Genomic DNA, 59,815 nt, shown 5'->3' with positions numbered 1-59,815 from the left:
ACAGTGAGTCCAATAAGTCAGTCCAGTCCTAGAAACTGCATCACGGCCAGAAGAGGAAACTCAGTATAGTTTTAATGTGTGTTTCTTTTAATACGAGTGCACTCGAAGTTTGGGGCTTCTCATTGTCGTGGCTTCTCTTGTTGCAGAGCACGGGCTCTAGGCGCGCGGGCTTCAGTAGTTGTGGCTCACGGGCTCTAGAGTGCAAGCTCAGTAGCTGTGGCGCATGGTTGCTCCGCGGCATGTGGGATCTTCCCGGGCTAGGGTTTGAACCTATGTCCCCTGCACTGGCAGGTGGACTCCTAAACTTGCACCACCAGGGAAGCCCTCTCATCCTTTAAGAATGGGAGTTTTTAATTGCAGTTATTCTGTCCCTGTTCCACTGTTGTAAATTGAGTATGTGCTAGGGGTAAGGAAAGGGGAGCAGATAACCTGTTTTTTAGTTCATAGTTTGTTGGACCCAAAGGAATCCCATCCAGACCTGCCGGAGACGACTGTCCATCATCCAGAGATCCTGGACTTTGTGCCGAATGTAGGAATTAGACTGGACTCTGGGTTCTCTCTTGGGGAAGAAGTAAACCTATTTCATGCATGGGACAGATGGGAAGAACCGTGGCAGAGAATGCTAGATTTCTCTAACGCATTCTGCCTTCTTTCATGTATCCAGCTTTATTACGTTTCTCAGCCTCCCTTGCAGTTAAATGTGGTCCTATGATTAAGTTCTCTCCAAAGGAAGGTAAGCAGAAGTTTGTATGCATCTCACAGTTCTAGCCCATAAAACCTTCCACGAACATTTCTCCATGGCCAGAGTGACTTTGAAAACCATATGTTGAAGATGACAGAGCTAGTGTCAGTCTGGGTCCCTGAATGACTGCATTTGAATACAGAAAACTTCTATTTTGTTTGGGCCATTACATGTTGGGCCTATCTATGTTAGCACTTTAGCCTCCTCTGACTAGTACATTTGGTCCTTCCTATTATGACACAAAACCCCAAAGTCACAAAGGAAAAGATTGACATAGTTCACTATATAAAAATGTAAGACTTCTCTATGGGAAAAATAAGATAAAAAAAGTTAAAATAGACATCAAGAAAATGTTTGCACAAGCACTATTTACAACAGCCAAGACAGCCAACCTAAACGTCCATAGACAGATGAATAGATAAAGAAGATGTGGTACATATAGACAATGGATTACTACTCAGCCATAAAAAAGAATGAAATAATGCCATTTGCAGCAACATGGATGGATCTAGAGATTCTCATACTAAGTGAAGTAAGCCAGAGAAAGATAAATATCATATGATAACGCTTATATGCAGAATCTAAAAATGATATAAATGAACTTATATACAAAACAGAAATAAACACATAGACATAGAAAACACACTTACGGTTACCAAAGGGGAAAGGGAGGGAGGAATAAATTAGGAGTTGGGGATTAACATATACACCCTACTATATATAAAACTGGTAAACAACAAGAACCTACTGTATAGCACAGGGAACTCTACTCAATATTTTGTAATAACCTATAAGGGAAAAGAATCTGAAAAACGAATGTGTGTATATACACACACACACACACACACACACACATACACACACACACACACATATATAAACTGAATCACTTTGCTGTACACTTGAAACTAACACAACATTGTAAATCAACTATACTTCAGTTAAAATAAAGAAAATGTTTGCACAATATTTAGTAGGCAAGAGATTAAGATCTATTCTAAAGAGGGAGCTCATACACATTAATAAGAAAAAGATTAAAAATAGAAAAAGGATATGAACTAATAATTCATACAGAATGCAAATGGGTCATATACATATAAAAGTGTTCACTCTCAGGACTTCCCTGGTGGCGCAGTGGTTAAGAATCCGCCTGCCAATGCAGGGGACACGGGTTCGAGCCCTGGTCTGGGAAGATCCCACATGCCGCAGAGCAACTAAGCCCGTGCACCACAACTACTGAGCCTGCGCTCTAGAGCCCGTGAGCCACAACTACTGAGCTTGCGTGCCACATCTACTGAAGCCCACAAGCCTAGAGCCCGTGCTCCACAGCAGGAGAAGCCCCTGCAATGGGGAGCCCGCGCACTGCAACAAAGAGTAGCCCCCCTCGCTGCAACTAGAGAAAAGCCCGCACCCAGCAACGAAGACCCAGTGCAGCCATAAATATATAAATTTATTTTAAAAAGTTCACTCTCACTAGTAATCAGAAAAATATAAATTTTCTTAAAGCAAAAGAAATATATTAATACCTTTCCTTTCTTTTAGTTATTTTTGACTATCTAGAATAGTATTTTTAGAGTGTACAAAGTGACAATCTGGTTTTCCCTTGTCAATTAATCTTTAAAATTTTCCCTAAAGGGAAAATGAGCTGGAAAAGGGGAAAAAAACCCTCAGAACCAGCTTTAGATAAACAGCCATACAATTAAGATGCCAGCACCTATTAAACCCTAAAATACAGAAATGACAAAGGATGGTATGTATGTGTCCCGCATTAAGCAAAATGGTCTCTTTCAGACAGACAAAAGCTCTCGTGAGAGTTTCTTCCCTTTCTGTTTAAGGCACTTCTCAAATGAACAACCTTGTTCACGTCAAGTTCCCTGAAAGTGGCCATTGTGATTTCAAATTGTCCCTGGTGAAAAACTGCGCTGGTGAGCTATACATACTTCTTAATTTACAGTGAGAAAACATGAAGAAAGCAGGTATTTGACTAAGAAGAAGCAAGATTTTAGATAGAAAAGACCCCACAAAAACTGCCATGGTCCACAGGATGGTGCTTGTACAAACCCGGTACTTGGCCAAAGGCCAATTTTCACTAACAGGAGCCAAACAGATCTTGATTCTGGGCAAAGTAAGCCTCAAGGACACAGAGATAAGTCTTGGTCTCTCTTGTCCCCATCTTGGTCAATTTGGATTCTATTTCACAGAGTCTACACTGCTCCCAGACCTTACCACCAATTCCCAACACTTCCTCTCTATTGAAATGGGCAAACTCCTGGTTTCAGCTGCTGTTCTCAATATAGCTCACTGAAATATTGCAGGAATACCTGTTGACTATTTGCAGTTCTTTAATCTGTCAGATGCTTGTTGCTTCTGCTTCCTTTTACAGAATGGCTTGAGACCATGCTAGTTTTGTAACTGTTGGTGGTTCCACCACCTGGTTTTGTTGTAGATGTCCATGGGTTTCAGCTTTGCAATCCTAGTTGCTCTGTTGTTGTTTTTTTTTTTTTAGTTATACATCCATCTATCTACACATATTCTTTTTCAGATTCTTTTCCATTATTGTAGGATACTACAAGATATTGAGTATAGTTGCCTGTGCGATACAGTAGGTCCTTGTTGTTTACCTATTTTATACATAGTAGTGTGTATCTGTTAATCTGAAACTTTTGATTTCTCTCTCCCCTGCCCCCACCACCATCCCCTTTTGGTAAGTTTGTTTTTGTGTCTGTGAGTCTATTTCTGTTTTGTAAATAAGATCATTTATATCATTTTTAAGATTCTACATATAGGTGATATCATATGATACTTGTCTTTGGTTTACTGCACTTAATACGATAATCTCTAGGTCCCTCCATGTTGCTGCAAATGGCATAATTTCATTCTTTTTTATGGGTAATCATTCCAGTGACTGTAACTACCACACCTTCTTTATCCATTCATCTGTCGATGGACACTGGGTTGCTTCCATGTCTTGGCTATTGTAAATAGTGCTGCTGTGAACATTGGGGTACACGTATATTTTTTAATTAGAGTTTTCTCCAGATACATGCCCAGGAGTGGGATTGCAGGATCATATGATGCTCTGCGTGTTTTTTAGGAGGGATTTGGGGAGATACAAAAACTATAGCACTATCGTCACTAGCTTCTCTTGTGTCCTTTCTTGAGAGCAAGGGAAACCTTCACAAAGATATCCTGACAGACTGCCCTACATATATCCTTCGCTAGAATTATAACATGTGCCCATGCATAAATAAACCCAGGGACAAGGATGGTGTTAGACCATGATCAGCATGAAGATTCACTTCCTGGAATTAGAACAGACAGAAATTCACTGGTGGTCCCATGGTTAGGACTCCATGCTTCCACTGCAGGGGGCCTGGGTTCGATCCCTGGTCGGGGAACTAAGATCCCCCAAGCTATGTGGTGTGGCAAAAAACAAACAAAACAAAACAAACAGACAAGGAAGAGCACATAGGCACATAAGTGGTGAGAAACTGAATCTGAATGGGGCTCTGCCTGAAAGAAGCAAGGCAGCAGCAGTGGACAAGGCGACAGATTTGAGTATAAAACTAAGAGTGTTAAGAGCACCATTTTCCCAAATTGACAGCAATTCATAGAAATATATTTTACATCATTACTCTGCATACACATACACACATATTCATGTAACAAACAAGTTTCACGAGACAATACTTACTATACAAGAAAATGAAACCTAGTAAATCCCAACCATAATTTTATTAATATTTAAATACAATATACAAAAAGTGCCTAAGAACGTACAAAAACAAAATTTCGTAACGATTGTACTTAATGTGATGGGTGTGCTTGTCTGTTCATGAGTTCGTTCCAGTCAGGCACACATGAAGATAAGGCAACACGCATGTCAGGTGCACTGTTGAGCTGATTTCTTTGTTTTTAATCGTGTCAAGAGCGAAAATCCTAGTTCACACAATAGGTAGATGTGAATGGTAATAATAGCGATATACTCTTTCTACTTAGCAGTGGAAATTCATCTTTAATCTTAATCCAAAGTGCTGATAAACTTAATGTCCTATAATAATTCCTCAGTGTGAATGACGAACTGAGCTGCAGTAATTCATTCTCTTCTTCAGGCACCAAGTGTAACTCAATTATTGATTCTGGGGTTTGATAAGCAAATGGATCTTTCATCCAAACAGCTTCCTTTAACAATGCAAATTTCTCTTCTGGAAAGTAACGATTGAAGATTTGAGACAAAGAAGTGAGATGTACTAATATCTCTAATTTTATTTCTCTTAAGCAGTCTTCATGAATAACGTTCTCTTCAATGTGTTGCAACAGCATTGGGAACATGTAGTAGCTGGGGCGATTACTTTTAAGTCTTACCTGCCATAACAATAATGCCTTTTGGAATCCTTGAACGTGTTCAAGATATTGAAATATATCATTGTTTTTCCCTTGTAGCTTCGAATTTAATTCATTTTAAATGCCAAAAATGTCACTTAAATACGCCAATTTTGTTACCCAAATGTCATCTTCAAAAATATTTGCCAAATGCGATTGCTTTTCAATGAGAAAAATGTAAATCTCATTCCTGAGTTCGTATACTCTGCTCAATACTTTTCCTTGAGACAACCAACGAACTTCTGTATGAAACAATAAGTGGGTATGGTTCACTCCAATCTCTGACACAATATTTCAAGAAGTCGGCTATTCGATGAGCTTCCTTTAATAAAATTAACAATTTTCACTGCATGTTTCAATACCTCCATTAGGCTCGGTGGAATTTCTTTGGATACCAAAGCTTCTCGGTGAATAAAACAATGATTCCAAAGACAGTTGTTATGGGTGGCTTCTAACAATTTTTCAATAACTGCTATGTTTCCCAGTCATATTTGCTGCTCCATCACTTGAAATTCCTTTACAATTTTTCCAGCTTAATTTATGTTGACCAACAATGCACTTTTCTAATTCAGTGAATCAATCTAATCCAGTTATATGTGAATTTAAATTTAAACAACACAACAGATCTTCTATAAAATCATCCTGCCACACATACCTGACATATACCAAGAGTGTGGGACAACTTGCAATATCAGTGCTCTCATCAAGTTGGCTTGCAAAATCTATACCAGACTGTAGCCGTGTCATAAGCATTGCTTCTAAATGTTTTGCAATAGTACAGATTCGACGAGATATTGTATTATCACTAAGAGGTATAGTTCTTAATTTATCAGCTGATTTATCATCAAAGATGGTACGTACCATATCCATACATGCTGGGAGAATAATTTTTTCAGCAGCTGTGTGAGCCATTTTTTCTTTTGCCACTCGATACACCACTAAATATGATGATATTAAGGCTCTCTCATTCATAGTTGTGGAACGACTAAGAAATTGGGGTGATAATTCTAGGCTATTTCTTTCTGTTTGAAAACGGTCTTCCTCATCTTCTTCCTCTTCCTCCTCCGCTTTCACTATCACTGCGCCTTCCATCTCCTGGGTAGCCTGGGGAGACAAATCTGTAGCATTGCCTGATTCAGCAGTCATTGTTCGGGTTCAAAGAACTGGCTCACTTGATCCAAACAGGGTCTGTCTGCAGGACTTTCCTTTTTGTCCTAGATGTTTTATGAGATCAGTTTTTGCTGTCCTGCAGGGTAGAAAAATTTAATGGCAGTATTAAAAGGTTAACACAGTGTTGCTATGCTGCTTACACCTCATCCATGAAGACAAGTCACTAAATCCAATGACGTGACACAGTAAATGCGGAATAACTGCCATTCATGTTAGCTGTGTACCAGGCAGATTCGGTACATTACATACACAGCTCATTTAAGTCTCATGGAAGCCTAATGAAGTACACAATTATTATTCCTATTTTAAAAGCTGAGAAAGATTAAATAATGTGTCTAACAACATAGTGTGGTGGATCCAGTACTCAAACCCAAGTCTGAAGTCCAGGGTCCTAACTGTGCTGCTACACTGCCGTCTAGATACTCTTAAAAAGTGATCACCAAAGTACGGTGTACAAGACCATCCATTGGGGCACAGGGGAAAACAATTAAAACTTGTATTTATTTTTTAAAAACACTGAAACCCATTTAAGCTTTCCTGATAGCCACCTTATAGCATTTATATTCTGTCATCATTTGTGTTGCCGTTCTTATTTTCATCTTCCAACTATTTTATTTTCTTTGCTCATTTCCCTTCATTTTTAGTGATATATTGTCTGAAAATCTCATTCTTTCTCAGGTATTTTAAGATCAAGGAAAAGGAATCTTGGTTTTTGACATCTCATCAAAGATTAAAGGTGGGGTATGGGGAATAACACATTCCTAGAGGCCTTCCCTACCACTGGCAGTATGAATCAAAATGAAGTGACTCCAAGGGAGTGAAACTCAAAGATACGGGGCTGAGGTCAGGACATGGACAGGCCCTTCTGGGGTGTTTTCCTGCTCATGTTCTAGGCAAGTAGCAGTAGAAAGACTGGGTTTTATTTTGCATTTCTTGAATGATTCCAGCACTCAATCATCACTTGACCTTAAGCTCACTGGCTGTCTCCAGTTTGGTATGCAATATTTTGATAGTTCTTACCCTGAAATTTAATTTTTAATGCTTTCATGCCTTACTTCAACTAGACTACTCCTCAAGAATAAAGACTGTCTTTTACTTTGTGGCCCTTAAGTCACATGACATAGTTCGTTGCAACCAGGAGATATTTTAAAAAACATTTGTTTGAATGAATGCAATGTCAACATTTTTTGCCCATTTGGAGAAAGTTCAACAAATTCATTATAGGCCGGGTATTTCAATACTTGGAAGGGCATGTCATTTAGAAATTAAGAGATGCTACTCTACTGCAACTGTCAGGTTACTTATGAAGTATCTGAGTAAGATGGGAGGAATACTATAGCAGCACAGGTTTAAAATACATAAGTAAATAATGTGTCCATGGGTAAGTTACCTACGTCTCCCATTACACTATGTAACCAACCTATTTCTCCAGCAAATAGTAAGGAGGTTTCATTGATCTGCTTACAAGGTATTCTCCACAACTTATTTATTGATTGCAAATGATCTGTGTAGCACAGTCCTGTATAAGTGTTTTCTTTGGTCCTCTGCCACTTAACAGCCTCTCTCAATAATGACAGCGTCTTTGTGTATACTGGTGGCATTTCAGGAAATGGCGATGGGGGCATTAAGTTTGGCCTAGCTGCATTTTTCAGTTAATTTCCCTCTATCAATGAATGTCCAAGTTGGAAGGGCCCTCTGAGATATGCAGTCTAGTTTACCTTACTTAGGATAAATTTGAGACTTAGTGTTTTGTCTAAGAGCATCCTGCTAATCAGTGGCAGAGAGGGTGCCAGTGACCAATGGGCAAGTGGCCCAGCGATCTGCTCTTGCCGCCGCACCACGGCAGACGCCCCTCACTACTCAGCCCTCTGAGCACAGTTGGCTCCCACAATTGAAAAATTCACCTGGTGTCTCAAATTACTCCTGTAAAAAAGCTTTCAGGAAGCTGGGAAACTGAAAAGAAGAGGGTGAAGTGCATGTAACCTTTTCCTCCTTCATTCAACTCACTTTATTCACTAAGCTGCAAACATTCTTTAATCACTGCCATTAATGGTGGTGAATTTGGGGGTGAGCGGATGATCTGCAAACACTTACGAGTCTTAAACTTCTTCACTAAAAAAATCAAAAACAAAACCGTGGAGCTTGGTAGCCTCTAGGGTCTTTCTCATTTTACACCTTGAGGTCCCTAGGAACCCAGGAGACAAGCTTTCACCAGAAGGAAAGCAAAGGGGGACGATCGGGGAGCACAGAAATTAGACCAGGGTCATCTGGGGTGAAAACCGAGGACGAGGCGTTGTAGGTGGGGCACGCAGGCTGCCTCCCCCCGGTCCCAGAGATATCTCATCCCAGTCCAGAAACCAGGGATCCAAGGCTGTATCTGCAGGGAGACGGCGCTTCCTACTGCCAAGGCTGGGACGAAGGACAGGGACACGGACCCTCCACGCCGTCTGGGGACGGTCGTGGCGAGGGGGATCGCGGAACACGGCCGTACACATCCACCTGCGTCCCCGGCCATCCTCCCCGGCTGGACCCCCGTCTCACCGTGAACCCCGGAGAAGCCTGGGGTGCTGGGATAGAAAAGGGAGGTGACTCTGGGGACCAAAAGACAGTGGACTTGGACGCAGGCGCTCCGCTCGCCAGAACACAGTGTCACAGAAGCCGGAAGTGCGTCAACACACTCTCTAGGAAAGCGGGAGGTCTTTCGTTCTTGTTCCCCAACTCGTGGGTCGGGCTTTGGGGATGACTTAGCTCCCCTTTTCCCATCCGGGAAAACGGGGGTTAAGTTTCCCTCGGTACCCTCCGGCTCAGATACTTATACAATTCTCCTACTTTTTCTTATTGATGGCAGTAATCGTAATAATTCTAGTTATTATCAAACAATAAGGTGATTGTGTGTCTGTGGCAGAGGAACTGAAACAAAAATGTAGACAGTAGAGCAAAGTGAAGTCAAGGATGGATGGTTTCACGAAACCAAAGTGGTTGCTTCTCCGGGGACCCTGATTGCGTATTGCCACTTGAACGGACCTGGGGAGGAAAAATGTTGCCTGCCATACCAGTAAACTGCGGCCTTCAAGCCAGCAGTCACTGCAGCTGCCCCCAACTGTGTACCCTGAGGGGATTCAGGATGGAGAAGAGCAGGGTACTGGCCCCAGACAGCTGAGGTGCATGTCAAAGGAATGATTTCAGTGAGCCCAGTCTCTTGCATCTTCCCATATATAGAAAAGCTCTAAAATCATTAACTTGAAATGTCTGGTTTTCTTTAATTAAGAATAATCTTTTGATATTCTGGCTACCAGGTTTTTGCTGCAAAACTCCTACATATCCTGGCTTCTCCCTTACCTCTTCGGAGCAGCCCCTTAGAGCTGAGAGGCTGTCTTCCCAGCTTAAGTCCTCAATTTTGTCTGCCAAATAAAACATAATTCTCAACTTTTAGGTTGTGCTTTTTTTTTTTCAGTCGACAGTATTTTCAATTATTTGTTCAATAGGCAACAGATATTCTTTCCAATACTAGATAGTTACAAGATTCTGAGCTTGGCTAATGTTTCCAGGGAGTTTTGAGTGTGATAGTAATGAAATTATTATAGTAATTCGAATTTGAGGCATTTTTGCTATCAAAATGTTATCACAGTAATTACAGCATTTGCTATTACTTCACTTTTTATAAAACAGTAAAAGAGACCTTGAATGATTGTGACATGGCTCTTAAGTTCCAAGACAAATTTGAGGGCAAAAATGGAAAGCCCAAAAGGAACAGCCACCTACTACAGAGGCTACAAATGACTAGGTGATATTCTGAATAATCTTCCAAGCCCAGAGTAATGTTCCATTCCCAGTGAGGTTTGACCTTGCTGTGGTTGCCATTGTTTCCTCCTTCTACTTCCCTGTGACTCTTCAGTAATCCACTTGAGTAGGTTTTTGCTCCTCTATCACTGGCTGGCTCCCTGACCTATGGTCCTCCTCCTGGCTCCCTGACCTATGGACCTATGGTTGAAGACATATTCCCAGAACTTCTGCCTCCAGATTCTTCCTCCTATTTCCTTCCAGTGTTGCAAGTCATCTCTAAGAGCCATTACATTGTTGTACGTTGTATTTTTCTTCTTTGCCTAAATCTGCCTTCTCCCCTATCCTCCCACCCCTGTTCGTACTTTAAAGCGCCTAAAGGATCCAGGAAGGTAGGTTGTTGAGTGCAGCCAGCTGGGTATGTTTTTGTATTTATGTATTGTGTGTCAAAGGGACTGTAGGAAGCCTTTGTAATAACTCCATTCTTTGCCTGCTGATATAATGGCACAAGGAACTGAAGTGGCCTGGTGGCATTTTCAGTTTCCAGTTCAGTGGAACACTCAAGGTATCTCCTAGAAGAAATGCCCTTCTTGAGAATCAGGATCATACCCAACAGACTCTAGACTGGGGAGACAGGAAGCACAAATTCCACACATAGGTTGCTGGTTATGATGGTTAATAGGGGCCACTCCTCTTTTGACTCCTTGGTTCCTGTATCCATGTAGTCTTTCTGTTGGAGACACAATACCATATATATGTTATTGGTTCAATGCATATACTGTATCTTGGAGGACAGCTCCCCAGCTTCACAAGGTGCTGTATCTTGTATCAGCAATTTAGCTGAGTCTTCAACGTGCCATTCCACAGTTCCATCGTGCTAGTTGTTTCTGGCTGATGAGTAAACGCTGTGAATTCTGTGGTTACAAGCTCATTGTCACACCTCCTAGACTATAAAATGGGTTCCTTGGTTTAAGGTATATCCAGTGGATAAGGCATCCTATAAGCCCTCAGATGATGGTACAGATGGAGGCAAAGCAGTCAGGGAAGACAAACCCATATTCAGAGCATGTATCGATTCTGGTGTGATAGTTCCCTTCTTTTGTATCTATCCATGCCTAGTGCAATGGTGGGCATGTGGGAAGGAGTAGTGAAGTGTTCAATCCCTTGGGAATAGTGGCTCCTACATGTTCTTTAAAGCAATATAGTTTAAGTTAAAAATCATAGATTTTGTGAGTTCGTTGTTTCCACCTGCATCATCTGAATAACGGTTGAAAGAAAATTGTGCTCAAGAGCAAAACAGTAGCTACTGTTTCTTACCATCCTTTGTTAGGGATTCGTGCCTATTGGTGGGACATGGACTCTTAAATGGGTGCCTCCTGAGGACCTCTCGCTGGAGAAAACTGCCCGAGTTGGGCAAAACTTAGACACAGATGCACCACTGTCATAGTTTGCTCACCTCTGCTGTAGAAATGCAACACTCTGCTGAGAGCTACAACCTGTGGGGCAACTCAGGAAAGAACCTCAAACTTATAGCTATCCTAGAACATTAGAAGAGCTTGAAATGGTGCCCAATTCTTGAGCTTGTTTTACAGAACAGCAGGTAAAGGAACAACTTGTTTAAAAACCCTCTGCTGGGCTTCCCTGGTGGCGCAGTGGTTGAGAGTCCGCCTGCCGATGCAGGGGACGCGGGTTCGTGCCCCGGTCCGGGAAGATCCCACATGCTGCGGAGCGGCTGGGCCCGTAAGCCATGGCCGCTGAGGCTGCGCATCCGGAGCCTGTGCTCTGCAACGGGAGAGGCCACAACAGTGAGAGGCCTGTGTACCGCAAAAAAAATAATAATAATAAAATAAAATAAAAAACCCTCTGCCTTCACTGAACAAGCTCGCTTAAATTAATTTTTTCAAGTTACACACCCTCCAAGCTTCATGTAGCCTAGATAATATACCACGAGATTCCTCAACTAACCCTATAGATAACACCTCTGTCATATGAGTGGCTACAGTAACAGGGACTAAAGCTGTTTTTCAGAAACTTGGAGTCAGCTCTTGTCCAGTTCAAGCTGGCTAAGACTGGTTGGGACCACTGATCCTAAAACTCAGCCTGTGCAGGTGTCTGACGAATGAACTTTTGACATCAGAGGGCCAAAAACTCGAAGCTCAGATCATGCTAAGTGCCTGCATTTTTGAACATGCATCCCATTACGAAGCCTGTAACTCAGATATGCCTTTGCAGAACACTGATTACCTCACCTTTCCCCAACCTCCTATCACCTTACCCCACACTTAAGACCAACCTGCTTCTTTATCCAATAAAAATCTCAAGTCCCTCACCTTCAGGGAGGTGGATCTGAGATTTGTTTTCCTACCTCCTCACTTGGCTTCCGTGTTAATAAACTCTGCTGCAAACCTCAGTCTCTCAGTGTTTGGCTTGCTGCCCATTGGGCAAACGAACCTGGTTCATAACAAGTTGTTAATGACAAGCAGGAAGTAATGTGTCATCTGTTGTCCCAGGGATTGCAACAGGAACAATGGACATCACCAGGAGGTATAGTTCTGTTCAACACAAAAAAAAAACTTTCTAACTGGAGCTGTCCAACAAGTAATTGACCAAGCAGTGCATTTTTTTTTTTTAAGCAGTGCATTTCCTATCCGTGATGCTGACTCCATTGTGACAGAGATACTATAGACTAGAGAGATTGTGTCATAGTAGGAAGTTGCTGTAGGTTCATGAGATACTCAAGGAGAGAAAGGGAAGGCATATCAGAATCTCCCAGAGGCTTATGTAATTTGAAAAAGCATGGAGAATGTCACACTTGATTTTTCTTATATTTAACTGTAAATGTCAAATATCATTAAAGGGTAAATATCTGATTTGTGAGCTTAAACAAAGGAGTAGTACCTAAAGTCCCTTCCAATCACTGTTTTGATTCTTTAGTCGACTTGCCAGTCCCTGGCGGACCTAGTCCCACCACAAGACATCACATTCTCTAAGGATGCAGGAGGTCCTAATGCCCTAGGGGCTTCTGTGCTAGCCCTGGGCCTGCCTGTCCACGTGCACCGTGCTTTACCCATCTCTCCTTCTGCAGAGTCCCGTCTTTCCACCAGGAACACAGCTCTTTCCCAGTCTCTCTTCCACTCCAACTTGCTCAATGCCCCCACCTTCCCCCAAGAACCGTATTATGTTTCGATCCTATGATTTTCTGAGGTTCTCATATAACCGAAGCGCCTTCAACCCTGGCTGTAATCAGCGTATTTTGTACCCCTGTGCTAGTTCCCGAACGGCTGACTCATGGAGGTCGGACCACTAGGTTGGACATTTCGTCCTCATCCCCGACACGCACCCCCGCGGAAGAGCCACCACCCCGTGGGGAGTCTCGAAGGTTGGCTGCAGGCAGGGAAGGGAGAGCGGGGCCGCCTTCCCAAGTCCGGGGCTGTCGCGGTCACTACCGATGTACTGGCTACAGAGCGGCCAGCGGGGGTCAGCAGGGAGGGTGAGACCGGCAGAAGGACGTGGATGGAAAAGCCTCACAAACAAGGCTTAGCGACTGACACCCGCTTATCCGGGGCCCGCATCCGGGGCCCTCATCCGGGGCCCGCCCTGCCCCCAGCCATCGGACTCCGCCTCCGGAAGTACCACAGAGAAGCGCCGGCCTCCGAGCAGCCTAGAGCGACCCCCGAAAGGCTGTGGTGGCCCCGTGAGCCAGGGTGTCCGCTACCGGACGGCCGACCGGCCCGCCCCTCCGCTTGGTGAGTCCCCGGAAGGCGTTCTGGGGTCGCGGTGGGTTGGCTCCTTGTTTAGCCTCCCGGGGAGGAGGAGTCTCTCGTCCCCGGCTGACTGCGGTTCCCGTCCCCAGGGGCGCGCGGGGCCGGGGTGCGAGGGCCCGTGTCTCTTCAGTCAGGGTTCGCCCCGACACCCCGCGGACGGAGGGCCCCGCCGTCAGGACCCGGTGACCGTGCCCTGCTGTGAGCTGGGTTTCTGGGGCCCGCTTCGCCCTTTTGGGACCGTGTATTGACCTAGCAGGGAAGTGGGAGGAGGGCAGCGCCGGGCGAGGCCTTCTGAGGGCCGGGCGCGAGGGCCCTTTCTGAGGGTGTGGAAAGGGGACGGAGCGCTGCCGCGTCCTTGGGTGTGAAGGACAACCAGTCAGACCTGTTAGAGTCGCAGCCCTTCCCTGGCTTACTGTCAGGATTGTGGGAAGGGCCTTGCCACCTAGTCTGAGTTATCGAAGGGTCTGACCCCCCAGAGTGGAACTTGGTTATCAGTTGAGGCCATTCAGTAATTCAGAGGGGGCTGACAGTGTTTACCAAAAAATTCGTAGGGGCCTGCTTTTAAAAAATTACGAGTATCGGAACTAGTGTGTTTCTCTGGGTGCCTACCTGAACCTTGAAAGAAGTTTGTAAATGTCAAGTATTTTCAATTTACACAGAAAATTTTAGGCTCTTAAATTGTGTTTCCTTGATTAAAAAAAATTCCACAAATTCTGGATTAGTGGAGTTCAAATAAACTGCATACTTGGACCATATGACTTGGTTCTTAAATATCTGAACGTGAATAATGTCCATTTTTCTTCTTGCTGTTTATTTTAGGTGGTTAATCATCATTAACTATTTTCATTGTGTCTACAGTGTGCAAGATACTTTGCTAAGTCCTGAGAATGTAAAATGATGGGTTGTTTTAACTTGTTACAATAATTTCTCCTAATCTCACCCTGCAGTGATGGTCATCGTTCTCCAGAACAGGGATGGAGGAAATATCGGCCCAGGAAGCAGCAGGATCTCCAAGGGTCCAGTTTCAGCCTTTGGAGACCCACTCTGAGGGTCTGTCCCGAGAGCCTCAGTTCGTGCAGGACACCGACATGGAACAGGGACTCACTGGGGGTAAGGCAGAGAGACCACTTCCATCCAGGAGAATGGGAGTGCAGAGGGGCTCCTGGGCCTGGTATGAGAGAGGCCAGGGATTTCAATGAGAGATTGCTCCCTAGAGGGAGATCTTGAAGGGGAGGCACAGACGCAACTCAGTCCAGTCCTGATCTCGGCCCCTCTGTTGAGGTCAGCCTGTCCTTTAATAGGCCGAGTGGTCTTCGCTCACTCTGCTCTGGCTGTTTCTCCTTCATGCAACTTTCACTTCATCGCAGTTACCACATTCAGAATAATTTCTAAGAAATGCTGCTTTTGCCGCACCTTACCGCCCGTGCCTTGCTTTCACTTCCTCTTAGATTTAGGGCCTGTCCCTCCCCCTGTTCCCTTAACTTAGTTTCTTCCCTCCTTGACCTTTTGTGCTTTGCCAGCTGCCATTCTGTTGCAACTGCAGTGTTCGTGACTAATCTAATTTTGATCAAGAAAACAACCATCTAATTCCTTGGTTGAGCCCAATGTATACATATCACATATTGACCGTAAAATAACAATGTATACATATCACATGTTGACCACAAAATAACATTTTTATGTATTATAGAGAGAGGTTGATCTCTCTTGTACTGCCTTTGTCTTGTATGAAGTTTGTATGAGATCACTTGTGCCGACTGCAGTGCCTGAAGTAACTTGTGTGTCAGGAACACCAGCTGAGTGCCATGGTGCGTAGAGTGCTGTGGAGCATTGTGAGAGTGTGGAAAGGAGTATGAGGAAACAGATGACCACTCCTTATTCTAGAGGGCCTTACACACTGGTTGCAGAGACAGTGCCCAGTCTCAAAAGAAAGGCTTAATGAAGTTTACAGAACAGTGTCTGGGAGAGGGTCAAAAGTCTACTAAATAACTGTGGCTCTGGATGAGCCACTGCAAATCTTTATGCTTTGCTTTGCCCATTTGCAAAACAGGTAACAGTGCTTACCCTTCTGTTAGAGGTATGTCATGTCATGGAATAATGTACAATATGAGATTTCATAATAAAATCCTGTATCACGGGTCTAAGCATGTGTAAGGAGGGCATGCAGGTGCTGAGAAGGTGCAGAACATGGTCAATACCCGATAAACGTTCGTTGGTTTTACCGTAATGTTGATGTGAGTAAGGGTCCCACTGACTCTCTCTTGCGTAAGGGAGCCCTGGGGAAGGGCTGCTCTCACTCTTGGCTCCTTTCTCCTCCCTCAGCTCCACCTGTCCCCCAGGTGCCTGCTCTTCCCCACGAGGGAAGCCCAGGAGACCAGGCAGCTGCGCTCCTAACAGCCAGGTACCAGGTGAGCTGAGGAACCCTCTGCTTTTCCTCAGGGACTATTGCTGCTGATTGAGTGTGGTCCTTTCCTCATCCCATCCATAAACCTTTCCTGAATTTTTTTTTTTTAATAGCAGACCCCAGGTTGGGTGCTGATCATCTTCAGAGACCTGGACTTCACAGAAACCACCTTTCCATCTCCCCAATACCACCAGCAAACACTTCCTTTATCCTTGGTGCTGTCATGGGCGCTTATTAGATGTTAAAGGGTTGTGGAACCTATTCCCTAGATTCTACTCTGTTCTCCCTCCTTTCCACCATAAATGCACCCTGCAGACCCTCTGTATCATCTCCTTCATTCTCTGGCCATGATGCTGTGGTGGCCTCCTTCCCCAGAGCAGCCAGGCTGTGTTATTTCAGGAGTTTGTGACATTCGAGGATGTGGCTGTGCACCTTACTCGAGAGGAATGGGGATGCCTGGACCCTGTTCAGAGGGCTCTCTACAGAGAAGTGATGTTAGAGAATTATGGGAACCTGGTCTCACTGGGTAAGGATTGCCTTTCTTATTATTCAGTTTACCGCTTAGGATTTCTTTACTTCCTTGTTTTTGAGTAGGTGTGAGGTCTCTTGAGTGTGGCTCAGATCCCTGGTCGTAGAACCTCCGATTCCTCCTTCTTTAAGGTCGTCTCCTCTGGGAGTGGGTTTCCTTCGGGGGTTTCAGGAGGAGACATTCTACTCCTTAACCTCAGTTAATGTTTCTTGCTTTTGTGGGGCATCTGTTCCCTGTTGGAAAAGGGAAACTTGCTGGTGCTTTGCAAGTTCTCACTTTCCCTATCTTTTCCTTTTTTATGAGAGAGACTCTAGGGCCTCCCAACCCACAACCAGACACTTTCCTACCTGGTAATTCAGTGCCCCTGTATCTGAGAGTTTCCCATTTTTCTCAGAAGAAATGCCTTTTTTTTTTTAAGATAGGCTAACGTCTTTGTTGAATAATCCCTCACCTCTTAAGATCCCTAAATTCATCTGCAAGTAGGCAGAATTTGAGAGACTTGATTTCAAGGCATGACTCACTGCGAGTACATTTCAGTGAGTCACCCAGAAGGTAATGCTGCGTAACCTCACCCGAGCTGCAGAAGTCTCAGACTTAGACCGAGTCTCTCCTTTGTCATTTGGATGGTGCAGTTGGCAGCTGAGATTAGACAACCTGTGGTGTTGTAGAGAAGGATCAGTGGGAGTTGTCGGCATCCCCCTCGGTGTGAGCATTGCTCCTCTTTCTTTTTTTGCCTGTCTCTGCTGCTCTTTTCTTTGTTATGTATGTATGTACTTAATCATACTTTTTCTTTTCTCTTTCTCTCCCTCTCTCTCTCTTTTTTTTTTTTTAAACTCTTTTTTGCTTTGCCTGTGCTGGTGGCATCCAGGGTGTTGTTTTGTCTCCTTGATTACACTCAGGATTAAAGAGGTCTTCTTATCTGTGGGGAGGCAGCCTGCCCACTGGGAAGGTTTTTAGTATGTTTTCCATTCCTGGCTCTTTGATCTTCGTAGGCATACTTCTCCGCCTTCCCACCACCCGGATTCATAGTGTGAATTCCTGCCCGGCCCTGAGTCATACCCAGGCAAGTGCTTTCTCTGGAGAAACACTTGCAGTCCTTTCAGCAGGAATCTCCAAGAGATGGCCCAGGTATCGGCTTCCCATCGATAGTGCTCGTCCCCGCTCGGAAACTCCTTTTCCACGGTTATGAGATATTACACTTGATTGATGGAGTAGATGCTTCTCAGGATGCCACCACTATGTAAAATTGCAGCTCCTCAGATGACCTTTGATAAATTTCAAAGGGCCAAGGAAGCCCTCCGTTGCAACCAGAATTTTGAACCCTGAATTCTGAGCTCAATCAGAAGCCATGGTTGGTGGTCATCGACTTGTGTTCTCAGAAACCACAAAGTTCGACTCCAGCTCTTCGGTTATGATCTTTTCATGTTATTTTAGACTGTGGAACATACACTGTGTGCCCCTCCTTTTCTGTAGTGAACATGACCTGCCCCTTCTGTTGCCTAAATCTCCTGAGACCCCTGGGCCTTTCTAACGTTCTAGTCTTTTGCTTCCTTTAAATCCCTGTGGCCCCCTCCAGGGTCCTGCCTTTGTCCCGTTTATTCTTTGTGGGGCTGTACAGATTGATGCGTTTATATGACCTTTCCTGGTCAAGTGTTCCTTAGCCTTTCCTCAATGGAATGGAAAGGCTGTCTTTCCTTCAGGCTGTCAAATTGAATGTATATTCAACAACTTGTAAATTGTAAAGTGATATGTAATTGTAAATTACTGTTAATATCTAATAATTACATAATTTCCAACAGTTAACCTGTCTACTTTTTGGAGTAAAGAAACTTCTTAGTAGTTCAATCAGCCTAACAGCACAGCATACTGTTAGACTGAATTTTATCCCATTTCCTCTGTCATCTCTGCACATACACAGGACACGTATGCACAGTCACACATGCTGGGCACAATTACGTAAAAGAAGCCCTCCTACTCAACTTGTTTTTGTGACCAAGTCAGCAGCCTCTCCTTAGTAATTATTTTTTACAATCTTTAGGAAGTAATTTTCATATTTGGGGGTTCAGCAAACTCCACTTGAAATTGAAGTTTATACACTTAGTTAACTTAGCTTAATGTTTTGTGTTGTAAAATAAGGACTTTATGATTCAGTCTCTGATTTAGCAGCCCTGTTTTCCATTTCATACCTTTTTCCCATGATAGTAGCTCTGAGTTGTATTTGTCACAGATATCAGAACTTTGGTCTTTTGGTTAAGTGCTTCCACTACACAATAATAAATATACAGAGTATGAACAGAGTAAAAGAATAAAAAAGTAGGTAAAAATTTTCATTACCACATCTAAAAAGAAGCATATACTGTTGCCAGTGAGTGAATTACTGGCTTGGGGGTCATACCCAAAGGGAAGTCGTCTGTGACTTAGTGCTGGAGATTAATAAGACTGGGAAAAAAGCTTGGATTACAATTCACATGGGGCAGTGTGGCAGGTGCCCTGTTAGGTGACAGCATTAGAAAGCTGCTTCCCAGAACTCTACTGGATGGTGAGTGAGCTGATAAATCAGGAATGTTTGGCACATACGCCTTGCTTTTTGAAGTTGATGTCGTGAGGGCAAAAATGATTTTGTATAGAATGTCTTTCACTACCACAGTTGTTCACTACTACTTAACATATCTCATTTAATCCTTACCATAACCCTGTGAGCAGGTATTATTCTGTTTTATACCCGAGGCTAAGAGGAGTTAAGTGATCCATCCAGGGACAAAGCTAGGCTATGGACTCTGATCTGACTCTGAAGCCCACGCTTTTTCACTGTTTTGTGCCTTAGGACAGTTAGTCCAACCACATATAGTGTTTTTTTATATTTTTATGGCTCTGTACTATGATGGTAATTTAAAATGGACAGACAGGCATGAGGTTATACAGTTTGGGAGCAGAAAGGGCATGCATTCAAGAAAAAGTAAAATTGTTAGAGGATACATTCCATTATAATAGGTATCTACACAGGAACAATATAGCTAAGGAGAGATTTTATTTGTGTGTTTATTAAGGACCAGGAAGAAAAGCATGCAGCTTTTAGATGGCTAAAATCTTAGCACAGCACTGGTATAGGCAACAAACAATGAGGTAAATTTTAAATGTTATTTTTAAAGATCAGATTAAGTTAAAAATAAATCTAATTAGAAAACTGTCAAGGTTTCAATTTTAAAAATCAAAATGTTTTAATAAAAAATTAATTTTAGATAGGAAAAATTTCAAATTTCGATAGGAAAAATGCATATTTTGAAAGCGTAGATTTTTGACTTAAATCTAGGAAAAAGGCATTCAGGCCAGTGGTGAGAAAACCTGCTTTAATGCTTTCTGTGACCCTTAGTATAGATTGGAAAGAATGTTAACTGTGGGTTCCATTTACCATCTGTGACTGAGCAGATATTTAAACCGATTATAATGACATTTCTATCTATAAAACAAAAAATAATGTCTGCTTCCTGGGTTGTGTCAAGGCTTAAATCAGGTTATGTGCGTAAGCACCTGGCTTGTGCTGGTTACTTACCAGCACATGTTCTTTCCGAAGGGGCAGCAAGTGGGAGCTATGGACCAGATTTCTTAATACAGACAAAGATTTCAGGAGAGTGTTCAAATTGTTTGTCCATAATGGAATTTTCTCAGATTGAATGTTGCTCAGGCTGTGCCTATTACGAAGAGATTTTCATTCCTTTGACACTAAATGTTCTCTCAGGTCCCTTTTAATTAAACGTCATGATTCTAAATCTGTTGGATCCTGTCTCTCCGTGTATTGTTCTAATTACTGTTTCTCTGTTCTTTTTATTATTTTCACCTTTTGCTCCATTGTCACTATGTTGGTCTTCTGTTCTCTTTCTGTACATATTTAGAGGAAGGGATGGATTTCATTCACAATCATCATTTTTTACTAGTAGATTATTTAAAAGCTGGTTTCTGAAATAAGGCTGTCTGTTTGAGCCCCAGCTTCACCAGTTATCATGACCTTGGGCAACGTTCTTAACCTCTCTGAATCTTAGTTTTCCCATTTGTAAAATTGGTACAGTAATAATTCCTATCTCATGAAGCTATGGTGAGTATTAAGTGAGTAAAAGCTTATAAAGCTCTTGGTGTGGTACTTTGCACCTACCAAATGTTTAGTGAATCTTAGCTTAATATTTTGATAATACAAGTGACTTTAAGTCTGTATCTTGAATCCCTTTCTCTCTTCTAAACTGCAGTCTTGTATCTCTAACTGCCTGCTAGGCATTCTCTATACCTTCCTACATTACCTTAAACATGTGTCTAAAATCAAACCCCTAATCCAACAAGAAGATGATCTTTTTTGTTGTGTGTAAGTGATTTAAGTGTAGATATAGAGTAACCAAAATTAATTTCAATTTTCAAATACCTAGAAACACCTTAATAAATATCTGTCAAAAGTTGCGAATTATGTTATCAGAATTCTGAGCAGAGTAGTTGCTGTGTCATGTCATACTAACTTTTTTTAAACTTGCAAAACTATTTCATTTGACATGGAGGACCTTAACTAAAATGTGTCCAAAAAGAGAATTGACTCTATGCCCAACAGGAATTCAGAAACACAGTAAATGCCTTTTTTATATCTGTTCTGATCTCCCTGCTCTTAAGCTGTCATGTGGAATCCCATAGGACAACTATTGGTTTATCATACTTTTCAGGCCCAGAGCCCTTTTTAAAACATTGATTATCTGTTGACACTTGGGCACAAAATTGGCACTCAATGAGTAGCTTTTAAATAAATGAATGAAAAGAAGTGCAAGATACAAGGTACATGGTCCCTGCTATCAAAGAGTTTATAAATCAGGTAGGGATGATAATACCTGAAAACAATTTAAAAAAATCTGTAAACTTCATTATATAGAGACATGTCAGGATAAGAAGAACACATAATACAGTTTGTAGACATTCAGTAAGTGCAGAGAAAGGCTTTTGGAGATGAGGGGCTTGAGCTAGACCTTGTATGTGTGCTACTAGAAGCTTTATGGGCTGAATACGTGTAAAAACTGCCCCTTTGATACTGTAATAGTTCTGCCCCACCTCAGAAGCAGACTGCCTCTTGCTTTTGCTTTAAAAGAGATGAGATAAAAAAAAATAAAATAAAAAAATAAAAGAGGTGAGATCCTAGCAGTCCATTATGCAAGCCAGAGAAAGACCATTTTGTGTGAAAATGCACTTTTATTGCATCTTCCTCACTGTATCATATTAGTGTAAGTTATTTATATCTGTCTCTGCAGTTAGAGTGTAAGGTCCTTGAGGGGATGGACCTTATCTGCTTGGGCTCTTTATCTCCTACATACTTTGCATATAGGAGGCACTCCATAAATGTTTGTTGAATAAACAAGAGTATAAGCTCCTAAGGGGTAAGGATGTGTCATATTATTTGTTTCCTCATGTGCCCTGAAATGAATTGTTTCTTGAGATTGGTCCTTGGAATATTTTTTCAGCCTTCACTGATTCTATTGCTACAGTTTAGCTCACCGCACAACAGGTGCTTGAGAATTCACCTTTCTCCAGTCCAGCAGAGTTATATTTTGATGACCTCCATTTTGACCAGGTCTAATACTTGTAGGCCAGGTCTAATACAAAGAGTAATCTGTAGGCAACAGATGAGGAGTGATAATGATAATTTCTGTGAAGACAGGTACACACTCACGCCACATTCCCTGAGTGTGTGTAAATGAATACTTATGCTCCCAAAAGTCATCAACTTGCCCCTTAGCATACCTCTTTCTAGAGCACAAATACGAACTCCTTGTAGAAGGTCTTTGGCCTTCTCACTCTCCAGGCCTTCCTAATGTCTTCTAAGAATTTACTTTCTTTCTCCATTAGCCATTATTAAGAGAAAAAGTGGCTGGTGTAGTATCTGGGGATAAATTGCCACATCCCATTTCCTTCTCTGTGAGCAGGATTTCCAATTTCCAAGCCTGATGGGATCTCCCAGCTGGAACAAGATCTACAGGTCTTTGATCTGGAAACTAAGAATAGAGAAGTCTTAAGAGATGACTGCTCAGGTGAGTAAGGCAGAATCAATCAGATAAATTAGTAGGGAAGTAAAGTCTAGTTGTTGAGCCAAGCTGTAGTTGCTTTGGCAGTCAATGAAGAGCTCTGTCTGTATCCCAGAACGGAGAGCTCTTTCCTTTTCCGTTCAGTTTTGATGAACTCTTACTTTGTCCCTTATCCATAAGTTGTACTAGGTCCCTATTCAAGTTGCTTATCTATGATTCTGTTGAACTAGTTCCCTGTTATCTCCATTGAAACACCTTAATTGGTTATCTTCTTACTCTGCTGAACCTGCCCTCTATTTCTCCCACACCTAGGACCACTTGGATCCTACCTCACTGCTCCTATTCATGCCCTTGCATCTGCTGTTGAGATTTTGTTCCTGTGTTTCAGAGTAAATAAACTTCTCTTACCCTGGTAGATTGTAGATTATTTAGTTTTCTCTTCTCTAAGTTTTGTTTTTCTAAGCACAGGGTACAGATTACATTTGCATTTTCTATTTATATATTGAATCAGATGGAGAGACCAGAGAAGAAAACAAGCTGTTGATTCCTAAGCAGAAAATTCCAGAAGAAGTACATTCATACAAAGTGAGAGTAGGAAGACTCAAAAAGGATATTGCCCAAGTTCCTGAGACTAGAGAAGTGTATAAGACTGAGGACAGATTAGAAAGGCTTCAGGAAATCTTAAGGAAATTTCTCTTCCTGGAGAGAGAGTTTAGGCAAATAACAATCAGTAAGAAAACCTTCACCAGTGAGAAGAACAGTGAATGTAATGAACCTGAAAAAAGCTTCAGTCTGGACTCAACTCTTGATGCAGATCAGAGAGTTCTTAGAATACAGAATGTTGATGACATTGATAAGTATGACATGAGCCTCAACCAGAATTCAGCTGGTAAACATGAGCAAATAAATCTAACACAGGATTTTCAGAGTAATGAGTATAAGGAAAGTTTAATGGAACTCTCCCACCTTAATAAATGGGAGAGCATTCCTGCCACTGAGAAATCCTATAAATGTGATGCATGTGAGAAAATCTTCCATCAGAGCTCAGCCCTTTCTAGACATCAGAGAATTCATACTAGGGAGAAACCCTACAAATGTAAAGAATGTGAAAAATCTTTCAGTCAGAGTTCAAGTCTTAGTCGACATAAAAGAATACACACTAGAGAAAAACCCTATAAATGTGAAGCATCTGATAAATCCTGTGAGGCGTCTGACAAATCCTGTAGTCAGAGCTCAGACATAATTCAGCATAAGAGGATTCACACTAGAGCAAAATCTTATAAATGTAGCAGTTGTGAAAGAGTCTTCAGTCGTAGTGTACACCTCACTCAACATCAGAGAGTTCACAGAGAGATGCCTTGTAAGTGTACTGTGTGTGGCGGTGACTTCTGTCATACCTCACACTTAGCTGAACATCAGAAGGTCCATTGTGAAGAGAAGTCCTATGAATACAACGAATGTGGGTTGACCTTTATTAAGCATCAAGGAATTCGTCTCAGAGAAAAGCCCTATACATGTAATGAATGTGGAAAAGACTTCAGATTGAATTCCCATCTTATTCAGCATCAAAGAATTCACACAGGAGAGAAACCACATGAATGTAATGAATGTGGAAAAGCTTTCAGTCAAACCTCATGCCTTATTCAGCATCACAAAATTCATAGGAAAGAGAAATCCTATGAGTGTAATGATTATCAGGATAATTTCAACCATAGCTCAGATCTTGTCCTGCAACAGGAAGTCCTCACCAGAGAAAAAGCCTTTGATTGTGATGTGTGGGAAAAGAACCTCAGTCAGAGAGCACACCTCATCCACCATCAAGGAATTCATACCAAAGAGAAACCTTGTGAATGTAATGAACGTGGCGAGACATTTAGTCAAGTTCAGGCCTCATTCAGCATCTGAGAGTTCACACCAGTTCATGTGTGTCCTGAATGTGGTAAAGGATTTGGTCCCAGCTCAACCTTTATTCATCATTGGGGAATTCACACCAGAGAGAAGCCTTCTGAATGTGACGAACGTTGGAAAGCTATTAGTCCGTGTTAAACTCTTTACACCTGCGAACCCATATCAATGAGAAAACCTACAAATACATTGAAGGTGGTAGATGCTTCATGCTATTTTCATACCTTAGTCACCATTGGAGAATTCATACTGGAATAAAATTCTATAAATGTGATGCATGTGAGAATATCTTCCATCAGAGCTCAGCCCTTTCTAGACATCAGAGAATTCATACTAGAGAGAAACTCTACATATGTAAAGAATGTGAAAAATCTTTCAGTCAGAATTCAAGTCGTAGTCGACATAAAAGAATACACGCTAGAGAGAAACCCTATAAACGTGAAAAAGCCTTCAGTCAAAGAAACTACATGGTGAGCATCAAATTCATTTCATGCCGAATACCTATGAATGTAATAAATGTGTATGTGTGGGAGGATTCAGCCATATGCCAACCCTCATTCAGCAAAGAATTCATACCCAAGAGAAGTCATTTGGGTATATAGTAAATGACAAGTCTAGGAGTTCAAGTCTTTTTTCATCATCAGAATATCCACACCAGACAGGAATTTGATATAATGCAAGTGGAAACATTTAGCACCGTATTTCAGGCTTTATTCAACATCAAAATATTGAAGGGAAAATTATTATTTGCATATGAAATCGTTAATATATAGTCCCAGTCTTTTTCATTGCAGAAGAATCTAGTCAGAGGAGTGACTTGGTGAATGCAGTTCTGTTTTCTCGTGGCATTCTTTTATTTAATAGGTGTTATAAGTAGGTATGTATGCTTTATTTATGGAACTCATTTAAGCTATTTTTATTTTTATTTTTATTTTTTTTTGTGGTACGCGGGCCTCTCACTGTTGTGGCCTCTCCCGTTGTGGAGCACAGGCTCCGGACGCACAGGCTCAGCAGCCATGGCTCATGGGCCCAGCCGCTCTGCGGCATGTGGGATCTTCCCGGACTGGGGCACGAACCCGTATCCCCTGCATCGGCAGGCGGACTCTCAACCACTGTGCCACCAGGGAAGCCCCTAAGCTATTTTTATTTTAATGTGGCCTATAAACATTTTTATTTTTCCTGAAGTTGGTTCTTATTGTTCACAGCTTCCCTAAGATAAATTGATACACCAATGTTAAAACATGTCAACTTCTGGAAAGTTTCTCATTTAGCTTTTTGTACTGTTCTCAGTCAAAGTTCTCTCCAAAACAGACTCTTAGGCCTGCTGTTTTCTGAGGACCCTATTTCTTTCCAGCCGTAACATTGGGATTCCTGTTGATTTCTCCATTCTCTTAAGCACCTTCAATGATGGTTTCCTAGTTCTAAGCTTTACACCAGCAGGTATGCCACCCCTACTTGCTTTTTTGGTGTCTTCTGTCCTAATGCAAATTATCTTCCTTTAAAAGAAATGGATTTACACACCCTGTCCATCCATGAGTATGAAGGATTCTGTTTCCCCTGAGTTTGTGGCAGGCAGCTAAACATTTTCAAGTGACACCCAAATTCTTAGCTGTGTTAGCATTCACAGCCTTCTAAAAGAGATGAAAAAGACCTTAGGAAGCCAACAAGACTGGTGGTAGCCTAGCTATATTCAGCGCCTATTCTGCATGTCTAAGTTCAGAATTATTTTATATATGTCCATTGAAGGCCAGCAGAATGCTCAAGTCTGCTTTTGATAGGGTAAAACGTAAAGAACATATACTAAAATCAGAGATGTTCGTAAGGGAATGCTGCCTTCCATCAAAGGTATTGCTGTTCTTGTGTAATATCTTTATAGTATATTTCAAGAATGGCAGATATGCCTGTAAAATCTAACCATTACAGTTTTTCATTACCCGTTTTTAATTGTTTACACATCATCATATTTTTTGTATTTTACTAGAGTCTACAGGCCATATAAAATAACATTTTTTTTTGATTGATGAAACTGAGCACAGATGTTGGCTCCAGAGTTCAGTGTCACTGTCATAACACCTAGCAAGAGTTCATGATTCTTTAGATGATGTCAAAGCATTCTATTGCATTTTTCCATCTTAAGCGTCAACATATTTTGTGAATAAGACAGTGTTATTTAAAATTCTAGTCGTTCCGGCGATTGAGGCTTTTCATAATTCATATGTTAAAATATTCTCTAGGGATCCTTAACAAATAAATAAAAATTCATTGCTTACTCTGTAAGCCTCTTATGGCTAATAACCTCTAGGGTAGTTCTACCACAGTATTTTCCCTCTTAGCCATCAGCAAGCATAGGATCTCATCAGGGCACGGTAGGGACCTAAATGAATGATCTAAATGTAAAAGCATATGAAAAATGCATGTTTTCGTTTTCCTGTCTATGACCATATATACCCTATGGATAGAGAACACGGGTAATCACCTCCAGTGATTATGAAACAGAGGATTAAGTAATCTCTAAATAGCAGAAAATGTAAAAATCACATGTATGCATTTGGTTTAGGAATGTGCTTTTGTACTTCCACTTGAATAAAGGTGTGTTTGGTACTCTGAGAATCTGTTTCAAATAAAATCTGAAGTCCTCAGCCAGAAGCATTTGGGAATCTTAGAATCACCTTCCTGGCTGCAACTCAGTTCCTTCTAGAAACCTGCTTCACAGCGGGAATAAATCACTCTCCTTCGTACAGGTACAAAGCTTGCTCTTCCACAGACCTCTGCAATAAAGTCAGTGTTTACAATTTAAAGGGTTATTCGGTTGGGATGCTGTTGGCACATTAAGGGTAAATAGTTTGAGGTTTCAGTAGAGCTGGGCAGAATGTGTTTTTTAAATAAATAAAACACATTTTAAAAAATGAGAAACCAAAATAATCCTTGAGGGCAAGTAACTTGTCTCTTTAAACTTGCTGATATTTAATTGGTCCAGTATAGTTTGTGTTCTTAGTCTTTTTAGCCTTGAAGACAGGGGAGGGAAGAGAAGAAATCTAATAGTTGGAACACCTAATTTTATCTATCTGTCCACCTACCTACGTACACATGTATATATATATGCACATATTCAAACAGTCCTCACAACAACTCTGCAAGGGAACCAGCTCCGTTTTACAGAGGAACTGAGGTGTAGAGAGGTTGAAAAACCTGTAGGGTCACACAGTAAGCTCAAAGTCAGGGCTGTTTGACTCCACAGCTTTCCATCATCGTGATGTTGGTATCGGACACATCCCAGAACCTAGAGAAGAGACGTTTTCTTTGATAGTTCTTTGTTCCCTGTTACACACCCAGTGATTCACCATTAGTTTGCAGCTGATCCTAAATGCTCCCAGAGCTCTCTGGGAAGCTGGGAGAAAATATCCCAGTATCTTTTGGGAGCTAGTTAGAACCCCTCTGCCCCACCCTTTGAAACAGGCTTGACAATTTTGACGACAGGCTACAGGTCAAATCTCCTGAATTCCCATCTTCTGCCAAGACACCCCCACTGCCATCACTAGATTTATATTTCCATTTCTCAGTGACCCACATGCATTCTTAATTTTTCTGCCAACTAGGACTTACTAATGGATACATATTCTTACCAAGGTTTACTATCACCTCTGACTATATTATAGTGGTGGAGCAGAGTGGGGAATGGGAAAATCAAGTTTGGTTCCTAGGTTTTCGGCTTGAGCAAGAGTGGATCGGTAGACTAGAGATGGAGAGTGCTGAGAGTGGAGCAGGGAGAGTATTTTGGGCAAAAGAGAGCATGTCAGAAGGCCTGCAGAGGAAAGAGTATGGCATTTTCAAGTCAGTAATAAATGAGCTCTTTGGAGAATGCCTCACCTTAGGAAATAGTACGTGGGTAACTGAGGATTTGAGAACAAAGTTCAAAGGAAGCCCATAGGGTGTTGTCTCAGAAACGATGGAATTTCTCACATCCAAGTATGTAACATCTTATGTCCTTTCATTCATTCAGTAATACAGTTGGCAGGCAATATTTAGTGGAAGCCGGTGGATACAGTTAACCTAATCAAATGCATTAAACAATCCACTGAGTAAAGAAGACGAATGAGTCAAAGCGATGACTTTGGAATGAGACATATGTTTGAACTTTACTAGCTGTATGACTTTGGACATTTTACTTAATTAGCCTTTCTAGTTTTCTTGTGTATACAGTGTGGTTGTTAATAGCATGAAAATTAAGTGAGGTAATGTAAAAGCTACTGGTCATATACTAAATGCCCAGAAGTTTTTAATGTAAATACTAATATAAAAAACGCTACAACGGAGGAGAGATACTTAGCATAAAATCTAAAAAAGAGGAAATCAACGAGCAAGCGTTTACCAGTGCAGGACTAGCATTGTTCAGGGAGGGACACCCTGAGCTAGGAGAACTTAAAATATGACTAGAGAAATCACTAGGCATTTGTGGTCTGTGTGGTAGGAACTGCCTCCTGACAGGCACTTCCTGCTGGAGTTGGCAAACTGACACGCCTCTAACATTCGTTATCATGCGGCATCAATCTTAACACTCCCTTCAAAATATGAGTGCATGAAGGAACCGATGTTAAATCCAAGACTTAAGAATGGTTTCAAATAGATGGTGCTCTGTACAAATCAACAAGAAAATACTGATTTTTGAATTATTTTGCTGCCTCATCCCACTCTCTTTAAGAAAATGGTTACCCTTTTATATTTGTATTTCATCCATGTTAATAAATTTACAACTTGGACGTAATTACGAACGTCTTTCCCGCAGTCGCTTATGTCCCGCAGACAGCATTTCCCCCGTCTTCCTCCACTGTCTCTCCGGAGTGTGGTTAGCCTCCAGGCCCTGGTTTGAACGGGCCAGGGTTGAAATCCTGCCTCTAGATTGCTCACTAGCTGTGCAGCTTCTGGTGTGTAAGATAGTAAAAAGTATAAACTTTGTGGGATTGTTGTGAGGGTTAATGAGATAATGTTCAGTTTCAGTGCCCCATAACTGGTAGCTGTTATGTTTGAGTTTAGCAGGAAAATCCTCTATCATGAACAGCTCGTTTCCTTATCCTTTTTTCCTGCTTCAGCATATCAGATACGCCTCTGCAAACCTGTACTCCAGGTGCAGTAGTTGTTTGGATCTTGATCCTATCTCTACGGCTTTTCTTCCTCTTTCAGCCCTTTGGTACCAGTACGTTCCTCCTCTGTTTATATGCTCCAGGCATAACTGGGAGGCTGAGTTGAAGCGACAAAGGGAGAGGAGGACAGGCTGGACAGAGGGCGTAGATAACAGGTTTTGGCCCAGCAGGGTCAGCGTGGCCTGTGATCTTGAAGAAGGCATGTGGAGATGGGTGGAGTAGAGCGGAGGAGGCAAATGGGGTGCACACGGGACACTGGGGATGAGAAAGAAGAGACAACCAATTTCGATCCTAAGTCCACTTGGGCGATGGAGGGCAAATAGAGAAATCTTTTCTGTCCTCCTTCAATCCCTTCTTGGGAAGGGGGACAAACGCCCAAGGAAGCCCCTCACCCGACTCCGCTCTGGACCCAGCTCCCCAGCGGCCCCTAGGGAACCCGCGATCGAGATTAGACCTCCGAGCTGCCTAGACGGGCCCCGGAAGTGCGCGCCGAGGAGCAGGCGTTTCTAGTCCCCCTGGAGGCCGAGGTCGCCGACGCCGCCGGAACGTGCGGCCGGCTGAGCGAGTGAGTGTTGCTGTTCGCCGCTGGGGCGGCGGGAGAGGGTCGGGCAGCGGGGATCCTGTGGGGTCGGGGTGGGGCGCGCTGCCGGCCGGCCGGGCGCTCCCCGCGGCGGGGTTCAGTCTGCCTGCAGAGAAGACGAGGCTTCACCGACCGCCCCCAGGCCGGGAACCTCTCAGGAAGCGGCACCTACGGCACGGGCAGCTTTCCCTACATCTGTCCTCTTCTCGCTCTGTGTCCTGAAGTGACTGCCCGTTCCTTGGGTCGGGTTCTGAAGACCTTTTAGAGAAGATCCTGGCCTTGGAGCGGCACCGGGGACTGGACCCGGCCCATGGAGAAGCTGCCTGAGCAGACGTCCCCGGAGTCCCCGTGTCCGTCCCTCGAGCAGGAGCCTCGAAAGAGCAAGGGTGAGGAGAGCTGACCTAGCTGCTTTCTTTGTCTAAACTTTGTCCTTCCCACAGCGGCCTCAGATCAGATGGACACGATTAACCGTGCGCTTAGAATTACCCTGGTGCAAGACACTGATTTTTTTTTTTAATCTAAAACTCTATTACATGTAAATAAAGCCTATCACTAATGTTTCCTCTCTTCATGTGTGGAGCAGACAGACCTGCAGACCTGCAGCAGCACTGTCCATAGCACTAAGTTTTGAGGATCTGTTATTCCAGCACGTGTTAACTTGCTTGTCCTTTGAGAGGCTCAGTAAACGTTGTGTGAATAAAAGAATGAATGAACCCAGCCAAGTGTGTCCTATACCCCAAGTACCAGGAAAAGAGTGGGCTTCTCCCCCGAACCTGCCTTTCTTCATTAGGGAAGATACATTTTCCACCCAGGATGTAAACTTCGAGAGGGTACCTTGCCTGTGGAGTACAGTAGACAGGCCAGACACCTGCTGATGGAAAATGAGGTTAAACTGTAAACATCAACATTTAAATTTCAATCTACCATCCCACCATTATCTCGTATATGCTTGGCCTTTAAAAAAAGGTGGATTTGGATTATTTAGTTGAGGGACAAAGGCTTAGATAATCCACATCATAGATTTTGAGATGGCTAAGGTTTGGAGGATTTTTCTTTCACATATTTAGCTTTCTAATTCTGTTTTAGGCTGATTTTTAACTCAGATATTCTATTGAGTTATTATTATAAGGTGCTGAGACTAAGTTGAAAGAAAACGTACCTCTGTTGCCGCCCCCACCACACACCAGCTTAGAGTTGAGTTGGAATAGTTATCTGTGAGAGACTACAGGGCAATAAACAATGTGGACGTTCACCTATCAACTGGGTATTGGCCCAGGAGGCCTTAGAAAATCATATATTTGACCTTGAAAGAATTTAGAGTAAGAAAAGAATCAGAGTTTAGGTAAGAGGGGATAGGCCCTTATCACAGGCTCCTCACTGCTAGTCTTTCTAAGGCCAAGTGCCTTAGTTGCCATCCTAAAATATTTATTTGTGTTAGTTCACAGTGCCCACTGCATTCAGTTCATTCTCTGTAACCTGGCATTCAGGGTCCTCTGCAGTGGGGTTTCAACCCAACTTTAAAGTCTTTATCTCAGTGTTCCCCCAGACAGACCCTGCAAGACTCGTGTGTCTGCACAAGGTAATGCTGAAAACACTTTGCACTATCCACCATTGTGCCTTTGTGTCCTTTTTTTGCGTCGCTGTCTCCTACATTCTCTGCCTACCCAAACCCCACACATCCCAGTGTCCCATGCTTGAAAGCTCAGTGCAGGGCAGCCTCGTCCATCAGGTTTCTGAAGCAGACTGGTGGCTGCCAGGAAGGAAACAAACACATGCTAGAGATGTGGAAACCTGTAGGACTTGGTGGTTGACTAAGTAATAGAGGGAAGTTGGGTGTAATCACCTTTGTTCCCTTTGCTATCATACCTCTTAAAAGTCTTCACCAGTTGCTGTTAATTTTGTAACTGCCATTCACTTGGTGCAGGGCACTGCTTCTGCTGCATCGAAACTGATTATATCCAGGTTGCCAGTGGCTTAACTAATGAATCCACTGGACATATTTTTTTTTATCCCTAATTTTAATATATTTTTTTAATTAAAAATTTTTTTTTTTTTGGTCTGCGTTGGGTCTTCATTGCTGCCTGTGGGCTTTTCTCTCTAGTTGCGGTGACCAGGGGCTACTCTTTTTTGCAGTGCGTGGGCTTCTCATTGTGGTGGCTTCTCTTGTTGTGGAGCATGGGCTCAAGGCCTGCGGGCTCAGTAGTTGCGGCACACGGGCCCCAGAGCGCGCGGCCTTCAGTAGTTGCGGTGCATGGGCTCAGTAGTTGCGGCGTGCATGCTCTAGGGTGTGTGGGCTTCAGTAGTCATGGCGTGCTGGCTCAGTAGTTGTGGCTCGCGGGCTCTAGAGCACAGGTTCAGTAGTTGTGGTGCACAGGCTTAGTTGCTCCGCGGCATGTGGGATCTTCCTGGACCACGGCTCGAACCCGTGTCCCCCCGCATTGGCAGGCGGATTCTTAACCACTGCGCCACCAGGGAAGTCCCATCCCTAATTTTTTTTGACCCTTTAGTATTTCTGTTGATGTGATCACTGTTCCTTGAAACTCTTGTTCTTTGGTTTTGGAAGCACCGTTTTCTCCTGGTCCTGCCACTTGCCTTCTCAGGGTCTTTCCCATTCCTGTTTCTCTGCTCCCTTCCTTCCTTCCTTCCTTCCTTCCTCCCTTCCTTCCTTCCTCCCTCCCTCTCTCCCTCCCTCCCTCCCTCCCTCCCTCCCTCCCTTCCTTCTTTCTTCGCTGCACCATGTGCTTTGCGGGATCTCAGTTCCCTGACCAGGGATTGAACCCGGGCCACTGCAGTGAAAGCGCAGAGTCCTAACCACTGAACCGCCAGGGAATTCCCTCCACCCATTTCTTAAACACTGATTTTCCCCAAAGCAGTTCTCAGCCCTCTTCTCTTTCACCCTCGTGGGTGATCCTGTCCCCTTCTGAGACTTCAGGTTGCACTCTGTGCTGAACCAGACATCTGTAAGTGTACTTCTGGACTCATTCTTTTCTGCCATCCCCCACCTCCCTACCTTCCAGTGACTCCCTTGACTAATTTTAGTAGGTGCTTTTACCAAACCAGAAAACTTGGATCATCCTCTACATTCTCCTTCCCTCTGTATTCATTTGGCCACCAAATCCTGTCAGTTTTTCTTCAGAAAGGCCTGACTGTTGCCTGTCACCACCACCTCCTCATTTTAGGCCCATTTTATTTCCTTGGTGTATTGACACATCCCTGTGCTGTTGGTAATTTCCCCCACTCTCAGCTGCCCATATTATTCTCTGCCTATAGAATAAAGTCTCAAATCCTGAGTGTGGCGTATATGTCTCTTCATTATGTTTTTCAAAAAAAATTGTTCAGAGTGACTTTATTATTGTTTTTTTGTCTTTTCATTATCTGGCTCTACTCTTATTTTTTCTGCTCTATGTCCTACTTCCTGCCCACATGGAGCATACATCTCATTGAATTTTTTATCACTGCACCTTAAACTTAGTATTCCCTTTTATGTTTCTGAGCCTTAACATATGCTGTTGCTTTTGCCTACAGTTCTCTTTACCTTGTTGATCCCGATCATAGTTCAAGATGCAGCTTAACGTCATTCTTTGAGGATGTCGTCTGCAGTTCACCTAGGGAGGGGTTGTCATTCCTGACTGTGCTTTGAAACAGCATTATAATCTCTTTACCAGAATCTTGCACATAGTCAGCGTGGTACATATGTTTGTTGAGTGATTAAATCAAACAGGAAGTATATTAGTTTCCTACGACTGCTATGACAAATTACTGCAACTGCATGGCTTAAAACAACTGTATTTTCTCATAGGTCTGGAAGCTAGAAATCCAGGAGGGCCAGGCTTGCTCTGAAGGCTCTAGGGAAGAATCCTTCTCTGACTGCTCGTAGCTTCTGGTGGCTTCCAGCCATCCTCCGCATTCCTTGGCTTGTAGCTGTATCGCTGCAATCTTGCCTCCATTGTCACATGGCCTTCTTTCCCATGTGTTTCTGTGTCTGAATCTTCCTCTCCTTTCTCTTAATAAAGATTCCAGTCACTGGATTTAGGGTGCACCCTAATCCATTATGATCTCATCTTAACTAATTACCTCTGCAAGGACCCTATTTCCAAATAAGGTCACATTCTGAGGTATACATAAATTTGGGGGTGAGGGCTCTGTTTGACCCAGTACAGGAAGCGTTGCTCATTTCTTCTGCTGTTAGAAGTAAATGTACTTGGGATCACACAGCTTTGTAGTTAAGCTGCTTGAAGAACTGTGTAGATTTCCCCCTCCCTTTAAATTAGAAGCAGATCAGTCTAGAAATGTTTCTTTAAACCTTCATCCACAGGGACACATTTTTTTTTTTTTTTCTTTTTGCGGTACGCGGGCCTCTCACTGTTGTGGCCTCTCCTGTTGCAGAGCACAGGCTCCGGACGCGCAGGCTCGGCGGCCATGGCTCAGGGGCCTAGCCGCTCTGCGGCATGTGGGATCTTCCCGGACCAGGGCACGAACCCGTGTCCCCTGCATCGGTGGTGGACTCTCAACCACTGAGCTACCAGGGAAGCCCCACAGGGATACATTTGATGAGCCTGTTATTCCACAGGGCAACTGCTCTCTTCTTGGGCTTCTCTAGCTCTGTCTCAGACTGGCCACTGTCTGCAGAGGTATTCCAGAGGGTCCTGCCGTCCATCAGAGTTTGGATCCAAGTTTTTGATATTTCTTATATAAGTGGCTCAAACCCATGAGGAGATATACCTCTCTGAATTCTATTTGAGTTTCAGTCCTGAAGACTTTATGAATGGTCAACGTGGGGCCCTCCATGATTCATAGATTCTTCTCTTGATGGAGTAGAACTTCCTTACAATGGATTGCTAGGAAATAATCAGGAGCATTTTAAAGCACCTAATGTGTGCAGAGTTCTTTACATAGTACTGGGGTTGGAGGAAAAGAAATGGAAGACACCTCTTATTCTAGAGGTACTTTCAAAATAAATTGAAGGGAATACACACATACAAAAAACTAAACATATTTCTAAGGAGAGGCCCAAAGTCGATGTGGTTAAATGCCATGAGGAGAGGGCAGGAACTGTATGCTTTAGAGATTCAAAGGAACAATCACTTCCAGCCGGGGTTTGGAGCAGGGTTAAGTTTGGGGAAGGAGGCTGCCTTTGATCTGGGTTCTTGCAGGGTGGATAGGATTTTGATTGGTGAAGTTGGAAGGGAGGCTGATCCAGGTGGAGGAAGAAGGTCGAGCGGAGAAGGAATTGCGTGGGGAGCTAAATGTTCAGGAAACATTTCAGAGTAACTGGAGCATAGAGTAGATTGATAGAGGATGAGACTAAAGGCAGAGCGGAGCACGAGTGTGGAAAATGAATGCCACGCCAAAGAATTTAGATTTGCTTGGCAGAAATTGAAGTATGTGAGCTTTGCTTAACAGGAGGCTAGCAGATGAGCATTGCAAATCAAGGAAGAGATTCTAGTTTGTTTAGTGTGAGAGGTGATTAGGATCTGACTTTAGGATATTAGCAGTGATAACAGGAAGGCAGGGGAAAAAGAGTATTGCTACGTTGTAGATAGAAGCAGTAGTACTTTTGTTTACTGAGTGGATATGGGGACAGAGAAGAGAGTCACTGGTCATTATTTACCGCACCACCCTCCCTCTTATTTTGAAAAATGTTAAAGTTACAGGAGAGTTGCAAGGCTATCGTACCAAGTACTCACACACCAGAAGTGTATGTGCAGGTTTGGGATAGGTTGATCTCAAGAAACTGGTATGAGAGCCATCGTGTGGAAATGTCTTTTTCGCTTATTGGAGATGCTCTAGCTGGTCTACGAATATCCCCCGTCCCAGTAGATGGGAATATCATCCCTCCTGCTACACAACCCAGAGAGAAACTTTGGTTTCTCTCATATCCATATCCGTCAGCCAGTAATCCTGTCCATGCGACTGTCAACGTTTCTTTCCAGAATCCAAGTGCTTCTTACTACCTCCTCTGCCACCGTCTTGGTTCAGGTCGCCATCATTTCTCCCCTGGATTATCGCAGCAGCCTGGTTGGTTGTCCTGCCTCTGCAGTTACCTCCCTCCAGCCTCTACCCAGCATGGCAGCCAGTGTGATCCTGGTAAAGTGTCAGCTCTTGTCTTCCTCTGGTCAGAACCCTCCAGTGGCTCCCCATCTCACTCTGAAATAAACCTCTTACAGACCTGTAGCCTACAGGGTCCTGTGTTCTCTGATCCCCCTTCTATGTCTCTGATCTCAGTTCTTACTCCTCTCCCCCTTGCTCATTCTGCTCCAGTCACACTTGCGTCTTTGAACACCCAGGGTCTCGCACTTGCTATTTCTTCTATGTGTAATGCTCTTTCCCACATATCCTTATCTCCTTCAAGTCTTGGCTTAAATGTCATTTTCTTAGTCCTCCTTTGACTGTGATATTTAAAATTGCAACCCTTTTGCCCACTGCCCCCTGGCACTCTAATCCTTGCTCCTTGCTTTTTTCCTCTATAACACTTTTATGACCTTTTAACAGTATGTAATTGACATAGTTTACTATCCATCTCCTTTAGTAAAATGAAAGGTCTTTGAGGATTTTTGTGTTTTGCTTACTGACGTATCTCAGAGTCTGGAACTATACCCGGCATGTTGTTAGTGATCAATAAAACGTACTGACTGTTACATGACTTAAAGATGAGTATTTCAAGAGCTGTAGGAAAAGGATCACCTTCACCTTCATGGAGAAGGTGATATTGAACAGGGCCTGAGAGCAGTGAGATTGACATCCTCGACTACGTTGCGCAGGCTGTCAAATTTCGGGCAGTGGGCCAAATAAAAGGCACATCCTCTACAACATCCCAGCCTTCACATATTATGAGTAGAGTGGTTCAACAGATAGTAAAGAGGCTTTGTGTAGGGAGAAGATCAGAATGAGGCTGGAAAGACAGATGGGGGCCAGGTCAGGGCGGTAGAGAAGAAACCCTAGTCCCTGCTCCTCAGGAGCTTGCAATCTGTCTGACAAGTAAGGTAAACACACGTGCAAGGGGACGTAAAAACATTAAACCAGCAATCCATTCACACCTGGTAGAATAACATCGAAAAGATAAGAAATAAAAAGTGTTGATGAGGATGTGGAGAAAAGGGAACCCTCATGCATTGTTGGTGGGAATGTATATTGGTGCAGCCATTATGGAAAATGGTATGGAGTTCCTCAAAAAATTATAAATGGAACTACTGTGTGATCCAGCACTTCTGGGTATTTATTCAAAGGAAAATAAACCATTCTCTCGAAAAGATATCTGCACCCACAGGTTCATTGCAGCATTACTTACAATAGCCAAGACATGGAAACAACGTAAGTGTCCATCGACGGATGAATGGATGAAAATGTGCTATCTGTACACACAATGGAACATTATCCAGCCATAAAAAACACGAAGTTCCTGCCATCGCAACAGCACGGTTGGACTTCAAGGACATTATGCTAAGTGAAATAAGTCAGAGAAGGACAAACACTGTATGACCTGACTTGTATGTGAAATCTGAAAAATCCAAACTCATAGATAACAGAGAACAGATTGGTGGTTGCCAGAGGCGGGGGGTGGGGAGTGGAAGAACTGGATGAAGGGGGTCCAAAAGTACAAACTTACAGTTATAAGGTGAATAAGTTCCAGGGATGTAAGGTACAGCTATAGTTAATAACACCATGTAGTATATTTGAAAGTTGCTTAGAGAGTAGATCTTAAAAGTTCTCATCACAAAAAAATTTGTAAGAAAACCAGTATCCAAATTGAATGTACAGAAGATGAGGGCATGTCTGGAGGTGGAGAACAAGTGTAAATATGGCTCTGTGAGACCAGATACTTCTTAAATTCCTTAAAGACAATGACCATTCCCTACTAAAATCAGGGTTGCATATGTTTTAGACTTTCACTGCTGATGGAAATGATACTACATTGGATATTCCTCAGCACCCCCTTCTTCCAGAAAGATCCCCCAAAGCAGAGGGCCTTCTTTCTGTAATATCACTACACTTCAGTAAGCCATATTTAATAAGTAAAACTTAAGAGGAGAAATGTATTATAGTAAACAGGAGATGTTTTTCTAAGGTCTCCCTTAGATACAGCTAGGGTGCAGAATTTTTTGTTTGTTTGTTTTTAAATTTTTGGCCGCACCACGTGGCATGTGGGATCTTGGGTCTTAGTTCTCTGACCATGGATTGAACCTGCGCCCCCTGCTTTGGAAGGTAGAGTCTTAACCACTGGACTGTCGGGGAAGTCCCCAGAATTGGTTTTTGTATGTTCTCTTAGAGTTGAAATAGATTTGGAAGTATTTCTCACTACCCCGTGCTTCATATTTTAAACAACTTTTCCCCCTATTCTCCCCTCCCTTCCTCTTGCAAATCCTCCCAGTTTGTACCATTTCTAAAAGTTGCATCTAAGGTCCGAGTATGTCATGTTCATGAATGAGCATGTGAGCATCTGTGTGTAGAGAGAGGCTCTCAACAGGAGTGAGGAAGGTGCTGGTGTGTGATTACAGGAAGGGAGCCTTCCCTGTTACCACAGTGACAACGCATGTGACCAGGGTACCGTGTGGACAGAACCTCTGTGTGAGGTTCTTTTATTTATCCGCTCAGGCCCTGCTCCTCCCCACACAGAGCCCCCAGCATCACTCTTCCTGTGTTCTGAGATAATCCCACTTCCCTCAAACTCTGCTTTCCTATTCTGCTAATTCCAGTATATCTGTCTGGTCAGGGACTTCATATATAAATCCTCACTTTAGTTTCCCCACCACTTTCTCCAAATCTGCTCAGCTTGTATCCATCTTTTCCTCCTATTGTGAGGCCATTTTTCGTACTTTTTTGAACCAGATACCCTGGAATACTTTGATCATCCTGTTTCCCACAGGGAGTTTTTATTGTTACATATACTTTTTTTGTATTTTCCGTCAGATGGTGAGACCTGGACTGAGGATCAATTAATTATAAAGCAGAAAACTCTTGAAGTAGGGACACAGCCACATGAAGGAGAGGAATGTGAACGAAACAAACATGCGGGACCCTATGGGTATGGACAGAATTTTGGTCATATCTCAGACTTTATCCGACAGCCACACATTCTTATGGAAGAGAAATCTCAAATGTGCAACACTTGTGGCAAGCTATTCAGACGGAACACATACCGTATTCAGCACGAAAAAATCCACACACAGGAGAAGCCTTATGAGTGTTATGAATGTGGAAAAGCCTTTGGCCATAGTTCAAATCTCATTCAGCATCAAAGAATCCACACCGAGGAGAAACCCTACGAATGCGGTGAGTGTGGGAAGGTCTTCCGGCGCAGCTCACACCTCATCCAGCATCAGATCATCCACACGGGGGAGATGCCTTACCTGTGTAATGAGTGCAGAAAAGCTTTCGGTCGGAGCTCAAGTCTCCTTCGACATCAGAGAATCCACACTATGGAGAAGCCCTATGAATGTACCGAATGTGGGAAGGCCTTCAGCCAGAGCTCAAATCTAACAGAACATAGGCGAGTTCACACCAGAGAGAGACCATACGAATGCTGCGACTGTGGGAAAGCTTACAGTCGTAACTCACACCTCATCGAACATCAGAGAGTCCATACAGGGGAGACTCCTTATGACTGTAATGAGTGTGGAAAATCTTTCAGTAGGAGTTCACTCCTTATCAAACATCATAGAATTCACACTGGAGAAAGACCCTATGAGTGTAGTGAATGCGGGAAGGCCTTTAGTCGGAACTCCCACCTTATTCAGCACCAGAACACTCACAGTGGGGTAAAACCTTCTGAATGTAAAGAATGTGGGAAAACCTTCAAGTACAGTTCATACCTTATTGATCACCTGGGAATCCATTCATGAGAGAAACTGTGAATGAAGTGAAGGTGGTAAAGCCTTTGTTTGGAGTTCAGCTCTTAGCGAACATCAGAGAACTCGTGCTGGGGAGAAAACCTTTGGCTGTAGTGAGTGCAGACGGCCTTCAGTCCTAGCTCAACTCTTACCAAGACCTGAAAATCCGCATAGTGGACAGATCTCATGGATGTGTTCAGTGCATAAGTACCTTTAGACAGAGTTCCCGCCTTACTCAGCATTAGCCAGTTTGCTTTGGGGGAATGATGGGTATGGGGAGAGCCTTGCTATGTGTCAGAGAGGGGCACGAAAGGGGCGTCATCTGACACTACAGAAGGAATGACTAAAGTGGAAGCTTAAGTTAGCACTACTTTTTATTTGATTTTGAGGATCTACATCAGAGGGAGATCCTATGGTTTTTTTTCACATCTCCATAATCTTCTGCCAGAAATGGAATGGGTTAGGTCCATTCCAGGGAAGAAAGAATCAGGGCATTCTGGATTCAGACTCATAGATCAGGAAAGCTGCAGTGTGAGCTTTGAATCCAATAGCTTTCCTTGTATCTCATCTGTCCTGTTGGTTGTAACTATACATGGAAGTGGCTCTTGGGTCTTCTTGGACCAGCATTTTCCCTCCTCAATGTCCTGCAGACTACTGAATCTCTTTTTGTTTTATATTTCATAGATGCTTTTAATAAATGGGCAAATTTTCTAAGCCCAGTAATTTCTCAGTATAACATGTCATGGGCTTTGTTACGTGTCAACTCCGGTAGGCTGAAGTGCATTTGTCAGATTTCCCTTTCTTGTATTTTTCGGTTTGTGTGGTCTACAAGGGAGATTCTTGGGAGAGCTGGAGGGCAGAACAGAAGCAGCAGTAATTTTGTAGCTCACACATGTCACTGATCTGCTGACTCACCTCACTGGCACTGGACATGAAACTAGTGTACCTTCCCCAGGATTCTTTTTTGCCTTTACTGGGCCGTGGTTTTCCTTCTCTGATTGAATCCTAGTCAGACACATGCTTACTATCCTATGAGAAGTACACATTTATTTCAAGTTTGGGTAGAGAGAAATGGTTAGCTTCTGGCTGTTTTTAAAAAAGAACCTCAATAATAAGCTTCAAGATTTCCTATCAGGAAAGCTATTGTTCAGACTCCTTTATAACAAAACTTCCATCATAACCTGAGGCAGAGCTTCACTACTGTGTAATTATCGAGGGAAAAGTTTGCAAAGTAGTTGAATAGTGTGATACATGATCAACTGATAAAATTTTTAAAAATCAAAAATTTGAGCACCAATTTATCATGAATATTTTAATAATTAAAGAAGATTCCCAAAGTACCTCTAGTAGGCAGTATATTTTAGATTTATTCTAGGCATCTGAGAGAAATATCTACTTTGTTGTAAACGTTTATGTTTTGATTACAAAAAATCAGATTATTTTTCCTCCTGTTAGTCTGGATTAGTGATTACCTAAAATATCGGTGAAAACTATACTTACGTTGTAGACTCTTGAAATTGAAAGTTGCCTCTGTCTTGTATACCTTTCCCTGCCTGGTCTGGTGCTATGCACACAGGTGTTCAGTGGCTGTGGAGTGAATCTGTTTACTGGAAGCCAAAGTCTTCCTGTTTGTCTCCACGCTTCTCTGCACTCCCCCACCTTCCTCCCCTGTTCCTGTAGGTGATTATCGCACTACACAAGGGTCACCTTGCCATCTGGACACCCTGAGTAGACTCTGTGAGGCCAGGTCTGAGCCCTCAGCCAGTGGGCCCACTTACTCCATCTGGCATGTAACCCTCTTCGAGTCCCTTCCACCCCTTATACCACAGAAAGGGCCCTTTCCTTCTATGGGGTCTGAGAAGCTTCTGGAATAAGGCAGGGCTTGATGAGTGGGGTCTGAAGGCCAGGTCGGATTCTGACTGGCCGAGAAGGGCACCCCAGGACAAGGTAAGTGTGTGGGGTCACGTGCCAGGCTGCAAGAGTGGAGGTGTCCCTGGAGGCCAGGAGAGGGGAGAAAAGAGTTTGCCTAGCAGTATCAAAAGCACTCAAGCAGGGCTCTGGTTCTTTAGGCACAAATATTACTAGTGGACAGAGTAGTTCATCAAGCCGTTAGAGCTCAGGTGAACACGAGGGTGACCAGCTCATACCAGTTTGCCAGAACTTCCCCAGCCTTAACATCGGACATCCCACATCCAGTAAAATGCTCAGTCCTCTACAAACCAGGAGGGTGGATCACCCGAACCCATCGTGACCTCATTCCCCCCCCCCCCCCCCCCCCACCGCCAATGGCTCCTAGCTGCAGCAGGACCCAGTAGAGCAGAGATTCTTAGCTTGGGTTGCCTACTGGAATCACCTGGAGAGCTTTCAAAGCACTGGAGCCTCAGTCTCTGAGGTTGTGTACATTTGGTATGGGGTATGGCCTGGACTTCGGTGTTTTGTAAGCTCCCAAGTAATTCTAATGTGCAGCCAAGGTTGAAAATCTATACAGTAGAAGTAAGTTATCAATGCTTCACAGGTGCTAAGAGGACACAAAGAGATCACACAGGATCTGGTGGCTTAGACACTGAGGGCTGGCAAGAGGGCTGGGCTGGGAGTATGGAGAGACTCCGGGGCCTGTGTGAGAGGAGACAGACTGGGTGTCCCAGGCCAGGTGGAAGGAGCGGTGGGAGGGACTGTTGTGCTGGGGGTGGAGCCAGCTATTGGGTGGGCGCCCTCAGGGCCTGCTCATTGCTGGGTTCTGGTTCTGTCCTGTGCAGTAAAGCTCTGGTTTGGGTAACTTTGGATTTTCCCTTTGGAGCTTGGGACCAAGGAAAGCACAGAGCCTGGGGGAGTCAGAACTGAAGACTCCAGCCCCAGCTCATGGGCTCTCTACCTACTTTTCCAGCAGACAGTTCCCTCTTCCCTTGCCTGTCCCCCTACCCTAGACCCGGGAAAACATGAAAATGCTTCCAGAGGAGACTATGACCTAAGCTTATACACACTTTCTAAAATATTCAGTCCTGGGAGGGGCTGGTCTGGCAGTCCCAAGCCATACTTTGAACACAGCCTTGGGCCCCCTGGGTGAGAGGCATTTCCTATGCTCTGGTTGAAGGGGTAGGAGTCTTTGGGCAATGGGGATCTTGACTTAAAAAAAAAAAAGTACAACGTGAGAGCTGCGAGTTAAGTTTTATTTGGGGCAAAATAAGGACTGCAGCCCCGGGGGGACAGCGTTTCAGATAACTCTGAGAAATTGCTCCAGATTATTGTTAAAACCGGATCTCTCAAGGAATTTAGCGCTTTTCTATGTATGGGAAGATGCAAGAGTCTTGGCTCACTGAAATCATTCATTTGCTGTGCACCTCAGTTATCTGGGGCCAGTAGCCTGACACATCCTGGGTTTCCTCAGGGTTCACCACAGGGAGTGGCCGCAGTCTGATGGCTGCTAGGTGGCAGGTGTTCTTTTCAGCCCTGAGTTTCCTCAGCTCACGTTGGAGGGCTGCAGTCGTTGACAACTGTGACATCCTTTGTTTATTGATATGGCAGGAAATAGTTCATTTCTCAGGGAGACAGGAGGAGGAGGAAGTTGAATTTTGGCAGTGGCACCCACATGGACTGCTTTAATCCCACCAAAGGCCCGTCATGGCCCTCAGAATGAGATCAACAAGATCTTCAAATCCCAGCTCTGCCCACTGACTTCTCCAGCCCTCTGTGGCCTCCCCTTCTCCCAGTCATTCTGAAATTCACTGGGTCCTTGAACAGTATTTTTCAGTATTTGAACAGTATTTTTCAAATGTAGGTAAAGAGCCACTAGGGGGTCTTAAAATTAATTTATTGTAATGAGTTGAGAGTAGCAAAAGGTAAAAGGAAAAAGTAGGCAGAACTAGAATGGAGTAGAAAATATCCATCACAAAGGTAAGTCAGACTTTTGTTCTGTTTGTGCACAAGGGAGCATGTATGCAAAGTATAATGTACAGTATTTCTTGCTGTAGAGCAAGTAAAAGTCTTTACACATTGCAATCCCTTTTTGGGAGTAAGATTCTGTCTAGAAGGGCCTTCTTGGCAGGTCTTCCTTTGGACTGAATTATTCGCGCTCTGCAATTGCTGTAGCATGCTATACTTTTTGTGCACCGAGCACACTTTAAAAAAATGATTTATTCAGTTGCCTGTCTTCTGCGCTTGCTGCAAGCTCGATGAGGGCAGGGACCATGTTCACCTATCCTGGCCTCTGTCATTAGAGAAAGCACTTGTGTTGAGTGGCTGAGTGATAAACCCGGGTTCAGTTTTCAGCTGTTTGTGTTCTTAGACAAGGTCTCTTTTTATTTTTTCTGATTTTTTTGTCTGATTTATATACAGAAAACTTGAAAGAATAGAATAATGAACACCCTATATATCCTCCACTTAGATGGACAGTATTAACATTTTTCCATATTTGCTTTCTATCTATATGCTTTTTTTCTGAATCATTTGAAAGTAAGCTCAGATATAACCTTCACCCTAAATACTATGGCATGTGTCTCCTAAGAGTAAGGTCATTCTCCTACATAATCGCAACAATATTAACATACCTAAGAAAAATAATTTAATTCCATAATACCATCTAAAATGGACTCTGTATTTAGATTTTCCCTAGTTGCCCCAAGAATGTGTTTTATAGTTAGATTATTTCAAATCAGAAAAAAAAATCAAGAGTCACATTACATTTGGCTTTATATCTCTTTGTTTCTTTTAATCTAGAATAGTTCCACTTTTTTTTTTTTTTAATGACAGTGACTTTTGGAGGAGTCAAGAAGAGTTATCCTTTATAATTTTCTACAAAATTGATTTCCTTGTTTTACTCCCGTGGTATTTAGTTTCCTTCTCGCCCCCCTGTATTTTCTCTTAACTGAAAAGAGGTTTAGAGGCTTGATGACACACACCGGTGAATACCTCACAGGTGATGTCTCCTTCATACTGCTATCACCTCAAGAGGCACACGATGTCAGATTATTCCACCCCAAGTAGTGCTGTTTGTTCACTTGTTTAAGGTAGTGACTGCTAGATTTCTCCTATGTAAAGATATGTTTTCCTTTTGCAGTTAGTAATTTGTGAGGACGATAAACTCCAGCACCATGTGAAGAATCTGTTCCTTTACAGCCTAATGTTTTTAGTAATCATCCATGATCCTTTAGCAACCATCCACGTGATAGTTTGGGCATGTTCTTAACCCGAAACTCAGTTTTTTCATCTGCAGCCTGGGTATAATAATGCCCATGATTTGGATTTGATGTGTAAGAAAGTATGACGATGCTGTCACGGTCTGCCATAACTTCTCCCTTCTTCTGAGAACATCTTTTAGAAAGGTGTTCTAAAGATGTTCACTTCCTTTTAGAAAGTTTGTATGCTGCTCCAGATGAGTGGTCCAGATCGCCGGCTTCTTAGATGATCCTACCTGCCTGGCCTCTGTGGGGCACAGCTGAGTCATCTTCTTTGGCCAGAGTGGAATGAGCTTTTGACCAGAGCTGAGCCAATCAGAATGCTTCCCTGGGAAATTTCCAACCACGTAGGGGTGGGAATAGGGTGAAGAAGATATTCTTTTTCCCTCAGGTGGCTAAATGTGAGGATGTGAGTCTGGAAGTTGACTGTGTCCCCTGCCGCCTGGAGGATGATAGCCTATGGGGTGGAGGGGATCAAAACCATCTGTCTGAGATCAGGGCAGAGGGGGTCTCCCTGGCCTGGCTCCAGGCCTCCCCAGCTGTACTCTGCCCTGCCCCAGCTAAGCCAATAAAGACCCTGTCTTGCCTGAGCGCTTACAAATCTGGGGCTGAACCTTAGGACAGATAGAATCCTGACTAGTAAAAGGGCCTTTGCTATGCCTCTCCCATGATAGGTGATTCAATAAATTAGTGGTTCATCAGCTCTCATCCCTTCCTGTTGTCTTTGAATATGTGCTGGCCCTAGTGAAGAGGTGTGAGGAGGTGGCAGACATGGTCCTGGCTTTTTAAAATCTTAGGAGTTACAAATGCGTTTCCTTGGTGGGCGTAGACTCAAAGCAAGGGGGGGCTGGTGACTTATCCGGCTCCAAGTGTGGCCGCTCTTGCCACTCGAACCGGCCCCCCAGCCCCACCCCCAGGGCCAGGAGCCAGAGAGCCTGTCTTGGAAGAGCCTAAGTTTAAAAGTTTAAAACCAGCCCACGTGGTGAGAGGTGCAGTCAGCCTTAAGACGCGAGGGCAGAGAAGAGCGGAGGAATGTGAGGGCCAGGGGCGGAGCGGGGTGGGGGGCTGAAGGCGATCAGAACGCATGCGCAGGGCAAGGGCGAGGGAGGGCCTGGGAGTGGGGGAGGGGGGTGAGCGAGGGTCTTGGGGAAGGGGAGCGAACTGGCAGGGCCTTGGGTAGTCAGGAAACTCTGGCTTCTTCCAGGCTCGCGGTCCAGGCTGCTGTTTGTGTAGCGCTGCCTCTCTGCGGAGTCCACAGCGAAGTGTCTTCCAGGCACTTCCAGCCATCTCACGGGGGGAGTTACTATTATCATTCCCGTTTCACAGATGAGAAAACTGATACCCAGGAAGGAGAAGTAACTCACCCAAGGTCATCCTGCTGGTGATGGCAGAGCTGGAATCCGAATTCAGATCCGCGGACTTAAGGTTGCTCCAGCCCCCACTCTGTTCCGGGACTGCGGACCACCCCGGAGGCCAGGTTTCCCCAGCCGAGGGCCAGGTGAGCGGCGGGCGGCGGCGGGCCGAGAGGTGAGAACCCCCGCCCTCCCCTGCAGGGCCCCGAGGGCTCGGTGGGCTCTGCCGGGAGACGGAGCAGACCCTCGCCCGGCCTCGGGGGCCAACGGAAGGTCCGGACCGCGGGCCGCCTGGAGGGAAGCCCCGCCCGGGAGACTGGGAGACTGGGAGACCCCAACGGTGCCTCGGCAGAGGGACGGGAAACAGTGGGGTGGGGGGCGGTGGCGAGCGGAGGTGGAGTCACGGGTTGGGAGGGGGAGGGCGAGGAAGAGGAAGAGGCCCCCCAAACCCCAAACATTACCGGCCGGCTGTTGGGACCCGCGGGGCTGGATCTGGGGGCTGATGGCCAGGTCAGCACCCATCTTTGGGTCTGGAAAATGTCACTGGGGCTTTGGGGCCACGGAAGGGTGGAGGGTGGTCACCAGGAAGGAACCTCTGGCGGAACCTAAGCTAGTCTGCATTCCAAGTAGCCTCAAATTACTGGCGGGAAAAGTGGGGAGTGAGGCTCCTCGCGGCCCAGATGGTTCTCTCCTGGTCTCTTCCCGGTCCAGCCTGAGATGCGCTCTATGTTGCTCCTCTCGTTCTTCGCCCTGTGTAGTCCTCATCTGTCCCTGGCATGCGCAGGGCCTGGGCCGGTGACAGGGCTGCCCTCGGGCTGGGCGCGATGGCTCAGGGAGACCCTGCCAGCGGGAACCCGGGCCCCACGGAGCACGCAGCTCTTCTACTTTACAGTGCCATAGGTCCTTTTCAAAATAATAATGAAAACAATTGGTGAGAGTAGATGGCAGTAGTTTTGCTTTGTTTTGAATGCCCTTGGCAAAGTAAAAAGTTGGTAGTTTTCTGTTCCCCCCATTCTCTCTCCCTGACCCCCACTTTTGGGAATCCCGAACTGAACTGCTGGCCAGTGGCGACTAGTGAAGAGGTGAGGAGGGAGGGGCAGCTGTGCAGGACTGTGGTCCCTGCCTCCACTCTGACTGAGCCTGGGATCCTGGACCAGTCCATTCTTCTTTCCAGCTGTTTCCCCATCAGTACAAAGGGTTCTCCAAATCCCCCTTCACATGAACATGTCTATGGTCCTTTGAGTCTGGCTCATATCAGTGTGTCCCCCAATTGTATATCCCTGGTGCACAGTCGTCCAGAACCAGCACTGAGGGCTGCTCCATGCAGGACGCTGGCCTATCCCCGGAGAAAGGCCCACAAGGTCCCCCTCACTGGAGAGCAGCCTGGGGTGGGCAAGGGGACAGACAGCTAGGAGGTGGCTCCTGGCCTCTCAGTCACCCCAGGGGGGGGAGGGGGGGAGGGAAAGCGCTGTCCCGCGTGACAAGTTTGTGTGTCTCTTCTCCCCAGTAGTTACCAAGAGCCTGCGAGTTCCTGTCTTTTTTCATCCCTGATTCTCCCCATTGGCCTAAGCTGGGCATGGGGCGCCCAGTAAGTACACAGTGCACTTTTGTGGAATGAATGGTTAATGGCTGGTGGCTGGGAGGGTCCATGGAGTGGACAGGACCAAGGTGAGCTTTGCAGAAGATGTGGGATTTAAAAGGTCTAGAGGTGAAGTGAGGGCACCGCACCCCCCTCCCCTGGGAAAGGCTGGAGGTGCTTGGGGTGACTGTGGTGTTCTGGGAATGAAGGGAGACATGGCGGGTGTGGAGGCAGGAGGCTGGGTGCGTGGGAAACTTTATGAAAGAAAAGCTGAGAAGGTGAGGAATGCTGAGGAGGTGGAAGTGTGGGAGAAATGGAGAAGCCGGCAGGAGCTCCAGGCTAGAGCGTGGGGAAAGGAGAGGGTGACTAAAATAGGGAAGACACCGAGCTCAGCTTTAGACACGTTGAGGTTCATTGTGGGGGCGGGGGGGCAGGAAGGGGCTCAGACCATCAACGGAAAATGTCCAGGGTTCTCTATTCCATCCAGAGGATGGGGGTCAAGATGCCGCCATGACTCCTACCTGGAGAGCTTTAGAGCCAGGACTCAAGGCTCTCTGGTCTTCATCCTCTTAGAGGACACCGAGGCCCTGAAGTTCAGGTGACTCATCAGTACTGGCCAGAGGGTGGAGGGAAGATCGAAAGGGAAGCTTCGCAGAGACGGCAGGATAAATTTTTCAGGGGGGAAGACCTGAAAACAAGAAAATAATGAACAACAGAAAGAGGAGAGAGTGCTTTAGAAAGTTTCCAAGCACTCTGACAGCAGTCGGAGGTTAACAGTTGTTAACCCTTTTATAGACAGCAGATTTCCTCTGCCCTCTACCATCAGGCTTGTTCTGCTGTGGTGATCAGCAGATCTCAAAGCCTCAGACACTCCTTTCCCCCGGCTGCAGTGAGAGGGGCATCCGCATGGGGAGCGTGGAGGGGCCCCAGCGTGTGGGCACACACAGGGGCGGAGAGGAGAGGGAAACCCCTCACTCCGAGGGCCTTGTCTTGCGCACAGCAGTGCGCAGCTGCGAAGCTTGGTGCTGCCAGGCAGTCTGCTTAGGCAGGAGCCTCCAGGCCTGGCTCTGGGCATGACTTGGAAAGAAGGGCTGTTGTCTTGGGGTGTCCTCCACCTCCCATGTCCTGTCTCTCACCCCCTGATGTCACCATTCTGCACCGCCGTGTGGCCAGGGTCATTGGGGGCCACCTGGACAGGGCCCGCCCTGCCTGCCACACCCAGGCTTCCAACCGCCCCTCTCCTTCCCCTGCCAGCCTGGAGAGGAAAGCAGACTAGTTGAATACATTTGCCCTTGGGTGGTGGATGTGAATTTCCCTCAGGAATGCTTGCATTTTAGGAGAAGTTGGTGGCCCCTCACTCTCCAACTTTAACCAAACGCCTGGGCCCTAAGCACTGTGCTTGACACGTCGTTGGCAGCATTTCACTTGGCCCTGGCAAGGACCTTACTAGGCAGGTGTTATTTCCTCTTTTTTCCAAATGGGGACCCAAGGTCCTGAGAGTTTTAGCCAGTTCCCCGAGGTTACCCAGCCAGCAAGTGATAAAGCTGGGACACAGTCACGGGCGTCCAGAACCAAATCCAGCTGTCAGCACTTAGCTTCCACATCACAGGTGCTCCTTCCAAGAAGACATCCTTAATGACAGCTGGTGGTGATGGAGAAGTTATGAGGGATCCTTAACTGAGGGTCTTGACCTCCAGGCCTAGAGGGTACCTAGGGCTTCAGGAGGGTCTGTGAAACTCTAAAACTATTTTTAAAACTTTCTGTGTGCATATTTTCTGCTCATTTTTCAGCAGAGGGCTCCTCCAGGCCAGGGGGACCCCTGCCCGTCTATACCCCAGGTCCTGAGAAAAGGCCAGTCACTGAGCAAAGGCACTTCAGGCCCTGGTTTTAATCTCTGCCCTGGTCCTCATTCTGAAATCTCAAAAGGCACAGTAGCTGACAGCTGAATGGAGAGGTTCTTCTGTGGCCAGTGGGTGGGTGTCAACAGAACTGAGAGGTTAGAACTTTAGAGCTGGGAGAGGTGGACATTTTACAGAGGTGGAAATTGAGGCTCAAAGAAGGGACCCCACACGCTCAAGATTGCCCAGTGAATTAGTGGAAGAAAATGTTTTATGCATTGTTTAGGCCTACTGAAGAGGTCTGTAAGGCTGTAAGTTTAATCAAGGCAAAGAAATCAACATTTCTCGAGCCTCACGTGTGCTAACATGTCCACGGGCATCATCTCCTTCACCCCGTGCTGCGTGAGGACCCCCCCTTCATTGTTCCCCTCCACAGGTGATGCTGACATTAGAGGACAAAGACATGAAGGGGTTCACCTGGGCCATAGCCCCTGCCTTGACCTCCCTGGGCTACCTGCTTATACTGCTGGTCTCCATCTTCCCCTTCTGGGTTCGTCTGGTGAACGAGGAGTCCCAGGAAGTGTTTTTCAGTGGCCTCTTTGAGAACTGCTTCCATATCAAGTGCTGGAAGCCACGACCCTTACCCGGTATGGGGGAAATGGAGGCGGGGATGGGGGCTTGGGAGACGGGACCAGCGTGGGCATTGGGGGGTGACAGAGGACTGGTGGGGGCAGCTAGGACAGAACTGAATTCGCCCCTGCCTTCTCCTCACTAGAGTCCATTAGCGCCACCCCCCCCCCCGCCCCGCGCTAGTTGTGATGCCCACTGTTACCTCCTGGGATTGCCAGACATCCCCTGTGGGGGCAGTACTGCCCTTGCTAGAGAACCACTGGTTTAATCCCAGGGTAGGTTCTAGGATATCTGGGTCTTCAACACCTTTGTCTCTTTGTCCCTCCCCCAGCCGCTCACCTCTGCACGCTCAGGAGGTCATACAGACTCACCTTAACAAGGTCTGAATCATGCCAACAGTAGGAGAATGAATTCCCCTCGATCCTCGGTCTGTTTCACTACTGCTGTTAACGTGGATAATTAAATAGGGGTGTGAGGGGCTCCCTTGCAGAGTTCAGAATATCCTGACCTCACAGAGTTCTGATTTTCCACCAGTGACTCTTTCAGTGTGACCAGTGCGGATGCAGTTCTTCACATTTCCACATGCAACAAATTTTATCACGACAGTTTCATTTTATGTTGTTTATTAAAGCCACCGTTTTTCCCCAAACAATACATGGTTTTCCCCTACGCTTTGATACAACCAGATTCATGTAACAGTATTTGTTAAGAATTGGTTAATAATTTCAGTGTCTGAAATTGCCCATCTAACTTTTTTTTCATGTCATGGGGAACAAGATGGTGGGCCCAGGGCATGCTTGGGGGCAAAGCAGTCGGGTCGGAGCCTTGGTCCCAGGCCACGCTTTGGGACCTGATGGCGACCCGGCTCCGGGGCCACCCCTGCCCGGGCTCTGCAGGGCTCTGCCCTCTGGGCCAGGGTGCCCGGTGCCAGCCCGCTCTCCCTCCCTCCCCTGCAGTTTACATCATCGTGGGCCGTGTTTTCCTGCTGTCCGCTGTCATCTTGTCTTTCCTCACCACCATCGTCATGGTGTCCTTTGCATCTCGGCTCTTTCCGAGGACCCGGAAGCACAATCTCGTGTCAGCCTTCATCAGCTTCCTCACAGGTGGGGAGCAGCAGGCGGGCCCCAGCCTTGTGGGTGGGGGATCTGGGGAGATGGCAGGAGATGGGAGGTGGGTGGTCTCTGGAGAGGGGATTTTTTAGGGCCCCTCTCCTCCACTGCCCTCTCAATGAAGTAGCCCACCCCAACCCGCCCCCTCAGGGTTTGTGATTCCCCCGCTTTGGGGCTCATCCTAACTGCACTCCCAGCGGACACAGTCCTCACAGCCTTGGCTTGGTGTCATCTGTCTGGGGGTCTTTTCCCCATAATCTCTATCCCATCAACTGTCATAGAGTCTGGTACAGGGTTATAATAGAATTGAAATATAGAATATAAATGAAATACAAATGTTTCTTGGATGAATGAATGGAAGAGATCATCTCTGCCCTCTGGAACCTTTTGACTTTAAAAGGCTGACCAAGGCCCTACCCTGGGAGGCTCCCATCAGATGGAGGAGGTGGAACGCTCACAGTGGGAAAATCAGGTTGAGTTTCATCCAAAGCGTCACACCCAGGGGGCCCCATCTGGAGTCAGCCAAGAGCACAGGCACAGAGGGTACCCGGGAAGGGGATTTCTGATCATGGGGCCCCTGGGAGGTGAGGCACATGGGCTTTAAGATGAGTTGGGAAGGAGGGCAAGACAGGCATGTGGGGTGGAGGTTATTGGCTCTGAAGGGGCAAGGGTGCGGGCAGGAGCCACAGGTGTAGGAAGGCTAGAGTGGAGGAGTGGAGGTGGGAGCCACGGGAGGAGAGCAAGGCTGCCGCCCTGTGACCCACAGGGGCCTGTGCCTTCCTGGCCTTGTTGCTGCATGCCCTGGAGATCCGGAGTCTGCGGATGAAGCCCAGCTCCCCGCAGTTCTTCGTGCAGTGGCCTTACTACGTCCTGGGCTTTAGCATCCTTCTGTTCCTAGTGGCTGGTGAGTGTCCCAGGGCTGGTGCCCTCTCCCTGCCCTCTGTCTGGATTCAGGAGCTGTGGACGCTCTAGAGCTGTGCTGTTCAAAACCGTAGTCACTTGTGGCTATTTAATTAAAATGAAATCAAGTTAGAAATTGAGTTCCTCAGTCACGCCAGCCACATTTCACATGTTCAAAAACCACATTATTATGTGCCTAGTGGCTTCCACATTGGACGGTGCGGATGCAGAAGTTTCTACTGGACAGCACTGCTTTAGGGCCTCAGCCCTGTCCCCCACCCTCGTCCTCCCCATTCTTATGCTCCTTGACTTTAGAACCAAACTTGCACACTTTCATACTCTCCCTTACCACCATCCCGGTTCCTAAGGCTTTCTATTCCTTTCTCTTTATCTTGAAATCTGTGATCTTATTCCTCACTCAGTCGCTTTTTCTTTACCAACCGTCATCATCGAAATTCTTAATCCCATCTAATTTTGTCCCTACTCCTAATCTTCTTCCCACTATTTTAACCTGACCCATGATCAGAACCTATTTTAACTTGATTTTATTATACATTGAATATATAACAAAGAATGTTTATAGTATATCTGTAAGATACAAGTAATTGTAAATAAACTGTACACCCATATTTCCACCATATAGCTTGAGAACTAGCCACGTTTTGTCGAATCCATCGTTTATAAGTTACACCCTTATTTTATGTACCACTGAGAAAGAAAAATTGATACCATGTATAATTCTAAGGTGCTAGAGCTTGTAAGGTACATCCTCATTTCAGAGATTTTAAAATGTGAAAAAAAATGGGTTTGTCAAAATTAACGAAACATGTTAGAACATTAAGTATTCAATATCTTTGAAGTCTTCCCCCCTCTACCATGTGGCTGTTCCTGGTCACTTCCTCTTCTCTCCCCTCTGGATTCAATTCTTCAGAAATTTATGCCAATCATGTTTACTACACATATATATCCTTAAACAAGGTACTATTTAGTTTTGCATGCTTTAAAACTTAATATGAATATAATCAAACTGTGTTTTTCCTTCTGGAGTTTGCTATGTTTGATCAGCATAATCTTGAGATTCCTCCATGTTAATATGAGGAACTAAGCTTCATTCATTTTTACCACCTTGATTATTTAATTGTATAACTAAGCTTTCCTGTAGAAGCATGGCATTTCTCTATGGGAGAATTTTAAGTTTATGACTGAGTTTCTTTCATGATTATAGGACTATGCAGATATTTTATTTCTTCTTGAGTCAGTTTTGGTAATTTATATATTTCTCTAAGTTTATACATTTTATCTAAGTTTTAAATTTTATTGACATAAAATTACTCAATGTTTTCTGTTTTAACTTTTAATTTGTGCTGCATCTGTAGTTATGTACTTTAAAAAAAATTTTTTTTGGCTGCGTTGCATCTTCATTGCTGCGCGCGGGCTTTCTCTAGTTGTGGTGAGAGGGGGCTACTCTTCGTTGTGGTGCGTGGGCTTCTCATTGCGGTGGCTTCTCTTGTTGTGGAGCATGGGGTCTAGGTGCGCGAGCTTCAGTAGTTGCAGCACGGGGGCTTCAGTAGTTGGGGCTTGCGGACTTTAGTGCGCAGGCTCAGTAGTTGTGGCGCATGGGCTTAGTTGCTCGGTGGCATGTGGGATCCTCCCGGACCAGGGATCGAACCGTGTCCCCTGCATTGGCAGGTGGATTCTTAACCACTGCACCACCAGGGAAGTCGCTGTAGTTATGTACTTTTTTCACACCTAATTTTCTCTTTTTTCATTACTATGTTTGTTAGAGGTTTATCAGGGTTTTTTTTAGTGTTTTCAAAAAACCAACTTCTTAGCTTTCTTGAAAACAAACCTTGTTTCTTTTCTATTTAATTACTTTTTGCTTCTTATTTTGAACTTCCCTCCCTACTACTTTTTTGTGTATTTATTGTGCTGTTCCTTTTTCAGCTTCCTAAATCAGGATCTAAGCTCATTGATTATTTCTTCTTTTCTAAGTAGGCATTTAAAGCTTCAGCTGCTCTCTAAGAATTGCATCTTTATTTGCAGCTCTCATTTTGTTGTGTAATATCTTTTGTTGTTGTTTGATTTCAGATATTTTCTTGTTCCCCTTATGATTTTTTCTTTGATCCGTGAATTATTTAAAAGTATACTTTTAAATTTCTAAGCATAGAATTTTTATTGTATCTTGGTGATAATGATTTTAACTTAGTTTCAATTTGATGAGAGATCATGGTTTATATAGTCCTAATATTTTCAGATTTATTGACTTGCTTTATAGCCTAGTCTGAGGTCCATTTTCATGTCTCATGGTGAATGCAACCTTTTATCTATAAACATTACATCAAGCTTTTTTATTATCTTGTTTAAACCTTGATTTAAAATTGCTATATTTTACTAGTGGATTGAACTTTTTATCATCATGCTGTGATACTTTTTATTTCTTATAATGCTTTTTGTTGTAAAGTCTGTTTTATCTGATATTACTATAACTACCTCTACATTCTTTAGGTTATTATTTGCCTGTTACGTCTTTTACTTTAAACCTGTCTCTGTCTTCACGTTTTGGATGTCTCTTATAGATAGCTTATGATTGGATTTTTTTCATCTAGTCTTATTATAACCTTTGTCTTTTATCTGGAGCATTTAGTTGATTTACATTTGTTGTGACTACTGATATATTTGTAGTTTTTCGACCACCTTAGTTTGTGCTTTCAGTTTTTTCTGCTCCCCACCCTCTACCTCACTTGCCTTGCTTTGGGTTGATTGAATTTTATGTATATAATTCTCATTACATTTCCTCCCTCGTTAGTTTGGAAATTATACGGTCTGTTTTCATTTGTGTCACAGTTACTCTTGACATTTTAACATGCTTAGTTAATCAGCATATTTATTCTCTTCATAAATAATTCAAGGCCCCTCCCCCCCAACTTATATGGTATTTTGTCCAGTGTTTTGGTTTCTTCTGTTTTTTAAAAAAATTCTATACATTATTATTATTATTATTATTATTTTATGCATTTAATACTTGTTTAAATTTACCCACATATTTACCAATTTAGCTGCTCATCAAACCTCAGGCCTTCTAAGATCGTTATCCTGAAGTACATCCTTTATAATGATTTTTTTATAACTTTTTATTTTATATTGGAGTATAGTTGATTAACAATGTTGTATTTCAGGTGTACAGCAAAGTGATTCATTTATACATGTATCTATTCTTTTTCAAATTCTTTTCCCATTTAGGTTGGTACATAATATTGAGCAGAGTTCCCTGTGCTATACAGTAGGTCCTTGTTGGTTATCTATTTTAGATATAGCAGTGTGTACCTGTCAATCCTAAACTCCCTAACTATCCCTCCCTCAACCCTTCCCTCCTGGTAACCATAAGTTTGTTCTCTAAGTCTGTGAGTCTGTTTCTGTTTTGTAAATAAGTTCATTTATATCATTTTTTAAATAATGATAATGACTCTACTTTTGACAATTAATGTATTTTATTTATTTATTTAGGGCTGTGTTGGGTCTTCGTTTCTGTGCGAGGGCTTTCTCTAGTTGCAGCAAGCGGGGGCCACTCTTCATTGGGATGCATGGCCCTCTCACTACCACGGCCTCTCTTGTTGAGGAGCACAGGCTCCAGACGCGCAGGCTCAGTAGTTGCGGCTCACGGGCCTAGTTGCTCCGCGGCATGTGGGATCTTCCCAGACCAGGGCTCGAACCCGTGTCCCCTGCATTAGCAGGCAGATTCTCAACCACTGCGCCACCAGGGAAGCCCTCATTTTTTTTTTTGCCTTTTTTTTTTTTTCGGTACGCGGGCCTCTCACTGCTGTGGCCTCTCCCGTTGCGGAGCACAGGCTCCAGACGCGCAGGCTCTGTGGCCATGGCTCACGGGCCCAGGCGCTCCGTGGCATGTGGGATCTTCCCGGACCGGGGCACGAACCCGTGTCCCCTGCATTGGCAGGCGGACCCCCAACCACTGCGCCACCAGGGAAGCCCTTTTTTGCCTTTTTTAATGAGGGTCAGTTAGAGATACACTGTCTCATATTTTGTTTGTATGAAATTATCTTTCATTTTTGTTTATTAAAGTTAGTTTTGCTGAATATACATTTTGAAGTTAACAGTTATTCTCTCAGCACTCAAGATATTATTCTATTACTTTCCCACTTCTCTACTTATTGTTGAGAAGTTGGCTCTCTTTAAAAATATCATTCTTTTTGAGGCAACTTTTTTTTCTCTGAGACTTTTTTTGGTATTTTGCAGGGTATGGATGTTTGTGTTATGATTTGATGTGTGAACTGAAGCTGAGGAGTGATATCTTTCAGCATTTGTAAAACATTTTTATCTCCTCCCCATTTTCTTTCCCTTTCTTTTTGTCCTTTGTGGAACTCCAGGAAGATTTCTGTTAGACCTTGTTACTCTATCCTGCATGTCTTAATTTCTCTTTCATATTTTCTGTCTTTGTCATTCTGGGCTGCATTGTGAATACCTTATATAGATGTATCTTCAAGTTTACCCATTCACTTTTTAAAAAAAGATTTATTTATTATTATCATTATTTTTTAAATGTATTTTTGGCTGCATTGGGCCTTAGTTGTGGCACGCGGGCTTCTCTCTAGTTGTGGCATGTGGGTTTTCTGTTCTCTAGTTGTGGTGCACAGGCTCCAGGGCGTGTGGGCTCTATAGTTGTAGTGCACCGGTTCCAGAGCCGTGGGCTCTGTGGTTTGCGGCACGCGGGCTCTAGTTGGGGCACGCGAGCTCAGTAGTTGTGGCATGCAGGCTTGGTTGCCCCACGGCATGTGGGATCTTAGTTCCCTGAGCGGGGATCAAACCCACGCCCCCTGCATTGCAAGGTGGATTGTTTACCACTGGACCACCAGGGAAGTCCCTCCCCATTCACTTTTTAGCTGTGTCTGGTCTATTTAACCTAGCCATTAAATTTTTATTTCAGTTAATCTATTTTATAACTAGAAGTTGTATTTTCCTGTATATCTTGTTACTTTTATGCTTTTTTCCTCATATTCAAAATATGTTCTCTGAATATATTTTTATTATACATGTTAAACATACTTATTTTATATTCTGTGTCTTATAAGTTTAACAACTGAATTATTTGCTGCTGTTTCTACAGCTGTTTCTATAGGCTCTTGCTGTGGTACCTTGTTTCTTGGTATGGTCTGTGGATTTTGACTGTGAACTCATTTTCCTTGGAAAATCTTTTTGTTGTCGTTGTTGGAAATTATTTGAGGCCTGTATTTAAAGTGTTTCCTCAAAAAAGGATTTGCATTTGCTTCTGCCCGGTGCTTGGGTGCAGAACTACCCTAGGATCACAACCAAAATACTTAGGTATTGTTAGTTTAGCTGCAGACCCACATAAGAGCTAGCCTGTGTTTGTGAAATCTCAGTCAATGCAGGTAACTTTGCAGTTTTAGTTTCATGTGGCCGACTCTTATTAGATTTCCCCACTGTGAGCAGGACCTGGGCTTTCCTTTTATTTTTCCGTGTCCCGAAAAGCCAGCAGAATGGAAACTCAGGGTCACCTGGGTTGAGCGCGTGTCTCCAAGGTGAAGGCTAATTGTGTGGTTGCTTTAACCCTTCAGATTCCTGTTATCACTATGGTTTTGGCATCTAAGAATGTCTTACTCTGATGTCAGCTCGATGATGCATTTATAAATAATAGGTTTTTGAAGAAATATTTAGAATTTTTGTTGTGTTTAGTGGAGGGTAGCTAGTCTGCTATAAAGCTGAAAATAGTTGTCTTTTATCTTTGTCTTAGCCGTAATACAGCATTTATTATCCACTCAAGATATCTTTGTTTGTTCTTATGAACATTGATTCTCTTCTTCCTTTCTTTCATTTACTGAGGGTCTTGAGTGAGTTGGCCATGAAGAGGCCTGGGCTTTGTGTTTGACCTTCCTCTCTGAAACCTTGTTTTCTTACCTATTAATGGTTAGACAATTGCTAAGATGCCTTCCAGCACTGGCCATGGTTCCATGAGTTTATCCATCTATTTGTATGCCTTGTCCTTTATTGGAGGGGAGAACTAGGAGGGCAGGTGCAGACCAGAGGGAGTCAGGTCAGAGGAGGGAGTTTCCGACCTCTAGGGCAGGCACTGAGCTTGACACTCTCTCTCACCTGACCCAAACTTTTGCTGTCACCCAGGTGCCATCTGCCTCGTTCAAGAAACAGCCTGCCTTAGCTGTCATTTGTTGCCCATTTCCCAGAGTACTGAGGAGACCCAAGAGATCTCGCACCTGGAAAACATGGAGAGTTTGGGAGGAGAGCTGAGCTCCATACAGAGGGAGACGCTGCTGAAGGAGGAAACAGTTATCTAGACCAAGATAGTCTGTGCCCTGCCCTTCATCAAGCTGTGTGAGTGCACACGTGTCACTGTGTGTGGCTCCCCTGCCTCCACCAGTCTCTGCTACTTTTGATGAGGCTTTTGAGTGTCAAATCAACCCTCCACTTCCCCTACTCAAAGTGATTCTGTCTTGTGTGTGTTTGAAATTTGTTAAAAGTTTTCTGAATTCTTCTGAGCTTTCTGAATGATTTTTTTGGACAAGTGTTTTCAATAAAACGATGACTACTGTCTGTTAATCCATGCCTCAAAAAACAAACAGGGGACTTCCCTGGCATTCCAGTGGTTAAGACTCTGAGCTTCCAGTGCAGGGGGCACAGGTTCGATCCCTGGTTGGGGAACTAAGATCCCACATGCCACACAGCATGGCCAAAAAACAAACAAATGAACAAACAAAACAAAACAAAACACCAGCCTGCAGCCTAGAGGGCAGGAAGGGAGGGAGGAATATTAGGAAATGATCAAGTGACGTGAGTTTTGTAAAATAAAAACTGAACAGAGTATGACCACCCCACTGTTCCAGCCATGCTGATCTCCCAGTTGTGGCTTTCCATACTCATTCTGCTGGTTTAGGGTGGTCTGGCCCACCGTTACATATTTGAGAGTTTGTAGATTTTCTCTATG

At 44.3% G+C, this 59,815-nt stretch overlaps 2 protein-coding genes across 6 annotated transcripts; both read left to right on the top strand.

Annotated features, from left to right (window-relative positions):
* The first annotated feature begins 13,880 nt into the window (after positions 1-13,880).
* On the top strand, positions 13,881-29,469 carry ZNF655 (zinc finger protein 655). Of its 4 annotated transcripts, XM_060032380.1 has the most exons (5): positions 13,881-14,037; positions 14,787-14,949; positions 16,162-16,247; positions 16,643-16,769; positions 17,765-22,686. In XM_060032380.1, exons 2-5 carry the CDS (start codon positions 14,814-14,816, stop codon positions 17,959-17,961), a joined length of 546 nt encoding a protein of 181 aa, XP_059888363.1. In that variant the 5' UTR covers positions 13,881-14,037; positions 14,787-14,813; the 3' UTR covers positions 17,962-22,686. The 4 variants fall into 4 exon arrangements, with proteins under 4 accessions (XP_059888363.1, XP_059888357.1, XP_059888364.1 ...); XM_060032374.1 differs by lacking the exons at positions 16,162-16,247; positions 16,643-16,769; positions 17,765-22,686 and adding exons at positions 22,718-22,822; positions 23,328-29,469; XM_060032375.1 differs by lacking the exons at positions 13,881-14,037; positions 14,787-14,949; positions 17,765-22,686 and adding exons at positions 22,718-22,822; positions 23,328-29,469 and having other exon boundaries at positions 16,170-16,247; positions 16,357-16,769.
* Positions 29,470-30,687: 1,218 nt separating this feature from the next.
* On the top strand, positions 30,688-59,371 carry TMEM225B (transmembrane protein 225B). 2 transcript variants are annotated; one of them, XM_069541427.1, is made up of 7 exons: positions 30,688-30,825; positions 46,764-46,935; positions 48,300-48,377; positions 50,643-50,853; positions 51,793-51,939; positions 52,712-52,849; positions 58,996-59,371. In XM_069541427.1, the coding sequence occupies exons 2-7, from the start codon at positions 46,822-46,824 to the stop codon at positions 59,166-59,168; spliced, it is 861 nt and encodes a 286-aa protein (XP_069397528.1). In that variant the 5' UTR covers positions 30,688-30,825; positions 46,764-46,821; the 3' UTR covers positions 59,169-59,371. The 2 variants fall into 2 exon arrangements, with proteins under 2 accessions (XP_069397528.1, XP_059888361.1); XM_060032378.2 differs by lacking the exon at positions 30,688-30,825 and having other exon boundaries at positions 46,912-46,935; positions 48,297-48,377.
* Positions 59,372-59,815: the final 444 nt, after the last annotated feature.

This window comes from Delphinus delphis, chromosome 15, assembly GCF_949987515.2.
Source record: "Delphinus delphis chromosome 15, mDelDel1.2, whole genome shotgun sequence".
Lineage (NCBI taxonomy): Eukaryota > Metazoa > Chordata > Mammalia > Artiodactyla > Delphinidae > Delphinus > Delphinus delphis.
Note: the sequence above shows the minus strand (reverse complement) of the source record. Positions and strands in the feature narration are given on the sequence as shown.

Bases quoted from the DNA above. Each gene is read 5' to 3' on its own strand.
- ZNF655 (XM_060032374.1), top strand. From the start codon at position 14,814: ATGGAGGAAATATCGGCCCAGGAAGCAGCAGGATCTCCAAGGGTCCAG. The intron at 14,950-22,717 runs GTAAGGCAGAGA...CTCTGTGAGCAG, and splicing joins GGAACAGGGACTCACTGGGG to GATTTCCAATTTCCAAGCCT. The intron at 22,823-23,327 runs GTGAGTAAGGCA...ATATTGAATCAG, and splicing joins CTTAAGAGATGACTGCTCAG to ATGGAGAGACCAGAGAAGAA.
- TMEM225B (XM_069541427.1), top strand. From the start codon at position 46,822: ATGGCAGAGCTGGAATCCGAATTCAGATCCGCGGACTTAAGGTTGCTC. The intron at 46,936-48,299 runs GTGAGCGGCGGG...TCTCCCCAGTAG, and splicing joins TTTCCCCAGCCGAGGGCCAG to TTACCAAGAGCCTGCGAGTT. The intron at 51,940-52,711 runs GTGGGGAGCAGC...TGTGACCCACAG, and splicing joins CTTCATCAGCTTCCTCACAG to GGGCCTGTGCCTTCCTGGCC.